This window comes from Leptosomus discolor, chromosome 10 (genome assembly GCF_034619465.1).
Source record: "Leptosomus discolor isolate bLepDis1 chromosome 10, bLepDis1.hap2, whole genome shotgun sequence".
In the NCBI taxonomy this organism is placed as follows: Eukaryota; Metazoa; Chordata; class Aves; order Leptosomiformes; family Leptosomidae; genus Leptosomus; species Leptosomus discolor.
The window spans coordinates 8,846,821-8,918,909 of record NC_141400.1 but is presented as its reverse complement, the minus strand read 5'-3'; the positions used below and the strand labels follow the sequence as shown (position 1 = coordinate 8,918,909).

The following is a 72,089-nucleotide window of genomic DNA, read 5'->3' as shown; positions in this document are numbered from 1 at the left end:
CTCCACAACCTCCCTGGGTAGCCTGTTCCAGTGCTCTGCCACCCTCAAAGTTTCTCCTCATGTTGAGGTGGAACTTCCTGTGCTCCAGTTTATTCCTGGTACTCCTTGTCCTGTCACTGGGCACCACTGAGAAGAGCCTGGCCCCATCCTCTTGACACCTGCCCTTTAGATATTTATAAGCCTTGATAAGGTCCTCTCTGTCTTCCTTTCTCCAGGCTAAAGAGCCCCAGGTCTCTCAGCCTTTCCTCACAGGAGAGATGTTCCAGTCCCCTCATCTTCATGGCCCTGCACTGGACTCTCTCCAGTAGTTCTCTGTCTCTCTTGAACTGGGGAGCCCAGAACTGGACACAGTACTGCAGATGTGGCCTCACCAAGGCAGAGTAGAGGGGGGAGGAGAACCTCCCTCGACCTGCTGGCCACACTCTTCTTAATGCACCCCAGGATACCATTGGCCTTCTTGGCCACAAGGGATGTTGCTGATTCATGTTCCACTTGGTGTCTACCAGGACTCCCAGGTCCTTCTCTGCAGAGCTGCTCTCCAGCAGGTCACCCCCAGCCTGTACTGGTGCACAGGGTTATTCCTCCCCAAGTGCAGGACCCTACAGTTCCCTTGTTGAATCTCATCAGGTTCCTCTCCGCCCAGCTCTCCAGCCTGTCCAGGTCTCCCTGAATGGCAGCACAGCCTTCTGGTGTGTCAGCCACTCCTCCCAGTTTTGCATCATCAGCAAACTGGCTGAGGGTGCACTCTGTCCCTTCATCCAGGTCATTGATGAATATGTTGAACAAGACCAGACCTAGTACTGACCCCTGGGGAACACCAGTAGTTACGGACCTCCAATTAGACTCCATGCCACTGATCACAACCCTCTGAGCTCTGTCCTTCAGCCAGTTCTCAATCCATCTCACTGTCCATTTGTCTATCCCACACTTCCTAAGCTTCCCTATGAGGATGTGATGGGAGACTGTGTCAAAAGCCTTGCTGAAGTTAAGGTAGACAGCGTCCACTGCTCTCCCCTCATCCTTCCAGCCAGTCATGCCATCATAGAAGCCTATCTGATTAGTCAAGCATGATTTCCCCTTGGTGAATCCATGCTGACTGCTCCTGATAACCTTCTTTTCCTCCACATGCTTGGAGATGACATCCAGCATGAGCTGTTTCATCACTTTTCCAGGGATGGAGGTGAGGCTGGCTGGCCTGTAGTTTGCTGGGTCCTCCTTCTTACCCTTTTTGAAGACTGGAGTGACATTGGCTTTCTTCCAACCCTCAGGCACCTCTCCTGTCCTCCACAACTTTTCAAAGATGATGGAGAGTGAGTTATCAGCATCTGCCAGCTCCCTTGACGCTCATGGGTGCATCCCATCAGGGCCAATGGATTTGTGAGTGTCTAGTTTGTCTAAATGATCCCTAACCCAATCCCTCTCAACCAAGTGGTAGTCTTCCTTACTCCAGACTTCTTCCCCTACCCCCAGGGTCTAGGATTCCTGAGGACCAGCCGTATCAGTAAAGACTGAGGCAAAGAAGGCGTTCAGCAACTCCACCTTCTCTGTATCCTCCATCACCAGGGTACCCGCCTCATTTGGCTGTGGGCCCACATTTTCCCTGGTTTTTGTTTTGTTGCGGATGTATTTGAACAAGCCCTTCTTCTTGTCCTTGACATCCCTTGCCAGATTTAATTCTATGTTGGCCTTAGCCTTCTTCGTTGCATCTCTGCATACTCTGGCAACATTCCTATGTTCCTCCCAAGTGGCCAGTCCCTTTTTCCACCTGCCGTAAATTTCCTTCTTCCCTTTGAGTTTTTCCAGAAGTTCCTTGCTCATCTCAGTAGGTCTTCTGCCTCCTTTGCTTGACTTCTTCCTCATAGGGATGCTTTGATCTTCAGCTTGGAGGAAAGTTTGAAGGTGCAAAATTGCCAATACTATTATTGTTTCATATTTTGGCATATAAAACCTTGTCTCTAGTTTTGTGTGCATAATTATAACAGTCTTTTAATAAAACATCTTTCCTTATTTTAGTATTAAAAAAAAATAAATTCATCATGCACTAAAAACTAGGTCTGTAATGTCACTCAAACCATTATCATTGTTATTAAATTATTAACTTATTGATTATCTCTAATTCTTAGTAGATCAAGTGCCAGTCCTTTTAGCACGCATATGTGTTAGTCCTCTTCCAGTTACTTATTATCAGTATTAAAAGTTGGGGGTGTGTAATGAATGAATTAATTTGTATGATACAATTTTGTAGTGCCCAGCTAGATCAATCCATTTTATTGAGTTTTTGAGACTCAGTAAATCAGAATCGGCCTAAAATATCACCAAGACATCAAAGAGCAGAGTTTGCAGGGTATCCTTTTCAAAAGTAGTGTCAGGACACTTCAGCCTTCAGTGCTGTGGCCCAGAGATGTATCAGTGTACCTACAAGAGGCTGTTGGGCCAGAACACCACTCTGGCAGCACATGAGCTGCCTTTGTGTCTGAGTTCAGATGTCAAATACTCCAGTTCCTTCTTGCTGGAGCTACAAACCTCATGAAGGGCTGGCAGCCCATCTGACCACCTCTTCATCAAGCATGACAGGCAGGGAAGTACTTCTTCCATTCCCCTGCTCTGATAGGCCAGGTGGATTCAGCCTGGGAGATACTAATTGGCTAACATGGGCCTAAATTACTAAGGAAGTTCGTGTTCAGTAGTGGTTTAGGTATAGAGGAAGGTAATTACCTGACCTCATTTAAGTGCCTAGATTAAATGGCCAGTTTAGGAGCTCTGTTAGTAAAGAAAGGAATCACTCTCAGGACAGTGTTTCAGAAAGAGACACTAAGCTGGCTCTGAAGTGATCTCAGGAGACCATCTGTCCTTTTGACTATATGGGTACTCTAGTTTCACACTAAACATTGAAAATGTGATTATCACCTGTACTGCCATATTTTCAAGAGGTAAGGGAGGTTCTACAAATGTAAACGAGCATCTGTTTGGGCAGTAAGTAACCAATCTCTTGAGGCATCTAGCTTCATTTTGTCTTAATTTTGAGTGGTAAGGCTAAGTATTTTTGAAAGCATAAAGGCCTTAGGCTCTCTGAATAATTTTGTAGCTAAGATAATGTTTATGTTTTCAGGGCTTACATGAAGTATAATGCAACTTCTGACTCTATTCAGGAATCAAATCACTTATATATATTCTTTAAACAGACTTCAGTATTACAGAAGAGTTCTTTCTCAACAATTTTTGATTAATTTTCCTTGATGGTTTTAGGAAAGTTTAATTTTCCTGTTCTAAAAGAATGTGTTTTGTATTTTCTGTATTTTGCAAAGAGCAGAACTGTATCTAGTGTATTCTCTTTGAATGACTCTGTTAATGCCAAGAGCAGCACACTTGGGAATGGTGTTACTGAATTTAAGATCTAGGAAAACTGAAAACTGGTTTCCTTCAGATGTTATATTTTTTTTCTTTCTTTCTGCCTGTTTAAAGATCTCCCTGTCTATGATTTGTAGTGAACAGAACAGCATATATTATTAGTCAAGTTTTAGATGATCTTTTATGCAGCGTCTCACCATATTTTAGCATAAAAATAAGGTTGTATAAAAAAAATCTGATGTAAAGGAAACCATTTTCTTCCAGTAGTCTGTACAATATTGTTCTTTCCTGTGGGAGTGTAGGTCTTTGTCTACCTGGATATGGTCAGTTATCTCTGATTTGTGGTTTAACTGTAACATACACATTTTAATTTTTCTGACTTGTCATGAATATTTGTATGTGGTCCTTTCTACCATATCTGGCTGCTGCTTTTGCGTCTCGATCACATGTCCGTTCCCAATTGTGGAGTTTTGCAAGTAAAAACTTACATTTCAGTTTCAAAATGATCCGTTTATAAAGTCATGCATATTCTCAAAGTGTCTAAATATTTTTAATCAAGCTCTGTATTTGATAGGGGATGGAAAAGCAACTGTGTCTTGCCAGACATTTAGTTGTGGCTTATGTAGACATTTAGTTGTGAAATTCTGCTATATTCTTCAGATTCCTTTGTCTCTAAGTATAACTTGCGGCTCTACACAGTCACGGCTTTCAGAATCCATAGGGTTGCTGAAAGCTTGATTTAGCAGAGGAGCTGTATAGTTTCATCTCCCATGTTAATTTAAGAATCTACACTGTCAATCTTTTGAAGATCTCTGCTGTGATTTTTAGATTCCAGGTCCTTTCCTCCTTAATGATCTGTGACGGTACCACCTTTAACATTCTACCAGCAATTAGTTAATAGATACCTGTTCTGTGTTCTCTAAATCTTTACCCCTTCAATTGTAGATTGGAGAGAAAACTTTCTGAACATAAGTTTTTTCATTCCTTATTTATATGTTTTGCAGTGAAGTTTATGGCACAGTATGTGTCAATTACTTACTGAAATATGGTCCTGACATGGCAAGCAGGACTGGGCCTTACCTGAATTTGAGCAGAAGGTCCCTACAGAATACTCAAGTGATTTACTAATTGAGTCAGTAACAGTCTTTCCCTGAGTCAGCGCTAAATCAGCATCCTACACTGAGTAATTGCTCACGTAGCAGAAGAATTTGCTCACAGAAACTATTACAGAACAATTCCCTTTATGGATACTCTGTTCTGATTGAATAAAGCTTTCCAAAGTGAGGCCTTGCCATGCAACTTGTAATTTTCATAGTGCAGTTATTAACTGTAACTATCCTTCGCAGCTACCCTTGCTGCTGTGGCATAATCTCTTCAAGCTGCCCTAGCACCAGTAGAAACACCCTTGATGCTTATTGGTGCCACGGTTGTCAGTGTGGAGAGCCCTGCGGTTGTGCCAGTCTAGTTGCCAACGGAGTTATTTCTTTTGTTTTGTACGACAAAAGAAACAATTCCAGTGTTTGGTGTAAGGGCCAGTCATTGCTAATACCAGTATCTTACGTACCTTAGCTTGAGGTTTCATCTTTTGAATGGCTCTCTTTGAACCTGAAGATCTGCTGTAGGACTAGGCTCACTTTTGTGTCTCTGTATTTTTTAAAGTGATTATCCAAGAATGAAGAAAATAATTCCTTCAAGGAAGGTGGTCCAGTATAGGGATTGGGGAGTAGCCCTTGGAGTGTTCCTGGAGTACTGTCTTTGACTTGAAGTGTAAAACAAGCAACTGAAGTTCTCCTGGTACTTTTCCGAAGAGTTAGGGTATTAGTCTGGATGACATGGATCTCTTCTGTGGTGATGTGGTGTGGTTTGTGTGCTAGAGTTTAGGTTTCGTTTTTTCCAGTTAAATTGGATGCAGTAGCCTTAGCTGTTATTAGGTTGTGGTTGAAATGTGTTAAGTTCTGCTCTGGAACAGCGTTGGGTTTTAGCAGCTTTCCCATCTGAGATGAAGGTTTAGGAGCTTCTTTTTGGCTTTAATTCCCTGCCATCATGTCCTCTCTTATCTTGTGATAGGTACTGCATCATGCGACAATAATGATGGTTTTTAGAATCACTAGGATACTTCTGAATCACCCAGAGATTCATTTGTAAAAATGGCAGGTTCTGCAAGATTTGATGTTGCTTTACCTTAAGCAATATAAACCAGCTTCTTAGAATCTGTGTCCTCCTTCCTTAGCTCCTGAGTTCCAGTCAAGAATGTCTAATTTAATGAATTCTGTATGTTATGCATGGACATTTAGGTATTCTTTGGGATGAAAGGGGCTATTTGTAACTAAGATTGTGTAAGGATTTACATTCTATGATCTAGTTCTTTCCCATTACTTTGAGACACCTATGGGAGAGAGTTCTAGATTTCTGTCTGAAAAGTATTAAGGGAATAAATGGAAATGAAAGAGTAGTTAATTTATCAAAAGCCAAACGCTCTGTAGATCATAGTCTCAGTCGTTCCAGTTGGCAAAATAAAACTGCAGCGCTATTAAATTATCACAAATTATATTTCAAATCATGCAATATATCTAACAAATATTTTCTATGGAAGTGAGTTTCAGAATGTCTCCTTGGAAATGGAGAAATTTGTATGGCTAAAGGTATGAAAAATGAGTGATACAGTACTGAAAAATGCAACCAGTACTTAAACGCTGTCTAAACAAATACATAGTAAGGGACAAAAGATGTGTGTGTGAACTTACTTTTGGCATTGCTTGACTCTTCTGTTCTTACCTGTGCAACTACTGTCTTTTCTTGGGTTTTTGTTTTTAAATTAGGGTACAAATACAGTTATTTTATCTGTGAATATATCATCTTGATCCATTAATTTCTGTTCAGTCTGCTTTAATTATTTGAGTGCTATTTGTGAGAAGGCTCCTTGGAATGTTTCTGGCAAATAAACAAGGCAATAAGTATTAGTCAGGCAGGAATGTGACAGGATTATATTTAATATGAGTTTAAAATGTTAGAACTATGAAAGATGAGTATTTTAAGTCTTATATAAAAGAGAACAGCAAGAAAATACAGTACACCAATATTTTCTGGAAATTTCCAAGTAAACCAAATCTTTCAAATTCCTTTTACCTCGTCAATAGTTGTTTTTGGTTTGGTTTTGTTTTTTTTTTTCTTAACAGTTTGTGGGTTTGATTGTCTCTGTCAGATTGTATCCAGCTTGATTTTTCTTATGGGATGAGCACAACAACTGTATTTGTTTGCACCAGAAAATGGGACCTGGAAGTATTTGGGCAGCTGCTCTAAAAGCCATCTTTACTACATACTGATGGTCACCTGTGTTTTGGGAGAAGAAATTGTATTAATTGTCAGGGTACCTGGAAAAAGCAGTAATTAAGTATTAGCTGGTATTTGGCTGAAACATTGGACTTCCAATTACAAGTGCTAAAGCTTATTATTATTTAACAGAGGATTCTGCACATTATTATACTACTCTTGTTTTAAAATATCTAACATCATATGTGTTATTTAGGATTCTTCACTGAGTATTTTGGTTTAATATTAGTTGTTTGCAAGTGTTGATTAGATGTTAAATAATTTTCATTGTTGCTGAAGAAGTCTATGCTGCTGCAGGTAAAGAAATATCTAGGAACTTCGCTGTCCTTTTGAAATCTGAAGTGGAGTGTATCTGTGCTCAAATTTGTGTTTAATGAAATAATAAAGCGGCAAAGATAGGGACAACAAGTGTCCTGTTTGGATAGGGTAGCCAGAACCGCTACTTACAAGTTGGATTATGTTTGATTTTGTGAGAAAATAGGCAATCAGTCAATTACTTACTGTTGCATACCTGTTGAGGAGGGGAGAGAAATTACTCATATGGAAGTGGAAAGAAAATATTTTCAGAAGGACATAACTGTCACTTTGCTTTTCTCTTTTAGCTGCTGTAAGACTGAGTATTAAAGAAGTGTTCTTTTCTCTTAAGACTGAGCTAAAGTGGGAAAACCCCACCTTGATAAGCAAGTTGAAAAGAAGATTTAAGAGTTTTACTTGCCCCTTTTGATCTCCTTGTCTTTCTTTTACTAAGGCTATGTACTACCTAGTTCATCTGGGTCTTGTAAACTCACTTCTAAATTACAGGGGCATATAATTAAGTAACACCCTTTAGCACACCGCCCAGGGTAACCCAAGTTACTGTAGCAGCTTATATGACTCCACTCGAGGGTGAGGTAGAACACCATTACTTTACACGTAGTTTCTCTACTACAAAAGGAAATCCTTCCACAAGTCCTCACAAGGGAGTGTATTTTACTGCCATGTAAGCTGCTATTATTCATTTTGTGACAGAGAAGGGCCGAGATCCAATGTCTCATGCAGTGGTGCAGCTGACTAGTTGCAATCTGTTAAGCTGCTGGAAGTTGTTTGTGTTTGATCATAACCGTTTTTAAGTGTTTTTGTTTGGAAGGGACCAAATTGCACTAAGTGAATGTACTGTTGAAAAGTTTATCAGGATTTTCCATGCCATTCCTAAACCTTTCCCCAAAATTATTTTTGGTGTTGAACACAGGCGTTGCTATGTATAGTGTTATGTAATTGGTGTAAAATACATGAATGTTTACCTTTAACTTATATGCAATGTACTTGTTTGCTGATTGAAACAGGATACACCTTCCTTTAAACATGAGCCTTGGTTTGGTTTGGGGTTTTATTGTTATATGAAAAAGCAAATGAATAAATGATCTAATTATTTTCCTTTCATAAATGTTAGTGCATTGGATACACAGCAGACGAGAAATATTGTGATGTCCCTCTGTTAAAGCACAGACATCAAAATACAAAATATATTCTAAGGTGTGATGGACCTCCTTCCTTCAGGGTAGGAATGAAACCCATTTACTAGAATGTTTCTTTAGACATTTAGGGCCTTTGAAAACAGATCTTAAATCAGTTGGTGAAAATCCTCAGTATCCAAAGCAAATGGTAGTTTTGAAAATTTAGAACTGTTTTTCCTCCATAGTCACATGGCAAATCATTGACGGTGGTATAAACACCATCGTGTTCCTGTAAAAGCTGGAGGCAGCTGCTCAGCAGGCCTAAGTAAGAGTAGCTCTCTTAAATTGGTGACTTCAATTCATGTCTGCTGAGCATCAAAGAACCAGTTCGTTTCTGACAATTAAATGGAATCCTTTTATTTCTGCAGTTGTACCTCTTCCTCATCAATAGCTCTTATTTCATCTAGGCATTTGTTCTGTCTTGTTCCTTTTGTCATAAATATTTCTCTTAGCCGTCTGTGAATAATATACAGGAAAATCATTGGACAAGATAGTATTTTTCTAAATGAAAATAATTTGACAAAGGTCTCTCAAGTATATTAGTTTTTTTGATTAATCCTTTCATATAGTTCTTTTTAGTGCTATTAGTAACTGCCTTTCCTCCTTCAAATATTGTGTTGAGCTGGCACTTTAAACTTCTTGTTACAATCACTGGCTCTTAAAGTGCTTTACAGAACACTGACTTAAATAATCTGTTAAAAAAGAGAGAGAGAGAGGAAGGAGGAATGAGTAGGATGATTGTCTTAAATGAATACTTGATTCAGTCTGCCATGCTGACTTATCCACTAGTCTTCAGTTAAGAGCCAAGATCAAAGCAAACTGATCAGTGGGTAGCTGCAGTAACATCAGTGCAGGAAAATTTTACACGGGAGTATGTGTCTCATGATGGGTCTGAATTCAGCCTAGAACTGTTTATCATATACCGAGATCACGGACATAGCGAGATTACAGAGTGTGAGTTGAAGATCACCATCTGTTTTATCTGTAAAATTGTTCCTGAGGCTTGTCTTTGCTGTATTTTCTGTGAACTTGTGTATGAACTAGATGAACTTTATTAGCTTTTGTTTTCCGTGGAAGTACACAACAGGAGCAGGCAGCAGCATTGCTCTCTTCCCCAGTAATGTACAGCACCTATCCCTTGAGTTCAAGGCCTGCTCCACAAATGCATCTCACTCTAATTTGACACAAGCTACCAAATAGGAGTGCAGAGATGGAAATGGGTATTTGGGCAGTATATTGCCCGAGGGTGTTTTTTGTTTGGTTTTGAGCTTTTTGTTTGTTTCATTTTTTAATTTTGCTTCCGATTAAAGTACTTTCAAAAATGCAGGTTGCGAGGTACATGGAGGTGTCTCTATTGTTTGTATGGAGCACAAAACAATTGGGCCTAACCCTGGCAGCAACATTTACCTGCCACTGTAATACAAATAACTATGCAGCTTTTCCTGCAGTACCATAAAGACTATTTGTATCTCATTTAAGTGTGTTGCATTTTATCCTCCAGCCCACATTGTAACTGCAAAGTTGTTCTTATCCTGATCCCTGCCTGCCTCCGTGCAAAAATACACATCTTAAATGAATGGCTGTATTGTTCAAGAATTAGCTGGTTTGGCGTAGGTTGTGGGGATGAAATGCATGTGCTACTGATGTGACTGTAACGCATTGGTGACATTGTCACTGGATCTAGGATAAACTGGGAGGCCTAAACCCAGGTTAACATGGTAATTTATTTAGAATTTCTCATAGAAGTCTTCTGAGCAAATTACAAAAGTCTCTTTTGCCTTAAATAATGTCAGAGCAACTCTTTTGTGCTTTGGTTGTGGAAACGCAGTAGTGTTCCTGAGGTGGTTCTACAACTGTAGACAAGCTCTGTTGACCCCAAGATCAAGGGAATTTACAGCTTTTGAGGTGTGGCTTTTCTTTACCTGTAGTCTCAGGTCAGATGGGAATAACAGGAATCGTAAATACTGTCCTTGATTACTTACAGAAATGGGAATCCTATGTAGCCTATTCTCATTTAGGTTTTTGTGCTGATAGAGCTTAAGAAGATGGGACAACAGAGGAAACAGAATTGACTAGTAATCACTTGGAACCATTTTACTTCCCAAGCTGAAGCAAGCAGCTGGCAACACATCTCTGACACAGTGTCCTTCTCTTTGTCACTTATAGCCTCAGCTTTGCTGGCTGTGAAATACGGACAATAACTCTTCATTCACAGAAGTGTAATGTGGTGTAATTATAGTGAATGTTTAAAAACAACTTGAGGATGAAAAGTGCCATGTAAGTGCTAAATGTTATCCTTGACAAAGACATAGTAACCAGATGATAAGTCTTTCAGATACATCTAGTTATTCCATAAATTACAAATTAATTTCTCTTCTTAAGTTATTGACACATTCAGCTTTCTTGCTAATTGGTTTACATCACCAGTTGGACGTATTTCAGTAAAATGGCTGGTGAAGGCAAATGTGTTTTCCAGCTAGACATTGCCTTAGGTGCAACAGTTACATATGGATTGTATGTATGGATTACATATGGCTACAAATCCGAGCTGAGCATGGCAGTAGGGTCAACAAAATAGAACAAATTTACATTGTGATTTTTCTAGGTAGATTTCAAAAGTGTGTTTAGCCCTCTTGAAGGGACTTGACTCTTATTCACAGTTTACCTGAATTAGAGTGAGTCACTTTTGGCTCACATCCTTGTATTATTTTCTACATGCTTTTCATAACTGTTACGTTTTGTAATTGGATCCTCCTTTGAGTTTGCTATCTACTATCTATCCAATGTTTAGAAAGCCATAAAATGGTACAGTATGGAGCCTAGGATTCCACGCTAACTTGGTTCTTTCTGCCTCTCTTGTGATAGTTTTGAAACTGTTGGAAGGGGAGGGGTGTGGCATAAATGACAATGTATCCCAAGTTTTTCAAGCCTTTCCCCCTCACTTACAAAGGCCAAACAAATGTATTGAAAGCTGTAGCATACTGCTTATCCTAATGCCATCCAGTTAAGCTCAGTTAAAAAAAAAAAAGAGGCCAAAAACCAAAACTAAAAACAACCAAAAAAACCCCAAGCCTTATACTGAGGTCTGCAGTGTCATGTGAGGGGAGGAAAAAGTCCCTCTGAGCTGGAATCTTCCCATACTCTGTGATCGCATCAATATAAAGAAATTCAGGGTAATATTAATTTCTAATATAATTCCACTGACTTTTTAATCCAGTTACACTGAGAATGAATTTGTCCCTCATGGTGTCTGCAAACGCACGTACAAAAAAGCACTAACAACATTTGGAGAGGTCATGGCCCATTTGTGTATGCTAATGTCTCTGTGCCTGATGTGCACATTTCATCTCTTTATCAGATCCTCTGTTCTCTGACTAAAATTAGAATAAAAACATGCAGTTAGCTATTTTCAATGCCAGGCTTTTTTTTTTCCCTGGATTTTTTTTTGGTAATTTTTTTGCTAGAGGATTGGTTCTTATTCCTTCATTGTCTTTATCTGTTTCTCTTCTCTTTCTGTCTTTCCACAGAGTTCTCTTTTATCCACCTTCTTACTTCCTCAGGCCTCATCTGACGTGCATGGCTTACCAAGTCAAGAAATGCTGTCACGGACAAGTATTTTCAGCTCTTCTGATTTTGAAAACATACTTCAGACTGTTATGTGTCCCTCTGTGCATATTTTTGCATTCTTGACAAAAATAATGAATGGTCCCTAATGTTTGATAGAAACGTTTATTATTTATTTTAAAATATCACGGATATTGAAGGGGAATGTATAGGGAAATGAACTACAGCATTGCTCTGAGTCAGCCTTTTGGTGAGGAGGGTGGAAGGTGAGAGTTGTAGGGTCCTTTTGTTCCTACTTTCTTTGGAAGACAGTACAAATTTTTAGCTATTCAAACTAAGGTCCTTCTCCCCTTTTCACCGCTTCCCCAAGATGAGGACTAGCTGAGGATATTGTTGCTACCTTGTCAGTAGCCTAGGGGTATGCATATAGCCTTCAGCAGTTGGAGCTGGATGCTGTGTGAAGTTAATCTTGCAAAATCTCTTCATTTCTCTGCTGTGTGCTGAACATTTTTTCATTTGGATGAAGAAATGTGTAGAACTTGGAGTTTCAGGTGGAAAATACCTTCCTTCACCTAATAAAGGATATCTGTGCTGTAACACTGTTGTCACATGCCCTAATTCCATCAGCAATTTTGTATTTGTGCCACTAACTACACTTGGTTAGCCTAAAGTTTTAGAGACCTTACTTTGCTAAAACCCTATGAGCATTAAGTATGCAAGGGAGAAAATGCTGTCCTGCTTTCAGGACACAAACGTTCCCCTGCACACTGACAGCAAAATATGCTTGGCATGCGGTGACTTTGAGCTCCTTGAAATAAGAGCACTTAAAAGACACAGTCTGGCCACAAGACTGCAGAGTTCAATCATTAACACAGTGAAATGACAACGTGGATGTTAAGTCCTGATTACTAAGATATCTGCACTTCTGGCCACTCCCAATTCTATCTAGTTCTTAAACCATTATGCTTTTTTCAATATATCGTGTTGTGTTTTCTTACAGATCTTTATTCTTGTCAGTGTCTCATGTTCTGTTTTCCTGTGGACTTTAAGTTGTAGAACCTGTTGTGCTAAGTGTATTTCAAAACAAGGAAAAGCGTATCACCTGTATTTTATGCATATCTGATACGCATGTTTTCTTACCATTACCTAGCCTAATTCCAGGTAGGATCAGTTTATGGAGTATTCAGGCCTAGTGTGTCAGAGATCATCGGCAGTACCCAGCATGGTCCTTGGCAATTCACTTCCTTTGATAAAGTCAGGTCACTTTTTTAATTACTCTTACCAGCTTATCTTGTAACTTCTAACTCTGAGAAAACACTATTTGCAATTGGTTTGCACATCAAGAGAAAGAATCCTTCAAGCTAAGAGCTCATTCTGTTATCTTTCAAGGGTGTGCTTGATTGTCAATGGTTGGGAAATTGTGTTGCCCTCATTCAGAGACTCACTTTAACTCAATACTTCTAGCTGTAGAAAAAACATTCCATCATCTCCAAAACAAAATAGGCTGTGATTCTGATACTGTAGTCAAAACCGCTGTGGTTTGCTAGGTCAGAGTAAGCAATTGGCAGCTGGTCCACAAAACATGTCAGACATGATTAACATAAGAGACTTGATTATCCTATCAATGATAAGGACATGCAGTGAACAGTGGAAAAACTTGCAAGATGGTAAATGCTGCTTGTCTGAAAGTTTTGGGCATGTAGATTTGGAGTGACGCAGTCAAAATGGAAACTCTAAGAAATCCTTTTCCTTGGTCCTGTCACAGACTAGTTCACAAAATTACAAATGCCAAGGTATAATAACATCTCTGCTACTGTGTCGTTCAGCCTATGTTTAACCATGACTTCTGCATATCAATCTATTGGCAACTCTAAAAGCAGAAGATGAATACAAGTAGAAATAATCTTGATAATTTGTTCCTTTTAACTGCATTCTGCAAGATAAGAGTGGCTGGATCTTGAGTTTGAGCTGCTGCATTTGTTATTTGTCATGATTATTGTCTCTGTTCTACCTGACAGTTGAAGGCAATGGAAGTTTTGCCAAAGCATAATATGCAGAACTGGATTCTTGTTTATGTTCAGAGAGAGTTGTTTTCTTAGCAGGAATCTCTGAGGAGTTTTGACAGGCAATTTTGGGACACTGAGCAGGGTTTCAGAGCATTTAAATGAAATTTGAACTGGTGCATTGTAGGGGTGGGCATTGGAAGGACCTAGCAGGAAGGCTGTGTTGTCTCACAGTATGTTTTTACCCACGTCACGCAGTTCAGAGCTGTGCACAGCCCCTGGAGTCTGACAGCAAGGCTGAGATCAGGACTTTGTGAATGTGCTTCTGTCAGAAAGCTGAAATGGGGTTGTTCAGATTTTTGCAAAACTTCCATTGGTTGAGTGACTTCTAAAGCTGCAAAAGCCCAATTTTTGTATCATTGAGGTTATCAGGAATGCCTGGTTTTGTCATGTACCAAAGTCCTGTCTTTTTCTGTCTGGTCAACATCAACTCTTAGTGTGGAATCTGCTGAAGCTGTATAGCATTTTCTACAAAGTATTTTGCAGTATCTGTAGGCCAGGAGTTTCAATGCTGTAATTAAAGCATATAACATTGTATTTTCTATGCAAATGCTCAGTGTTGCCACACTTGTTTGTTTTGTTGCTGGCTAATTTAAATACAAAATTGTGAACTAAAGTAATATGACTGTCTTAGGGAAGGGAACTTGAATAGTGGTGCTCAGTAGGTACTGCAGATTGTTAAATGGTAGTAGAATGCATGAAATGTTTAGAATAGTACAGAATGTTTAAACACACTATTTCCCTGGGGTAGTAGTAATGTCTAGTCTTGAATTACATATGAAGGACAACGGGGTATTAGTACCTTTTATAACACAAATTCTCTAGAGTTGTCCAACTGAAACTCTCCCCTCCCACCCCCCCAGCAAATAATAAAAAGAAGAATGCAAACTTTCAGCAACTGTTTCACCACCCTTGTAGGAAATATGTTGGTATAACTATGCTGTGTTTCTCTATAGATGTACTAATCTAATTCCCCATGTGGAAGCTTATCACAGAATAAGGGCCAAGTCTGCAGTACCAAGGATACACTGATGTAGCTGTATAGCACAGGTTTATTTAACAGATGGTGTTCCTTCCCCACTACAGCTAAAACTACCATGCTGAATAGTACATAGTCTACTAGGAAAAGGTACCTTTGCCAGCCTAAATTTATTTCTATTTGCTGGAATGGTTAGTTAGAAGCGTGGTTGTTTTTCTTTGTGCTTCTAGTAGGCATAGTTAGGTTGCAAAAACATTGAGAGCTGATTTTAAAAATACGTTTTTCCCATCAGAGTTTATACTAGTTTGAAAAATATAGAAATTAAACCGCAATAGAGATACTTCATTCTGAAAAGTAAGGACATATTAATTACTTTTTTGCAAGATTATAGGATTCCTCTATTCCTAACTAATGGAATTAAGAGAGGGAAAACTGTTAGGAAAACAAATGAACTGTACCATGTCATTCTATTTAATATGGGGGAAAGACCGAGAACGATTTAAAACTGCAACATTGCTTCCAAGCAATCTGCCCTTCATACGAGGCTCATTCTTTGTGGTTTTGAGGTCTGCAGTCTGGATATTAATGTTGGAGCACCGCTGCCATTTAGTATTACTTTGACCCCCTTGTCATTGATTACTATGTTGGTTAGATGTTATGTTTACTGCATGTTCCATCACCCGTTCTTCAATCTAGTATATGTCTGGGGGTGGTCAGTTTGTTCTGCTTTGGCATCCGTTCGAATGAAAAAAAGGTTCTGAAATGCAACTTGAATTTCATGATGTATCCTGTCAAGTGACGCATTTCTGTAGGTACAGTATGGTGAATCATACGATGAATGTAAGGGCCTGTCTCCCAAAAGAATTAACAGAATTAAATTGTGCTCTGTCTTAATGATAATTAAAGCTGCGTCCAGCTCTGGGGCCCTCAGCACAAGAAAGATGTGGACCTGCTCGAGCGGGTCCAGAGGAGGGACATGAAGGTGCTCAGGGGGCTGGAGCACCTCCCCTGTGAGGGCAGGCTGAGAGAGTTGGGGTTGTTCAGCCTGGAGAAGACTCTTGAGAGACCTTACGGCTGCCTTCCAGTACATAAAGGGGGCTACAGGAAAGGTGGGGAGGGACTCTCGATCGGGGGGGGTGGGGGGGGGTGGGGGGTGGGCGGTGTAGGGATAGGATGAGGGGTAATAGTTACAAACTGAAAGAGGGGAGATTTAGATTAGATATTGGGAAAAAGTTCTTCCCTGTGAGGGTGGTGAGACACTGGCCCAGGCTGCCCAGAGCAGCTGTGGCTGCCCCCTCCCTGGCAGTGTTCAAGGCCAGACTGGATGGGGCTGGGAGCAACCTGGTCTGGTGGAAGGTGTCCCTGCCCATGGCAGGGGGGTTGGAACTGGATGATCTTTAAGGTCCTTTCCAACCCAAACCATTCTGTGATTCTATGATAATGGAGAAGTTGCAGTTAGAATTCTGCATGAAAGCTAAAGCAGCCAAATATCTTATCAGTGCAGGGGAAGGGACAGAATAAGGAAGGAGAAAATATCTTCCTCTGAGGTGAAAAATCAAAGATGTGAAAATCAATATTGTTTAAAGTTCAATAATTGCAATATAATCAATCATCACAAAGTATCCTCCATATCTTGAGGAACTGCATTTAGGAGCAACTTCTAATTTGATACATTTTTGTTATAACATGATTGATACAGTTATTCAGTTGCCTTGTGCTATCAAATTACTTTCACTGAGGCTCTCTTGAAAAAAGACAGATAGTTATAGGTTTTTCACGTTAGATGTCTAAATTACTACTGATGGCTCCAGAAGAAAAACTTCCTATCTAAACTTTAGCATTACTCTAAGTAACTACTTTTTTGCCCTCATGCAAAAAGGTTGATGTTCTTAAGGTCCTTGAGATGAGTAAAGACAGCAATCTTTTGTCATTGGTGCCCTTAGGTGATGAGGTGCTGCAATCAAATTGTAAACAGGTCAAATTCTTCTTTAGGATTTGCACAGCAGGTTTTTCCAAACCTAAATCCAATCCATTACTTCTTTTTCAATAGAAATTTTGTTTTGATTTTTAAATAAAGAAATATCGATAGCTCACACACAATAGTAGCATCTTATAAAATATTGAACAGAATGGAACTAATCAAAAAAAAGATAACACTTATTTTCACATCCTAAGCTTAGAGATTGCATGAGTCTCATTAACTGCATAATCATAAGTAGTACATTAGACTTTAATATTGTAGCATTTTAAAATATTTTTAATACTCCAAATTTTTTGTCATACATTTTTTGTTTGCTTGCTTATTTTTGAGTATTGCATTCCTTGTTCTCTGGTCAGGCAAATTCCCATTGATTTCAACAGGAGTTTGCCCAGTAAAGAACTGAATAAGTATGCAGTAAAGCCCTCGGAATTTTGCCCAATGTTTTTCACCTGGCAGTGTCCCTTTATACCTATTTCATGTGGCCTGCCCTGTACTTGCAGGCATAGAACAGACTTTGCAACTGGCTCATGTATGAAATATGAAAGTTTTAAGTGCTTGTCTAAGCCGCTCTATTAAAACAAAGTACTATTTTATAGTTCAAAACACCGATGTCTATTTTAATACATTGTAATTGGGGAAGTTTGATACTATTTCTCTGGTTTTCATCATGGGTTCGTATGTATGTACGAATGGGTTTCTTAAATTTTTGTCTCTGTGGTACAGTGAAATTTTTGTAATGGTAAGTGGTTTTTCCTCTATGCCATAAATTTAATGTAAAAGGGATTCATGATACTCATGATGTTTTTCCCTCAGAGTAAAATGAAATTGGCTGATTGATGCAAGTTTAGACCAGTGATAGATTAGATAAACTGCTTCTGCATTCAGATTGGAGGCCAGAAATTCTTTGTCACATCAGTAGAGAGACTGTAGTTACAATTTGACTATAGTTTTGCTTTTTCTACACCAATCTCAATTTGTTTCTAATTTCTGAAGTCACCCAGGGTGAGTCAGATCTGCTCAAGCCAAAATAAGCACTTGAATCATGCCCAAATGATGGGAAAAATTAGTCAATTCAGAGAGCTAAGCAAGTAGAGGCAGTCATTATAGATGCAAAGCAACCACAAAGCTTTATATGGCTCAATGGGAGAGAAGGTCCACCCAGTGAGTCAAGGTTGAATATAACTGGATTTCAAGGCTCTTCTATCAGCAGAGCTGGTGAATGGCTGGAAGAGAGGTATGAGAGCTATGAGTGGGGATGAAAAATGGACTGATACTTACATTGTGCAATTGTTTTTGGATTAATGTAAAGCAATGCACCCAGAAGGGAATGGGTTTGAGCTGTGGCTTGGACTTGAACATTGTTTTGAGGGAAGACTAGGGTAATTAACAATGTGGAAATAGGTGGTGGACTTAAAACTCTGAGGGCAGGTGATGAGGCTGTGACACATCTTACACAGTGAGAACATAATTCCTTGCATTCATTAGCTTTTTTTGTTGCCAAGTGCATCGGCCTGGGTACGCATATCGCAATTAGTAACTGCTTTCTCAATAGTTCTGGGAAAATATGTGCTACCATCATAGACCACAGGGAATAGTTACTGTTTTGCACAAACTGCTGTTAGCTGTGGGAAAGCTTCTCATGCAGAGACCTAAAAGACGGGAGAACTTGATACAACACAGTAACACATCAAAAGTCATGTTTATATATGCTTTATTTTTTGATAGTAGTGCTTTCCAGCTGTTCATGATCACAGGCAAAATACATGCATGTGTTAAGAATCTGTAGAGTTGGCTCTATAAGTATGGTTACAAAATCTGGTGAAAATTCATTATATTATAGGCAGGACCTCAATGATAGTTTTAGTTTATGGTCAGGTATGTACCAAGATAAAATGCTTTTCTTTTACCTCTTTTCTCCTCATTTGCAGCCTATTGCTGCTGCCTCATTACTACACTGTTCTTTGCTAGTGCAGTAAATCTGGAGACCTAATGGTGTACAAGCCCCTTTGAGGACAGCACTGACTTTTAAAATATTCATTTCTATGCGGATCAGGGATATCCCAGTCTGGCTGTAATCAGAGGAAGAAGGAAGGAGACAAATAATCACTGAACATGACTGTTTAGGGAGCAATTTCTGTCAGAAAAACAATCAGCAGCAAAGGTGGATGTGAGCTGGTCTTGCACCCCCAAGCACAAGTAAGAGTGATGTGGGCTTGTTTGATAGCCATAATAGTATAATTGCTTCTTTCTATTCCTTCATCCTCTAGCCAGCTGCTTCTTCTTCACTATGCTGAAATGCCTGTTGTTTCTCTCTGCTAACTGCTGAGTAACGCGGGGCTAGTGAAAGGTGCCAGACTGACAGCAGTGGGATCTGCACTCCTTTGTTTATACCCCGGGTGCAGGTCTATCACAAGCCCTGACAGTGCCCTGGTGAGATACAGCCCTGACCTGCAGGGACAAATCACAAAGCAGAGGATCCTTCAGGGCAGTTCAGTTCTTGGTTATTTTTTTGTTTGTCAAAATGGTGCTGGCTGTGGTGGTGAGTTGCGTGCTCTGGAGCAGCAGTACAACTCTGCTTTCAGCCAGTGATCCAGACAGAGAGCAGTTCATAGCCTGAGTTATTCGGAATGGAATAGACCTTTGTACTATGAAATCAGTTTGCAGCAAGTCTTCAGCCACTGGGAGTTGAACTGACTACCAAATTTGTCTCACCCAGGCTTAATGAACAGTCATCAGGTAGTAATGATCCTACCGATCTTGATTTAAATGTAAGTTATAGCAGGGGTTGGATTCCATATCCCTAGAGCAATTTCTTGTGCCATCCAAACCTCATCAAAGCGTCTTGGTGAAAATGATTTAAGCTAACATGTTGTACCGTACGTTGGCAAGCAGCTAAGGGAATCCGTGTATCAGTTACTGTGGCTCAGGGGTAACGTGTTAACTCACAGTAACTTCGTTGTGTGCCTCAGTCCTGTGTTTTATTCAAACAGAGGCATAAGTTTAGGCTTTTTTTTTTTTTTCAATATCAGGATAACAACACTAGCAAGGGCGTGTCCGTCAATGCCACCTCCAGTGGATAGACTCAAGGGGGGGGGGTTGAGAGATATTTAAATATTCATTATGATAGTGAAGAAAAAAATCAACCAAACAAAAATTACATAAACTTATATCTCACCCTGTGTGAAAAAACAATACAGAGGCCACAGCAACTCCAGAGCTGGCTCAGCCAAGCAATGTCACAAAAAGCTCTCTTAGTCTTTAATTTTTTATTTGGATCATGTCTGTATGTAGGTCACAGTGACTTAAAAGAGAAGGCACTGACCAGACAAAAACAAACCTTTAAAAAAAATACCTTTGTCATAGAAGAAGGGTTCTTTCTCAAACAGAAGACAGAAAATTAATACTGAAAGGATTTCACTGTTCACTGCTATTTCAGTTAGTTGTGATTCCAGTTACCAGCAACTGAACAGAGGGGGACTGCGGTGGTTGTGTTCTCAGCTTGCCTGTCTCCTGCTTGTAAGCTTATCCAGTGCACAGCAGCAAGATGCTTGGAATTGGTTTGAGCCATTTCTCTTCCTGACTTTTTGTGCTGTGATGACCCCATATAAATCAAGTCTAGCTTGACCATCCTTCCTCAGGAATAAAGAAGAGATGTGAAACCTCGCACTGCAGCTCCCCATACCGGTCTGCATTTCTGCTTTCCTTCAGTCCCTAATTATGGGGTCTGGACAAAAACCTCTCCTGTTGCTTCAACCCTTGTGAACATCTCTCAGTGGCCAATATCCACCCTAGTGATTCTGTGCTTCTCTGCAAGAATTACTCCTTTAGGCAGGGACCTACATAGTCCATACATCTTTTCTGAGCAAACTACTTTTAGCTTTGAGGAGCCTGAAGAGAGGAGGGAAAGCAGATCTTCTATCTAACCCCCTGGTGAGCCTTGTGCAAGCACAAGAATCGCAGCATGTAACAATAATCCAATAAGTATTTCTTCTAGGGGAGGAGGCTGGAGGCAGTAATGCAGCTGAGAAGAGTTAGGGCACAGAAGGTCTAAACGCCGCTGCCCAAAGAGCTCTTGGTGACATTTGGGTTACAAGTAGTAATGCTGTGTGGCAACAGTGCAGATAAAAAATCCCACAAAAGCAAGGTATAAACTGGGCCTGAGAGTACAAATCACTTGTAGAAAAGCTATATAGAAATGCAGATTGTTGGTTTTGAAATCAACAGTGGAAACCAACAGATTCCCCTTGGCTTCAAAATCCATATTACGCACCCAGATTTTGTATCACTGTCCATGTATGTGTGTTTAGCAAATTTGGTTTGGTTTGGTTTTTTTTTTCCTATTTCAGTCCCTGGAGATAGCAATAGCTTTAAGGCCTTGTGCAGCAGTGAAGGTGTATTTTGATACTAAAAGATGTTTTCACAAAGATTAAGGCTTTTGAGACAAACATGCTCTCAGAGCATGATGTTCCTCTGCAGAATTTTTTTTTTTATTTTGAATGAAAGTGGTCTTTTTGAGCTTTTTTAAGATTCACAATTTTTTTTAATTTTCTGAAATATTTTCAAAAGATTATGTTGATTTTATCATCTTACCAAATTACTGTTATAAAGCCATTATTTAATTACTAAATTTTCTAGTAAGGTGAAAGTTTTGGTAAACTAACTTTGTCAAAGTTCATTTGCGTAGTAGTAAACAAAAAAAAAATCATGGTGATGATGCTACTTTGAATCCTTGGTAAAGAAATTCACTTTATAAATGGTTTAAAACATTTGAAAATTATTTTCCATCTTTGTACAAAGTATAACTTTTGAGAGAGATGGGGCAAAGAAGTGGAATCTTTGTCATGGTTGTATTTTCCTACTATGTTGTGAGTTTCATTTGTGGACAAAGGACATTTTTAATTTGGCTCAGCAGCCAAGGTAGAAATGGTTGATTATATTGTCATAGACTCATAGTTTATGTTGGAAGGGACCTCCAGAGGTCATCTAGTCTGACCCCCCACTCAAAACGTGTCTAGTTAAAGGCATGATGCCTTAAAGTTTAGATTGTCAGGGCCATCTCTACTGGAGTCTTGTCCAGTGCCAAGGATGGAGATTCCACAACCTCTCTGGGCTACCTCTTCCAGCCTAAAAAAATAATTTAAATAGCTAATAGAATTTCTAGTATGTGTCTGGTTTTCCTCCTCTTAACACCATGCCTCTGAGAAGTGTCTGACTCCATCTTCTCTCTTTCTTCCAGCAAGGTAGTTGTGGAATGCAATCAGGTCTCCCCTTTGTCTTCATTTCTCTAAGCTGAGAGACCCAGTTCTTTCAGCCTCTCCTCATACATCTTATCCCTAAGTATTAGCATTTCCACAGGTGGCAAGAGGAAAGGTAGGCATAAAAATGTAGGCAAACCAGAGATTTAATCCTCTAAGTACAGCTTAAGTTGCTGTTAATTATGAAATGTTTTATTGTCAATTCCAGTATTGCTCAGTGGGAGACCTGCTCCCATTTTGTATGAGCTCCACTTTTCCCATATGTTAGCCTTCTTTCCCATCTTCTTTTCTCTGTTTCAGCATTTTTGTTTCTTCCCTATCCTGTCTGCCAAAATGAAAGTCATGAAATAGTTAATATTGGTATGTAAAGCATCACAGAGTTGCATGAGCCTTACATTCAAAGGAGATGAATAGAACAGGATAAATAATATTTGTTTTACTTCAAACAAGTGTCTTAGCCTGTCTGTTTTGCAGGCTTCAGAGTACAGCAGGATAGTGGTTTGTATCCAGCATACCCTTGAAGACTGTCCCATCATCACAACAGAAACTCAACAATCATAAGAGAAGGTGCGGGCTAATTTTCAGATGTGCTAAGCAGTAGTGGACCCACAGACATCACTCTCTGACCTTGAGAAAAGTACTAGTTCAGTTCCTCTTACCTTTGCAACATATTATTCGTGAAGGATATTGACAGCTTCAAGAGAAAAGTGTACTAAAACTGTAAAGAAGTAGTAATTAATAATCACAAAGGACTGAAGAAATTTATATTTCAATCCTTGTAGACAGACCTTGCAGTTCAAATCAATATCAGAATATCCCCATCACACTTCTCTCTGCATTAGTAAGTTGAGAGGGATTTTTATGATAAAGCCTGATCTTGCCATCATCCTGACTTTGCATGCAGGAATCATTATCATGGCTTATTCTGCATCAAGAATTCTGCATTCTATCAAGGAGAAAAATGAAAAAAAACCAAGCCCAATGCAAGCAAAAGGCAGCCCACCTTGAACCAAAGCCACCTTGCATTGCAAGGCAGTCCTTAGCAACCTGAAGCCAAACAAAGCCCCTTTGTGTTAACAGACTAAACTCAAGCAAAGATGATTGTGGCTTGTTTACGGAATCTCATCAGGTGCTTTTAGCAAAAAAAAGGTTTGAAGGTGGGTGGAAGACTTGGTGTTAAACAAGCGCAGTGTACCATTTTCAATCAATATATTTAATAATCTGCCTATATCTCGAATTTTGTAAATATGACAAAAATTCTAGCATCGTGCAGGAAGAGCTTAAGTATTTTGGTTTCTTTAAATCTCCTGTCTTTTAGGACACAAGCTGCAACTAGCCTTATAAACCACTGCTGTTTGGCACAGAAGTCCGTTTGTGGAATACTTGAACGTTTATTCAGCTACGAAGCAGAATTAAAGCTTTATCACTAGATGGCAGTATGGCTTATGACACAGGTGTCTACCTGATTTTCAAGAGCCTGCTCTGAAAGGCCGTGCCTACTGTGGAGAAGCGTACGCAGAAATTCAGACTGATGTTACAACCACTTCAGCGTGCTCACCTCGAGAGTCACAAGGATAATCCTAGGCACTAGAATCCTGCATTAATGGTGGGTGCAACTGGTTTTTAAACCTTGTGTATTTTCTGTCTGAGGAACCAGAATATTGGGAAGTTGGCACCCTACCCAGTCACTGAACTAAACATCCAAATTTTTAAGCATCCTGAGAATTATAAGTGACCTGTGTATGTTACCAAACTGAGCCATTCAAAAATGCAAGTTTAGGTTAAAAATGAAGTTTAAAAATAAACAGTTGTCACTGTTTAGTTTCTTTGCTCCCTGCTGCTTTACCATTGTTTAGGAAGGAAACAGCTGTTGTTTGGTACTATGAAGTAAAGAAAATTCCAAGTGGAGGTTCAGATTTTGAAGTGTTTTCCAGATTTTCCTTCTGATCTGGAAGGAAGCTTTAAAAGAAATATGGCTTATTCCAGGGTGTAAGATAAAATCAAGCTATTAACAACAAAATCTCATTTTCCCAGTTTTACATCAGTGTTTTTTGATTAATAACAGCAAATTTATTGCTGATCAACTCAAGAATAAATAAAAACATTGAAGAGGGACACTATAGGCTAGGTGTAATAAAAGCAGTTAATAGAACAAGCACATGCAAACATCTACTTGGTTTGGTGATGGTGAAGAAATGGCATGAGATGTATGTATTTTCTCTGCTACAAAAGTTAAATATAACTGAGGAAATACAAACAATTTCAGATTGTTGCAAAATATGCATTGAGATATTACTGTGAATCGTACACATCATAGCACAGCTGAAGCCCCAAAAAGTACTTATATGCAAAGAAAACTGGCTTTTATTTCAAGAAAAGAAATGCATCTGCTTCACACATTTTTGAACTCTTTCTGTTCTTGCACGATTAACCTGCATCAGTATTTTGAATGTGGCACTAGTGTAAGAAAAGTTCACTCAAATACTGGTTTCTCATGACTGTCTTTGAGATTCTTTAAGACAAAACCTTTGTTTGCTTCACTTACTTGGGTAGCAGAGAACTTGTCACCCTCACCAGATGGCTGTCTGTTCCATCTAACTCTTCTCTTCAGGTGAGCTGCAGGAGAAGAGAATAGAGGAAAAGCTTGAGAGAGTGAAGGAGATGGGAAGGAACTAGTAAACATGATTTTAAAATGTAAGAAAAAGTCAACTGCAAAACAGATGTGCCTTCAAAAAAAAAAGTATACAAATTTAATGTTCCCTTTAACAGAGGTTCAGGAACTGCAGCTGAAGGAATCCTTTGCAACAGCAGAATTTAACTGTGCATGGGGTTTATGTGCACAAATAAAGCAGCAGGCTTTACAAGTGCAATAGATGGAGGTTAATACACTTCAGGAAAATCAGTGGAGATACAGGGCAATGTGCTGGAGAAACCATTATATCTAAAAGATGGAGGGGTGTCTATTGTTTTAACAGGCAGCCATGAATCAGGATTTTTGGCTATTAATCCCATCTTATATGACCTGGGGCAAGCTACATAATCGGTATTTAAAATACAGTACTATTGCTTTAATGATGGAGGGCTGGGGAGCAGCAGTCTGGAAAGCAGGATGCATAATAAAGTATGCTGTGTTTATTCCATGCATACTGAACTCTGAGTAACCCTTGCAGTAGAGGGAGTTCCCCTGGCAGGCCAAGTGGGGAATTTGGCCTTTCTTTAGCTCTGCGGCTTTGTGTATTTGCTTTAGTAACCATTGATGATCCAGATACAGCGATGTTGACATCACAGAAGTAAAGATGCATGAAAATAAGGAAGTTGTGAAATTGCAGCATCTTAAGAAAAAAAAAATTTTTTTTTAATGTCTTCCATGTTGGAAATAAGGTTGTGTTGGAGTTTTCAGTTGAAACAGTAAGTTTCAAAGTCAAAAGATGTATTCCAATGTATTGAAATGAACCAGAAAGTTTTCTTTTGAGACATCTGAAACGCATATCTGTATTTCTAAATGGAGAAATATCTTATTGGGGCTGAACGTTAACCCTTTGCTCAGCACCCATTGCTAGCCTGCATTTTTCATCATACGGTCCATGGAGTACACTTGGCAATATATTAAAGAAAATGCTCCAAATATCTCAAACTAGAGGGAGAAGGTGAAGGGATTAGGACTGCTATCAAGGTACAGTTATTAAAAGGCCCTTGGATGTAATACATTAATGGATTTGAAAACAAACATTTCAGATGTTTTAAAAATGTTTGTTTTAAAGCAAAGGAAAATAAATATTTGTGTTTTTTCCAGTATTAACTGTGATTAAAAAAAAATCCAGAAGCAGCACGGTATGTAAAAATATTATTCCAACAAAAACGATAAACTTATTTATATGTAAGCTATGTATAAGCTTGCCTGTCGAAAAGAGATAATGTAATTCAGCAGCTACACTGCAAGTTAGAAATATTTTCTAAGGAGGCAGCTTTAGTTATAATTTCGATAAAACTAGGTTGGCCATGGATATGGGACCAATTTGGACTGGACAAAGTGCTATCCTTATTTGAGACTCTTACATGTCTCTCTGGGTTGCTGTCACTCTCTTTCAGCACACTGATTCCTTAAAATAAAGGAAAAACAGGAAAAGACAGAAGCTCTTAATGTCTTTGTTCTTCCTTGAAATGATACTTAAAATTAATGACTTTTCCTTTAAACAGTATAAGGCAGAAACACAGAGAAGTGGAAAAATCATATGCCCCTGTGCTTCAAACTGTGGTCATCTTTTTAAATGACTCATTACCAACATGAAGAAATCTTTTGTGTTAAATAAATATGACACAAAGTTCTGCAAAATCCTGAACACCTTCAGTTCCTGTTAGTCTCAAATAATACAAAATACATTGTCTTGCAAGACTAAATGGTAGTATTTTATTAAGTAGATAATATTTGTTGTTAAAAGTCCATCATTTCCTCCCTTACTATCCATTGACTACACACCAATAGCTATGCTTAATAAGCCAGTAATATGAGTAAAATTGAGAAAGGCAAATAATTTGTTTATAATGCCCTTTTTTTAAAGAACTTTCCATTTTCTATGTTCCTTATATCTCTGTAGATTTTGAAAACTTCTCTCTTCTGTATAGCAGATAGCGCTTAAAAATGGATTTATTGTTTTATAATGTCATTTATTTGGGAGGAAACAGAGCAGCTTTTAGCAGAATTCCTACAGAAAAAAACAAGTTAAAACATGGTGTTACTTACTGTTCTTTACTGACTTCAGTAAACTTAAAGGCAAGCTCTGTGCAGCATTTGTCCAAGAAAGCCTAAATCAACATCATGTACACTAAACCACCAGTTGCTTAGGTTCTTAGGTGGAGCAAAGCATTCTGTGATGATTACAGTGGAGTGAATGCTGCCTGCTAGAATGCAATCACAGGGAACTGCAGAAGAGGTATGTGAGAAGTAGGAATAACTGTAAAATATGCGAATCAGTTCAGTGCATATGAAAATACAAGCTCTAGCACTGATTTCGGCAAATTGTCCGGCTGTCATGAGAGGCCTGCTGCCACCAGAGTCCGTCCATGCAGAGCTCCAGTTCATGCTGTAGGAGCAGGGTAAGTTCCTGAAACACTGAGTCCTGGCTTCATCCCATGTTCATCCTGCTGCCTTCTAAACCTAATTTGAATAAATTACCATACGAATTTTGTAGGTAATGTAGCTGTGGCCAGGAGGCTTCCAGGCCATGATACCTTCCAGATACATTGTGGCTAAGAATCTGGGTTTGTTTTTTTTTTCCTCTCCTTGGTGGTGGTGCCGGTGTGTGGTGGTGACAGGCCATTGCGTTCAGTTACCCTCCCTGCTGTCGGTTCCCGCTAACTTTAAATGCAGGTACAATGCACATTCCTTTTATATTAGTACCTAGCCTTTTTCCCCCTCTTTTGGTGATGACTGAGGATTGCTTACAAGACCACAGCTATGTGGTGGGAAACTCCAAATTAGACTAGATTACCTTGAAGATAAGCTCCCATTTGGAGCTGTGTTGTCCTGATGTGTCAGCAAGTACAATCATATAGATACTATCAAGTAATAAAATCTTTACAACACATCACATGAACTATGTAGATAAAGGGGAGATGACTGTTGGGTTTTGGTCAGAAAAGTCTGAAACAGTAGTTGTAATGATTCTTCAGGGTTGTCAGTTACTAACTTTATTGGAACTATAGTTACTTTCTGTTAGGGACTTCAGTATAAATATATGGAATAGAAATATGTAGAAGTAGTATCTTTAACTTGGTTTGTTTTTACCAAAAGGCTCTGCAGATAAGGTTGAATTACATCTTGCATTTTAGCCGCTTTTTAAAAATTGTCTCTACTAGACCAAAACCGTTGAGGTTCAAAATGTTCCATGGTGGCTCTTAATCCAAAGATGGTATTTCAAAGAAATCTTAACAGTCTCGTGTGAGCCAAACTGATAGGAGCCAAAATTAGTTTTACTGTGCATTTTCAGATTACTTAAATCAAAACTGGCATAACAAAAATAAAAAAGTCTTGTGTTGTAGTCGTTATTAAAACTTGAAAATCAGGATAGCAAATTCCTATTTCTGCTATCAGTCCCCATTACCATTGAATTGGATGCAATTGATAACATTTAGTGTAAGATAATTAAAAGGGAAGAATCCTGAAGAAAGAAGAGAACAATTAGATTCACAAGAAGTTGCTGCTATCAATATTACTGTAAAACCGAAACATTTTAGTATGTCTGTGATGATCTTAGTTTAAAAGGTGGGCAGTGTACCAATGAAACTTGTTGAGCTGGAAAATGTTATAGGTTTCAGTCACCTCTGTTCCAAGAGAGTTATCTGAAATTGGAGTAAGTGAAGAAAAATACTTGGATGATAAGAGGAAGAAAAACTGTCATTTTAGAAGTGTCTAACAGAGTTTGGCAAGTGTTAGCCATGCAACCAAATATTTACCCTAGCAAAGAAGGGGATGCAACTGCTCTCTAAAGGACTTTGGAGTAAACTCAGTGAAAGAAGCGCTACTTAGGAGAAGGGTCAATGCTGGCACAAGTACAAACAGGCTTAGAATAACCATGCATTAATTTAAAATAGAAATTAAAAGAAGATTTTTACATACCAGACAGTAAACTGCCAGCTAGGGTAACACAGACAAGAAATCGTATAGGATGCTGTCAATTCTAGAAGAGACTAAAATGATACCAGAGGTGTCCCTCCCAGTTCTTTGTTTTGGTGCTTCTGAGCCCAGGAGTGCTGGCCTGATTTACATGGGTGTTGGACTCTGAAGAGACAATAGGAAATAATGAGTTCAGAGAATCCTTCAGCTTGCAGGAAATTTGTTCAGTGAACCTGGACTAGGCACACATCACTAGTTCAATCAGCATGAGCGTGTTTCTGCTTTTCCTCTCCAGAGGCTTGCTTACAATTATCAGTTGGGACTTCTTTATTCTTTTAATATAGATCATGAAGTATGACTCAGACCATGATTACAGTGAGCATTTTTCAGTGGCATAGCCACCTTGTGCTTATATTCCACCAGCTGCTTGTTCCCTTCTCCATGCCAATACTTGTGTTATGCCAGTACAGCTGTTTGATTGATTGTGTGAAGAACTGGATCAGAGCACTGATCCAGCTGAAAAATACCTTTTTATTTTATCTTTGGTATTCTTAATTCAAATCAGGCCGTCGCTCTGGTTGCTACAGTACTGCATAAACAGTTGTGCCAGCACAAAGCAGGAGGTGGCTCAAGGACAGCTAGGAGTCACTTGAGCAATTTAACCACTGTCATATCGGCAGGCTGCTCTGGATCACTCTGTGTTTGCAGTCACTGCTAGGCCAATGGAAGGGTTACATGGTGATGAAGGTGCCATTCATCTTCCCCTCCTCTCTTATCTGCAGAGCCTTTTGGTAAAAGGCCTCTCTCTCTGGTCCCCTCTCTTTCTGGTCAGGAACACCAGTCAGGGGAAGCAGAACCAAGCCCTTCTTACAGAAGGTATGCCAGCTTGTACAGCTTGAGTGAATCACTTGGTTATCTTGATCTCTGGAAACTACCTTTCCGGAGATCCAAACAGACTGAAGGTTTTCCTGATAGAGTATTTCGCAGGAAATAATAAAATTTCCTTTTAGGGAGTCCCAGAAATAGAATTTTTGGAAGATCTGTGCCTTCCTTCTCCACAAATGTTTCTATCTCTGAGCTTCTGGTAGGATCCTTTCTTTCCTGTTTTTGTTAGGCAGATCCTACCTATGAGAATATCACATCTGGGGCAAGGATGGAGTCCTTACTTGTCATCTGTAGAAGTCCTGTAGAGCTGGCTGGTGCATTTCTGTTAAATATTTGGACTCTGTACAAGCATTAGCTTTTCAATAATTCAGCCACATCTTGTTGGTAATTACTTTTCTCTACTGCTTGTGGGTTTAGAATAGTAACACCTAGTACTACACTAAATGGGTACTTAATAAGGCAACATTATAATAGGACTCCCATGGAATTACACATTACATTAACACCAAATGAGTTCATTCTGAATTCATTATGAATGATTAGTCTGAATACCAAAGGAATTAATAATCATTAGCCATTTACTATGGAGGGTTGCTGAACAATTGCCAGATACAGCTGTTTTAAGAATTTACGAGCTTTCCTGATCAACTTTCATTCTGAAAGAATCATTAAATGAAACTTTCTTTTCACTGGAGAGTTCCTACTTTTATTTTGAATCTGTACTCCTTGTTCAATTGCATTCCAGTTCTAAAAGCACTTCAAAGATAGTCGCTCAGCCTAGTTCATTCACTAATGGAATTACTTTCCTTATCTCCATTTTGTCTTTGAGTGTATCTCAGTGGCTTTATACAGCACATCTGAAAGGTTAATAAACTTTAAAGCATGCTGGGAGACATTCAAGGGCAGGGTGACTCCAACATGACAAAAAGAATGCAAAAGCGTTATACTTACAACTTCATGGCAAGTAAATTCTGAAAGTAAAGATATCCAAGGCCTTTGATTTGTTTCCTGAAAGTTCCCTCTGTTCCTACCAGCATTTGAAGACTCAGCTGTTTTGCATATCAGAGGTAGCTGACTTGGGAGACAGAGGGAATTAACTGCTTGCTTTAGATTAACTTTTCCTTTGGGTATAAGCTTCCACAAGAGTTTTACTTCTTTGACAACTTATTCATGCTAACTGTCTACAACAGCCACACAGCTGCAACTCACCACCCTGATAAATTCAAATAGTGTTGAGCTTTTCTGCATAGCTTCTCATGGAAACTAGTAGTTTGATTCCTGCCCATAGTCCTTACAACATACATTCAAATATGAGGTGTACTACGTGTTGATGTTAGATCAGTGACTTGGGTTTTCCAGTTAGGTAAGCACAACTGTGAACGCAGGTTTTTGGGTTCTTATGGTTTCTTTTCCCACTCACTGAGACAAATTCAGTATAAAAAGCCTGTGCACGTTAGACCTCTCAGAATGAGGTTATGCCATTTCCTTGCATTCTGTCTGCAAACAGGGCTGCTCCATCTAAGTGTGCACACCCTTATTTGTGTTTCTCTGTGACAGCTGAACCCAGTCGGTGGGTTTCCCAAGCGCCAGTCTGCCACAAATAGCATTTGCACATAAAGTTGGATTCATTAAATTGTGTTGAAGTGTTAGTTCAATTGTAGGTGATTCCCACTGAATTCAGGGGAGCCAGCATTTGGCCTGTGATCTATAATGTTTCATTAAATCTGTATGAAGCAGTCCTGGTCTTGTTGATTGCCAAGATAGCAATACAAATGTGTTTGTGTTTAAGTAAGTGCTAATACTGTGTGATGTGTCAGTGATGCCATAAACCAATGCTTAGGAAATCATCTTCATTTAGAACTATGTCCCAAAATGAAACATATGAAGATAACTGCTTCTATAAATACTGATATATTTTTTTGTGTGTTATATAAATATAAATGATACATCTACCATAACTCTTACCAAGCTGAATACAACATGGTTGGGAGGAATTTTTTTTTTTAATAATTTTTTTTTTTTTTACATTTAGAGAATGAGGGGACCAGCGATTCATCTTGGAGATTCAGCTGTGGCATGGGGCTAGTTGCAAACCCTGGCATGCTCTAACTGCAGTCGGAGGTTTACATGGGTGAAGTGGGGGCTCAGTGCAGGCCCTGACAGTTGGCCACCAGATGGCAGACACCGTCTCCTAGAAAATAATGAAATTTTCTTTGACCTACATAAAGAACAGCTGCATCTTTCCCCATTGAAAATACTAGATAGTGCCAAGTACACTAATGGCCACTTTCTGAAAGCTCTTTTCAGCTTTTACACCTGAAGCTTTTTATTCTTTTACCTTTCTCTATTACGATTCTCACATTGTGCCAGGGAAATATCTTTTATTTTTCCACTGGTCTCAGTTACAGCTGTTAATTCAGTTGGATTTGAACTGAGTTCTGTTAAGCAGAACTATAACATAACCAAGGTTGTTTGCAGCAGTGTGCAGGCTCTACATTGTAGTAGTTGGAATGGATTAAAGACACATAATGTGTTTAAAATGGATGTATACATAGACATAGATAACTTTGGTTTAATTTACTCTTCATTTTAGTGGATAATTCTGGAGTTCTCTGCAGCATTTAGTTCAATGACCAGCCTGCCAAGGATGAAGCACTGCTGTAGAGGTATGCAAAAGCAACAACACATACTCACAGATCTGAAGAGGCAGGAAAATCACAAATACTGTAAATGCAAAGTGTAAAGTCATTAAATGGATACTGGGTTCAGCTGAAACTGAAGAGATAGGGACTTGGATGACCATAACTTCAGTAGAGTCAGAGGGCCTCCATTCCTTTATTCTTGGAATAAACATTGTCCTGACTCCGTATTTGGAAGATTACTTAATGAAATTCTTAACTCTACAATACGCTGTCAAATTTCATTACATTTTATAACAAAAAAAGGCAGGAATGAAAGTAAGGATTTATTTCAGAATAAATAAGCAGAAACATGGGTGCAAATTCGCAATGCACATTAAAAACTCCTCTGCCCAGACAGGTGCACATGACGGCACGTTTGCTCAAAATTTGTTCTAACTGATTCTGATCCTAAGGAGCCAGGCAGAGCAAGCACGTTACTAACACTGTGCAGCCTTACCTTTACTGTCTGGATGGATGTTTGTAACCTGCTCTGGAAGTCTCTTGTACAGCATAACGTACAACTTCTTGGAGGTGAATAAACTGATACTTAGGGTGTGGCAAGAGTGACCCACCCAGTCAAATAGTTATTCATTGTTAATTTACTGTTCTACACGCTGGCTCCATGCCCACATGTTCCCACTGCAGGCAAGCTCTCAGTATTGTATAGTTGTGTAGATGTCAGCATTTTTATATCACAAGAAAGCTATAATTTGATCTTTAGAGTGAGAGAGAGAACATAAAAGCTCAAGTACTCTTCATAAAATCTGATTATCTTTTTCCTGCTTCACAGAACTGTGGCATTTTTCTTATCCAGTTTGATCTATCTTCCAAGGTCCATGTGGTGCTATGACGCCAGTGGTATTGTCCCCCAATAAGCTTTATGTAAACAGAAGAGTTTATGGCTCGAGTTCATTTACCTTCTTCACAGGGTTCTGCATGTCTGTCTGGAACCCTGAGAGCCTAGCGCAAGACAGAGGCCTCCAGCGCTCAGCTAACCTGAGGACAGTCTCGCTGGTCACGCGCTCTCCAAAAGCACAGTTGGGGCTGGACACACAGAGCTACATGGAGATGGAAAGAATCTTAGCTAGGGCCTTGCTCAGCCAGTTGTGCTAAGCAGCTGTAAAGATTCTCACTGCCCATCAGTGCAGCAAGTATAAAACTCCCTGGGTAACTGTTTGAAAGCAAATGGTTGCTCAGGGCTCTCGCTGTTTGCTTCTAAGGGCAGGCTTGTTATAAAAATGTTTAAATTAATGTGCCATCCTGTGGACACTGGGTTAATGCCTGAACTTAGCATTTCTTGCCGCATCATCCATTCACTACATCATAAGCTCTGATTAGTCACTTTTTCTCAGTGTTTCAGCTTTCTCACGTGTGAAACAGACTTGATGATACTGAATCTGTGTATGACTAAAATTACTAGGGGGTTTGCCTCTGTTAATGGCATAGACTTTACACTGTTTTAGCTTAACTGGTATCTACTTAGCTTTGCTATCGCAATAAGAACTGAGGCTTCTATGATGTGCAACCACTTGATTGTTTTCCATGCTGATGCTGTTTTCTTTATATAGATAGATCTGGGTCCAGCTGATAAAAGTTTCCTTTTCAGTTGTCTGCTCCTGCACGATTGGTCATTGAGTTCAGCAATCTTGGGATTAAGCTGAAGGAGTTTTAGTTAAAAAAATAAGTGTCAAATATGGTTGTGGGACAGTCATTTTACAGACACTTTTAAATCAAAAGTGCAAAGGAAACACGGGCAGTGAAACAAGTTTCTCCATTCATTCCCTGAATGTTACGTATTTGTAATTGATACAGAAACCCACAGCTTTGTACTTTTCTCCCACACTCCTGTGTCTTGAATGCTAATCACAGGACACGGAGAATGTTCACAGAGGGAAGGTATATGGCTGTCTTCTATTTCAAGTATGGAGACATCCTTTTAATTGCACGCAGACAGCAGATGGTATGGCTTTTGTGGCATCATGAACTCCAGCACAATATAGTCAGCCGCTGCACAGCATGGTACAATTTAAAGCTGAGTAAATATGGGGAAAGTGAAGGGTTAGGGGTGGGAAAGCAGTAATTCCTAGGACATTTGTTCCATTTTTATTTTACAAATTGGCCATGATTTTGTTATGCTTCACTCTTGTTCACTTTCTGCATCTGTTCTAGAAAGTGCCTTTCTGCCAGCAACTCAAACAAATACTATTAAAAGGATTGTTATCAACTTCAAAAACCACATCTCCATTTGAAAGTTCTTTTTCTTTCATAAGATGTAAGATTTTGAGGTTACTTTCTCTCAGACTTCAGAAGTAGTAGCTAAAATAAAACCCAGAAATAATATAAATTCACAACTAACAAACACAAGGTTAAGCTTTTTTCCAGTCCACAGGTATAATATCTCACAAAACTGACTTGCAATTTTCTGAAGCTTTTTCTAGTCAGAAAATTCTTTTCCATTAGAAGTCTCTTTCTCGCCCGATTGAGACTTTTCACCCATCAGTCAGTCAGTTATTCTGGAATCTCTCTCATTTTTCCCCTGTAAGGAAAAGTTTTGAAACGGCAAAAATTTTCCTGAGACAGGAACTGTTTTCCCATTCAAACCTCATATGCCCTGCATATTCTGAAATTGGTTTAAAGGCTGTATAACTTAAGGACAGCAGAGGCTTTGCATCAAAGAAAGCAGCTTAGTAAGTAAAATAAAAAATTAATACAAGTTGCAACATACCCTGACAAGCAATATGTTTTTAAATATATAGGTATATGTAGCAAATATATTTAAGTTTAATAAAACCTTAACACCCCTCCCTGCCCCCTGACAAATACTAATTTAAGGAGTTATTGTACACACTAGTATGCTGTGGCAAAACAGTTGGGTATAGGCTGTCTTATTTCTATCTCCTCTTGAATATAATGCTGTTATGACATAATCTACATCCAGTTCTGAATCTGTGAGGCTACATCACGATGCAGCCAGTATGTGACCATACGAGAGCAGACCCGTAGGAGGCAGGATTCACTAAGAGGCACCACCATTCCAGCTCAGCAGAACAGCTTGCGAACCACACTGCACTCCTCAACGTGCAGGATTCAGAGCACAGGCTGAGGGAGCGTACAACTGTCTATGTGTGAACTCAAAGACAATGGTATTGGTAATAAAAATGTTAGATGTAGCAATGCTTCTAATTCATGTAGTTTTACAGTAATGGTATACCATGATTTATGATATTTAACATTTTACTGAAGTTTCATCCCATTACTGAAGTTTGTCTCATTCGCTGATGGAGCAGAGTATGGACAAGTCTATTAATTAGAAATACAGAAATGGTTACATAGAATATATTAATTTGAAAGTATACCCCAGAGAGCAGTGGTGAAGTTTAGTGGACCTTTGTTTTCTATGCTTTTCATTACCCATCCTATGTTCCTGTTCTTCTGCTCGGTTTCTTGACTCTAAATAGACATGTTCTTGCATTAGCATGTGGGATTAAATTAATTGCATTTAAGAAATGGAACTCACTTTGCATACAGCGAAACTGGATGAACGTTGTTATATATTTCTCCAAACTTTTATAAAACCAGGGGAAAACAGATTTTCTGTTCCTTCCCAAATTTATTACTTTAATGAAATAAAATAAAATTCCAATCTGTGACACCATTTTCATGTAAATTCTAGGAGTGTTTTTCTTCAGATTAAAAATTGTTGGTCTGTATCCTCAGTCAGTGGAGCTATGCCAAGACACAAGCACATGGGAATTTCCTACCCATCTGTGTGGCAATGGATTCATTAGGCACTGGACATCTCCTGTATGCATCCTAAATTGCCCAGCACTCCCTGACTTTTAACATAGGGTTACCTTAAATAAATCAGAGCTCTGCTTTTCCAAGTATATTTTTTGTACTTTGTGCAAACACTTGCAAAGCGATTCAAAGCACTATTTGGCTCTTGATACTAAATAAGGTATGGGAATATGGTGCCACGGACTAGTCTAATGTACTTTACATTCAAGTAGTGTGAAATATTTAATAATCCATTTTTCTGTGTGGAGGTAAGGTAAGATAGGTGCAGTAATTTACCCAGAATCATGTCATTGCCCATATCCTACCAGAATTACTTAGGTATCTGTGCAGCTTGTTTCTTATTTTCCTATTTTAACTAATATAGGGTTAGCAAGGCTGTGACCTCAAGACACTGCTTTGAAGCCATTTTCTCCCTGTTTATTATAACATATTTTACCATTATTCTATCCTGAATGCAAAATCAGTGGAATCTTGAAAGTAAAAATATATCACTTTTTTAAAATATGCACTAAAACAAAAACTGAGCTTTTGTCCTTGACTTCTGCTGATCTTCTGATTATTGTAAAGGATGTATAATTGAATTATAACCTTGATTTTCATATGGGTCAATGGCATCCATGCTAGTGACTCATATAGGTCATAAAAGTGTATTTCCAAAGGGTGTGGGTAGAGGTGGGCTGAACAGCTTGGGCTGCTTTATAAAAACGAGGGCCTGAAGGCATCTGCACTTACCCATTCTTTGTACTCTGCTCTACCAGCAGCACCACTGGGGCAACATGGCATTTGCAGGCAAATACGAATTCGAAGGCGATGAGAACTATGATGACTTTGTGAAGAAGCTTGGTAAGTGTCTTGGGGTGTAAGTCTTGAAGGTTATAAATTAGTTAAAAATTAGTTTAGAAAAGCTTATTTACTGAAATGTGCTGAGATCACCAGGGGCTAACACTGCTAGGAGTGCTCTGCATTTCAGCAAGGAGCTTCAGTTTTCATTCTCCTAAGCAGCACTGTCAGCTGCAGGAGACAGTCCTGCTCTACAGAAGTACTATTCCTTTTCAGTGGCAGCAGAATGAAGGCCCAAGGTGTTTCAGTATGATGATTGTGAAGGTCCTTTTTTCTGTCCTTAATATTCATCAGTGGGAATATAAATTTGGTATGAAAATGCTTGTCAAAATCTTACACAGGAACAGGTTTCTGGGCAGGCTTTCAGAAGGCTGTGCAGACCTGTTTCAGAGATTACCCTGTAAAAGCTCTTAGGGGCACTATGATCTGCAAGCATAAGTTCAGTGCTTGTGTTCATTTATTTAAAAAACACTAGCAAATAGTAAATAGGTATGTGCAGCTATATAGCACAGGCACAAATTAATACACATTAAATTCCACACATTAAGTAGAAGGGAATATTTATATATACTTTGTGTCTATACATTTATTCTGAGTATTATTTCTCTGGGTAAAGAATGCAAGACCAAAATTTATTATTTTAGTAAATGCATTGATATATCTATATCTTCCTTTATACCAGTAATTTACCAGTAAAATACCTTTATACTCAGAGCTTTGATACTGCTGTAAAAAAACAAAACCAAAACAACAACAAACCAACAAATCGGATGCTCAGGCATCAATGTCTGAGAACAAACATACCCATTAGCATGCTTCAATTCAAATACAGCTGGTAAGCTATTAGATTTGATAAACTGTACGTTTCTATTGATTAAGGTCTCCCTGGTGACAAGATTGAAATGGGAAGGAATTGCAAAATAGTCACAGAGGTGGTGCAGAATGGAAATGACTTCACCTGGACACAGCATTTCCCAGGAGGCCGCACCACGACCAACACATTCACAATTGACAAGGAAGCAGACATGGAGACAATGGGTGGTAAAAAGTTCAAGGTAAATTAATTTAGCTCTTAAGTTTTACACTGTCTCAACTGTTCTTTTAATTTAGGGTGAAAATCCAGTCTGTCTCAGGGGCATCTTCCTTAAATGTTTTTTTTTTTTCATCTGTCACAGCTTAGAAACATAAAATTTTTTCCCCATTTCTTGATGCGCCTAGTAAAATATCTAAATCTGATTTTAAAGACAGCTAGAGCTTCAGAACTGTACATACTAGTAAAGAATGAGGGTAGAGTGTCTAGCATCTACTGGTGTCGCAGCTCAAGTAACCATAATGCTCATTAAAACTCTGAAGAGCTGTTTGGCAGCTGTGTCATTGTCCAGCACCATACAGCAACTGCAGCGCACTGAGGGGAGTGCTGTGCTCCCTAGCTTTGCCTGTGGCTGTTGGCAGTGCTCACCTTTTGAAGTCACCTGTGCCTGAGCCTTAAACAAAAGGCTGTGTAAAGTGAAGGGGAAAAAAAAAAAATCATCCCTGTATCCTCCTTCCTGTTGGAAGGACAGAGCAACTTGCAACTTAAGCAGCCTCTAGTCAGATAGAAGATTACACAGTATTGATCTGCTCCTGTCATGGACAAAATCCAGATACAAAACCTGCTGTAAAATGCTTGCTTTACTTACCTTGTTCACTTCTCATCTATTTAAAGGGATAAGACGGTTTGGGACAGCTAAACTCTGCATTTGTGAGATGTCCCAAACCCTACACTGGTTAAATGCTTTATACATAATGAAGAGACAGGAAAACCAGCAGTTGCATCAGGGATCTGTGACAAACTGAGAACAGCAATAGCATTGATTGATTTACAAAATGCTTTTCCAAATATGAGAGGAAAAAACCCCGTATCTTTGGCTTTGAGAAATCTTTGTGAAACCTAACAGATAGAATAAGACACAATTCTGCTTGGTCAATTTATTGCAAACTTAATTTTGAAATAATATAAATTCTGTTCTCTTCTTTTTGGCCCTGGGCACTTCAGCAGTCCAAAGCCTATTAAGTAGCCAAAGATGGAGGTAGAATAAATGACTCTCAGCACAGAAACTGTTGCCTTTAGTATAGTGTCACTAAACAATGTGTAAACTAGTAAAATGGTTTCCTTGTATCTGGTAAAAAGTGTTCACTCATCTCTTCATTTTGCAATTTACTTTTTTCTCTTCTAAATATGACTGGCTCATCTGTCTATTACTAAAAGCAGAGGCGAGACTGACCAGTTACACAGACAAGACTTTTTTGTGATGGAACTATGTATCTGGTTTAGGCGGTCAGCTGAGCTGCTGCAGTATTTGTGATCTTCATAGTAGCATCCTGGCGTACTTCTTCCGTACAGAAGCAGCTCTTAGAGTAATTGGCACATTATAGTATAAATGTGTGACTGCAGAATGTGCAGTCTTATATACTTATATATTTAAATGAGCAAGATGAATTCTAGTGTAGTTAGAGGTATGAAACTCAGGATCTAGGGTAAAGAGTCACATCATTTGTCCACAGTGACTTTTGTGCTCCTTGCAGGCAGGTTATTAGCATCTGGGAAAGTAACTTCAAAACTAACTCCTACAAAATGCCTTTACTTCACTGTCACAACAAGAGAACCGCTTAAAGCCTTCAGGACTGAATGAGAACCATAGTCTGTAGTCAGATCATGTTTAAAGCTATGAATGAACATTGTGTAGATAGGGAATTGCATGTATAGTTAGCTAACATTTCCCTTTAAACTGTGAACATTTAAGAACTAAAGCACAAGGATTTTAGTCTTGTTCATGAAGCTACATGTGTAATACACAACTTCTACTTTTTTTAAAAGTAAATACTTTAAGCATCAGGTGTACAGATGTTTACAATGTATCTGATAATAAAAATGTCAGTAACCCCAGGGAACATTAAACCTTTCTCTATTACAGGCAACTGTTAAAATGGAAGATGGGAAAATAGTAGCTGATTTTCCCAACTATCATCATACTGCAGAGATTTGTGGAGGAAAGCTAGTAGAGGTGAGTTCTCAAATATCCAGGTTAGTTTGTAAAAACCAACCAAACAAAACCCTTAAGAGCAGCAGGCTTAAAATTTTGAGTTTAGAAAAAATCTTTAGATACAGTAAAGCAAAACTCTTAAATAACTTTCTCCTTCACTCTAGATAATCTTCTACAATTTTGTACAGGATTAATCCAAAAATTAAGTGAACAAACTTTTCATCATATATTTCCAATAAACTTGAAATGTAGCTCTTGCATCTTGGGCACAGACACACAGTTTTATAGCTGTAAGACTGGAATGTCCAGACTGAAATATTACCAAGCTGCCATGTCTTTGTATTCACTGTGCCTATGCCTCAAGGATAGAAAATAATATATATAAAACTTTTCACCTGCTACTTACATGTTTCTATAAAGTTATTAACTTTGTTTCATTCTTAGAAAACTATCTAGCTGCGACTCTCAGAATTTCTGTAGAACCCTATTTCTGTAGTCTTACCAAAGGAAAAAAAAAAAAACACACAACCACAACAACAAAACAAAGTAAAACACACAAGAGGCTACATTTCAATTGGTATCCTATTTTATCAACAAAATGGCAACACAGCTTTGGAAGATTACTGAAACTACAATGATTATAGTAAAACAGATTTGATTGTCAAACATCATGATCTCTGGTTCTCAAAAATTTTCCTGAATTGACTTATGTCTGTGCCACTTACATGCATACGAGTGGATCTTCCACAGAGACTAACAAGAAGTTACTCTGTGAATCAAGAAAGGACACTCACCCTCCCTGAAAGCAATAGTGTTGATTGTTTACTGCTTTTGGAGAACAACCATCTCACTTGTCTAAAACCTTGATAACTTGGAGAGCTGGTGAAGCCACATCTAACACAGGATACATTTCAGTTATCCCTAAACCCCTGTTTAGAAGTTGTGCTTTTTGTGGAAAAATATTTTTACACTGTGTATTTCAGACTTGACAAGGACATTTGGCTTATTTTCTAAATATCTCTTCTTCCAAAGGGTAAATGTTACTTCAGTAAAGGACAGGTTCTGTGAGCCAGTCAGCTGGTCTTTTCATTTGTGACACTGAAGCTCTAATTACACTGTTCAACCAATTATTTGGTTTGTTCTTTATTCCAGATTTCTACTGCTTCTGGTGTAGTCTACAAAAGGACCAGCAAAAGGATTGCTTAAGGCAGTAAGCCAGTCTCTTCCAGTACACTGAAAAACAATACAAATAAATAAGAGTGCTGATTGTCTTTCCCTCTCTCTTTCTTTGTATTACAAACATGAAGAACTGTTTTTCAGACTAGTGTTATCCTCAACATTAATGCTTACCCCATTCCTAAAGATTTGACAAATACTCAGAAAATCAGAACGCAAAAATGAGAAGATGCAACAGAACACTTAATGATGCCGTCCAGTCTAAGTATTTCAGGGTATGATACATACTTGGAATATTCAAATGTTGTTTACCACCTACTTAATAGAAGCTCTATTCAGTTTCTGTCTAGAGAACAGGACAATACTCTGCCCAAAGTGTACATCAAAATGCAAGACCTGATGAAAGTCTTTTGCCCTATTGCTGGTTGGAGGCCAAAAATTTAGGAGCTTGAAAAAAAGAGAAAGTAATTTTATCACTCATTAAAAGATATGCTTTCATACTGCTATCATGGTTTTCTCATTCTCATCAGTATCTCCTCTTGACCCAAATTCTTAGAAGACATTTATGCTTTTACAGTCAGACTCACACAGGAAAATGTGGAGTCTTATTTTCTCAGTTCAATCCTGTTATTGACACAGAATGCATGTGAAAACCTGTTTTCTTGAACACAGTATGAATTAAATATAGCACAGTTTTTGGCTTCACTGTTTCAAATCACTTCTGGCCAATACCTGGTCCACAAAACTTTTCCCTTTTCAGGCTCCTCTTCTGAGCTGCCTTGCCTTCTGGATCCACCTAGCTGCTTGCCCTCAACAAGCTAATCAGTAACTAGCCAGGGCCTGTGTCTTGTGTACACAAAAATTTACTTTCTGATGGGCCTATGTACATGAGTACATGTATAGTCACAATCATTTTGGATATCTTGCATTAGAAAAAAGGCTTTTAATTCCTTTTTATATTTTTCTTCAATAGAGATTACTAAGCTTTCCAGCTGCAACAAGGCTTTATCCAGACTCCATCCGTTTACCCAAAACAGGCTGCACATGTCTTATCACCAGGTGTTGCTCAATGTGTTACTTATTCTGTTTCCAAGGCAAAGCATAATGCTGAACTCTAATTAAATACAAGTCGAATCTGAAACCTGTTCAATCTTGAGACATTCTTCTGGTATTTGCAATGAAGAGATCTACTGATTTAATATAATTTTGCTGAAATTCAGCCTCTTTAGTTTTATGAGGTCACACTGACACATAATAAAGGATCTCTTCAGGATTACTCCTCATTTGAGTTCATCAGCTAGTACATTCGTCTGCAAATAATAATGTGACATCTTAGAACATCTGGATTTAGAATGTGCCCATCATACTCAACACAACCAATTATACAGAATGACCTGTAGAGTTAGGCATAGGAAGACATTAGGCAAGTGTTATATGAAACTAAAGCTCATACTAGAATTGAGGGATGGGGGTGTTTTGTCTGAACCAATTACATGCACAAGAACCTGCTCTGAAGGAGATGATACTGATAACTGAGGATTCCTTGCTTTGAAAACAAAATGGAACAAACCACTACTAATTCCAGTTCTAGAAGCAACTACATTTAGTGCTGTGCATTTTGTTTTCACATTCTGCATGGGATCAAGTAACTCCCCATTGTACAGACAACAATGCTTTGAAAGGAAGGGTGGCATTTTCATCTAGGCTCTCTAGAACACATGTAAGGAGTGCTTCTAGATAGGAAAAAAAAGCACTGCTACCTTTTCAACTGGAGGACATTCTTTAGGCTCGCCTTGAAGTGGCAGTATAGAGAGCAAAGTAACCACGCCTTGGAAAAAAACAAACAAAAACCAAAACCCCCACACTTGTGCAAAATTATCACCAAGAATCCATCAGTGTTTGGCCCACATTTGCTAGTATCTAGATTTCTCGGCAAAAAATAGAACTAAGCTAATTTTTAAGCAGCACCTGTACACTTTACTGATAAGTTGATTATGCTTATCAAAGAGCATTCTATCAACTTTAAATTGTTTGCTACACTCTGTAAAACTTGCTAAAACAAAAGGATAGTGACTTAGCCACAACTTGGTGTTTGCAAAGTTGTCATTCCCACAAATAGGGTAAGGGTAGTAGTTTCCTGTGTAAAAAAGCAGCAAGCTGCAGCTGTAAGATTTTTTAAAATAAGTTCATTTTAACCTATGATGCCTGATCAACATTAGCAGACTCTTTTCCACCTGTGTCCCTGCTGCAGCTCTTGTCAGGACTCGGTTTTTTAATTTTAGTATCAGCTTTCTCATTTGTTTGGTTACATCTCCAACATCCTCCCTTGTAAGGAGGTAACTAGTGCCATACCCCATTTTGTATTCCTAGCCATGTTTCACTGCATTTGAAGTAAGAAAAGCTGCTGCAAAAGCAAAGTCTGCCAGGGAAGTATGAGTTAATCAGCATGTAAAAATTCTCATCTATGACTAACGCTGCAACTGACAGCAAACAGCACAAGCACAGGGTGGGAAGTTTTGCACCCATTTGTTCAAAAGTGAACTCAACTTTACATGCACATCTGCAGCTCTCTCCAAAAGTAATTGTGGCAAAAAGTCTTCAGAAAAGCATCTTTAGGTTGGGTGAACTCTGCTACATTCGGTTTTCCTGAGGAGGTATGTTTTCACAAAAGAAAACAAAACAATTACAGTCACATGAAAAAGTATTTACGTAGAAATTAAATGTGTAACTGCCATCAATCAAAGTAGTATTAGGCCAACTCAGAAATCATTTCCCTTTCAGAGTCTGCTGTTGGACTTAACCTTCCCCAACTCAATCCATGATACAACGGCACAAACAGAACCTAGAGGTCAACGGACAATTCCTGCTTAGAAGACTGAGTCACCAGAAGAAAGACTGAATGTACAACTGCATTCTCCTATTCAGCCTTTCAGTCTCCTCAGGTAAGATGGCACCTGCAAGACACACTAGCCCTGTAACCTGGAACAATCTTTCCTTATTTTATGTCCCTACTTTGTCTCTGCACATTTTCTGCCTTTCTTGTGCACTGACCAAATTCCTGATCTGCCTAATCCTTCACAATTTATTATTTGGCAAGGCCTTTCCATCACATTTGTCCTAGCACTGCTCTGTTCTGCAAAACATTACAAGTGGTCAGACCAAGTATTTTTAATGTATAGACATATATTCTTTGCTAGCTCTTAAAAGCTAAAGAGAAACCACACACACAAAAAAAGAGAGTACTTCAGCTGTGTGCTTATTTAATGAAACTTAGCAATTATTTTCACAGTTAAGCACAATGGTGGTCCAAAGTATAACACTACACATGACAAATTATAAGGGTGATAAAAAAACCCCTGAAAAAATACACTGAAGTCTCCTGGAAATAAAGTTTAATATAAATATAAAGCCAACAGAGTAAAAGATTAACTAAGTTCTTTAAACTTCTAGACTCATTTCTGAAGAGACCTACCTCTTCATCTACAGTTTGCATTTATTTTGTAAAAATAAACCAAGAACATTCCTCTAGCCTGCTGAATAGAAGAAATTAACTTGATACCAAAAGTTGCATTCTCGGAAGACAAACACACATTAACATACAGGCTAGTTTTCCCCCTCCACCCTAAAACACCCTTAAAAACAACTCTCTAAAAATATAATTTAAAATAGCACTGACACGTGACTTGAAAAAATTGCCCCAAGTCAGTAAAAGCATATTGCACATCACTTGTATTGCTGTCCTGAGAACCTTCAGAGAAGAGACAAACCAAGAGTGTACTGCCTTTAAACAAATTTACAATAGTGGTTGCAAATATCCAAACTAAAGTTCCACATTTGCAGAAGTCCATTTCTTGTAAATATCTACATTAACATAAAAAAGCCTATACAGTTTTTTTGAACCATCATCCCTGGTTTCCGCTGAGAAGGAAACCTTTGGATATGTGACAGTAGGTGTGTGTCTCATTGCAAAGAAGCAACAGAATGGTCAATTTACCAGCTACATTTTCCAAAAGAATGCCAAGGTGGTATTTTAAAAAAAAAAACAACCCTAAGTCAGCATGGTCCAGCACTGCAATAAAATTCTAAGTTCACAGTAAAGCCAACCAGTTCCCTATCTTTGCCCCCATTAACACCAGTTCCTCTGTCCTAAGCCTGAACTACTGCCACAAGTCATTGAGCCCAAAAGAGGAAGGCAATGAACCTCTCCAGAGTTTTACCAAGACGATTTCTTCAAGTAACATTAAATCCCTGATAAAGCTCATTAACAACTTTACTAACAATAATCTGCAATCTCAAAAGCAGCAATCGGTTAAAGATCTAAGAAATTATTTAAGGTTTTGTTTTGAAAAATACTTGAAGGCAGAGTGATGTTCCGTTCAGCAGCACCACGTTTAAATTCCAAGAGAATTTTAAGTCAAAAATTATTTGATAGCCTTCTGGCCCATTTTTCTTTCTTTTTCATTTTATTCTGAAATCTTACTCCTGAACTATCACTCCTGCTCAAAGAAAATAGGAAGTGTTCTACACAGATTCCAGCATAAAGGAAGTTCACATTTAACTGATACCAATTTCAGTATATTTTAGTAGAAGCTTCCAGTAGTACAAGCTGAAATTGTTCAAGCAACACATCACTGGAGAGAAGGAGAGCACTCCGTGTTTTCCAACAACATCCTCTAGGTACATTGTTGCTTGGCCAGAAATTCAAACACTCCAGCCTGAACTCTTCCACACAAGCTTTCAGCCAACTCTGATGAGTCACTAACTGAAGACTAGAAAGAAGTACTCTCCACAGGGTTTCTACACAGATGCCTCTCAAAGTGACACCGAGTGAGGTATATTAATGAATTTCTATTTCTCTTTCTCATCAAGAGCCAAAGGTACAACCCTTGGCAGAAAGGCACCCAGGTTCCAGTGATCAGTGGATCCGGATCAATGTCCTCTGAATGAGCAAGCCATAAAGAATCTGTTCCTTCATGATTTTCATTCAGATGCAAATCTTGTATCACACACAGGGTCTCCTCTTCAGCTTCTATTCACATCACCTTTCTCTCCCGTCAATATTTATCCGTCAAAGCACCCAGCTGGATAGGAGGGATGACCACTGAAGTAGCTACTACCATAAGCTGTGGAAATGCAGTGTCTGGGCTCTTTTCCTAATGCCACCTGCACAGCAATGGGCGTTTGGGTGGGCAGAGTCTGGGCAGACGGCCGAAGGCTGGCCTGAGGAGCTGCACAGGAGCGCAGCGAGCTGCCAGCGCTCCCAGCAAGTGGGCCACTGGGCCTGTGGGCCTGTAAGGAGTCACGATAAGCAGAGCACAAATCTTGCGCTGGCGACTGGAACTGGGAAAGCGTAGCTGACTGCTGGGCTAAAGGGTGATAACTAGATTGCTGGAAGAGAACTTGAGTAGTGACTTGATGGCTCAGATTTCCCACTGCTTCCTGTTCTGGATGCTGAATTGTTAGTTGTTTTTTTATGTTACCGGCTTCTTTGATATCATTCTCATAATATCTGAAACAAATTATAAGTAAGATTTATCAAAGAGAGATGTTCACAGAGCTTGCACGTATCCCAAAGTTTTCACCAGTCAGGCTACATCATCAGCTTTTTGTCCCTAGCTGTATATGGTAATCCTCAGTTGCTTTCACAATTAATTTCTGATTATCCTGCTGCGATCTTCACACACTAACAACAGGTTTATGGATCATTTTGTATCACAAGTATGTTTTTACTGACGGACTGGTTATCTTGGAACCTTAAGTCCACAACACAGACTATTTCAAAATGTCTTTAAGCATTTGCAGAGTATTAAAGTGCATAGCTATAAGGGAACAAGGCAAATTCCTGTTAGGAAGAAACATTTTCACACTTTTGATTATCATGAGAATGATGAAGCACTGGAACAAGTTGCCCAGAGAGGTTAAGAAGTCTCTGTCCTTGGAGACAGTCAAAACTTGACTAGACAACACCCCAAGCAGTCCGATTTAACTTCAGTTAGCCCTGCTTTAATCAGGAATTCGGAAGGTCCACCATCACTCCCAACCTACATCTGTCTACTAAACTTTTTTTATTTTCGATCAAGACTGTATGTGCTCACATACCAGACCAATACTGATGCATTGCAGTCCTTTACTGGAGAAAAAAACCCAAAGAATAGTTCTGAAATGTCTCCCTACATGTCAGAGATACAACTGGTGTCTCTGCAGCAAGTATATTGCAGGTGCAATGAGAAAACAAAGGGAAAAAAGCTTTCATCCAATCACATAGACAACCAGTACAAGAAAACATGACAAACACTAAACTGGACACTGCATTCTGCATTGCAGATATTGTTAAAATACAACATTTAGTAAAGTGACCTGATTTTTTCCCTTTTATTCCTTCCCCCAAACGGGAGATGGAGATTACCAATGTAATATTGTACTATCTTAATTCTAGCTAAACAATTACAAAAAAAAAAAAAAAAGGCATATTAACATCTTCCTAAAAGCACAAACACCTTTGTTTCTTTCTGATCTTACATGAGCATCATTTCAATGCATTGGGCAAGATGCTCCCAGGTGTAACAAGTCAGCAATTCAAGCTGTGTTGTCCAGGCAGGAGAAATCTGCATACAGATACGCGAGGCGCACACACAAGCTGCAGCAATCAGAGATGGACGAAAATGGAGGAAAGCGTGATCTACAAAAGAAAAAACAAAAGCAAGAATTATACTCTTGCTAATCACTGCAGTGAGCCTGTTATGTGTGTAAATGGCAAAGCAGGACAAAATTAAATCCACAACTTTGTTCCACGCATCTCAGAGTATTAACTCATGACCAGAAAAAGTCTCTCAAAACTGGATGAGCCTTTCCTAAAGATCCCTGTACTACTTCTTGGTAACACCTATCAAGAGTTCACTATAGTTTCTTTCATTTCAGAAAAAGCCACGAAATAGACTGTGCTGAAATGTGTAACCTGGTCTCAACTGAACCAAAGGTAGGTATTGACTGTTACACATATTTGCATTAGTGTTGAACCCGGCTATATGAAGATGCTGCAGTTCACTGCCTCTCACATGGGCAGATATTGGAAGCAGTGCTGCAAACCAAATCATTAAAAGCCCTGTCATTCTAAATACATCATTGTCTTGCAGCACAGGACCCTCTAAAAAATATTATTAAAAAAGATTCATACATTGAACTGCATAATATCACATCTGCAGCTGACAGTAGTTCATACTCTGTGGCAAATCAAAAATTAGACCCCATTTCTGGCAGTCTCACCAATTAGTGTTCTAAGCTAAAGAAAAAAATTGATCTCATCTAGAGATTTCTGAAAAGAGATGAGAGGCTTATGCACAAGGAAGACACACCATAGCATTTGCCATCTGAAATAACTGCAAAGAGAAACCATTCTGCACAGATATTTTTCTGCAATCCATATTAGAACACATTTTAAAGACTTGATGTCTTTCAGATTTTTGCCTTTTGCAAAATAGAAGGTCATTCTAGCATAAAAATAAGCCTCTTACCTTGCACTGAAAAATCAAGGAAATAATACACATATTTCTCCAGAAAATCTTTGCTTTTGGTCAGTGATGTGATTGGCCAGCCATTGTAAAGGTCATCCTCACCAATGGACACATAGAGGTAGTAGTCAATGTAGTGTGCTGGTGTTGGTAGACAGAGGTTCCAGTTGAAGTTTTCCAAAAGCAGCATTTCCATTCTAAGCAAATCTTTCTTGTTCAATACCACATTCACATTGAACATGTATGCCAGGTTATTTAAGTGCTCCAACTTTGGAACTTTATCTTCTTTTTCTTCAAATTTACCTGCCAGAAGAGATGACTTTCAGATAGGATTTATTGCCATGACTGAGTGTCGAAAAGCCAACAAAGAACATTTCCAAAACCAGAAAGGTGCCTTTTAAAGAAGGATGGGAAAGTACAGCAACACAAGTGGGAAAGAAGCCAACAGAACGGTCAACATATTCTTATATTCTTTTTATGGTTTTGTTTGTTTGTTTTTAATTATTTGTGTAGTCTTGATGCCAAAAACCAAGATTATAAACTCATTAGGATTACAGATAGTTTTTCTAACAATAACTGGAAGCAGTTTGCTGAAGGGCACATTCAGTCAAGCGTGAAGAGAAAAAGCAGTGTGGGGAAAATATGGCAAATGAAGATCTAATATTGAGGGGAAAAAAAAAGCTCCTTTGGGTATGGAAGCTAAATGCATATGCTACAAAAAGGAAGACATTAAAAACCCTTGGGCAACACCACCTTTGCCCTTGCTGCTTCAGAATTTCTCTCTGTTCCTTCCTGTCTTGGAGGGCCTCATTAGCTAAGGTCACTGAAAGGCTAGGAGAAGTACACTGTAACCAAGTGTTTAACATAAATAATTCCTATGGGGTTAGGAGAGAGCACACATTTTCAGAGTCAGGAGAGCCCAGAAAAGCTGCACCTTTTACTAAATTGTATTTACCAGCCTACTGAAATAGCAGTAGTCTCTAGAATGACTCGGTTTTCACCAGTATCCACAAAGTGCTGTCATTTTGTACAGAGAAACAGGATCTGACTCTATTCACCCTTCTTTCATAAAAAGCATCCAATATCAGATTTGATTCCCAGGATTAGATCTATCAGTAATAAAGCAACAGTGTTACTTTGCTGCAAACTTAAGAAAGCAATTAAGTTGTCTTAAATTCATACTGTTTGTTTACCAAGCCAAGTTACCTTACCAGCCACTCCTTGTTCAAGAGCTAGCAACAATCACCAGTAATAAGTTTCCAGTACAGTTTAAAGAATACCCCTACTGCAAAATCCAAACCCATAGCTACTTAACAGTACTCTGTAGTTATTTTTTCCTCTTTGTTCTTGAGGGCGTATATTCCACAATTGATTCCTGTTTCAGTTGTCCTTCCATTGCCTCTGTAAGAGTCCTCCTTTACAGACAGAGACCAACTGACAAGATATTAGCATGTCATATGACTTCACAGTATTCTCATCAAATCTAAAAACAATTAAAATTAGTATTGCACTAGAAAATTATTTTAAAAGGAAGGAAGATCTCACTATCCATTTAGGATAGCATTTCCATCCGAAGTGTCTCCAGTGTATTAAAAACCTGACAATTTTCTGTACTATTAGCAGCTTAAATGTCTTTTTAACACGTTTAAAAATGGATTTTCCATCTTTGAACCTGTTCAGTTATCATGGATAGGAAATGCATTAGAAGTGCAATACAGCAGTCACCCCACCATAAAAGAGCGTAACAATAACAATGAGAAACAAAATTCATCCATCATATGAAGTAGAACAGGGAAGGACTGTGGGCATGCTGTCAGTGAGAAAGCCCTTAAAATTCAGGAGTCTGTATACACGTTCATGAATCTCCTTGTCATTTGAATTTAGAAATGTTTACTAAAAAATGAAATTTGAGAGCGAAGTTAACCCTTTGTTTCTTCCCCCACAAGGTGATGTCACAGCCTAACAGAGAAATTCAAGGAGTATGCTAGCAGAAGTAGGAGAAACCACTGCATGTCCAGGAAACTAAGGACGAGATCTGTCATTCTGGCCTCCGTAAGTTCTAGTGCCTTCTTTCTTCCCACTCAACCTTGGAAATTTCAAAAGGTCAGACTATAGTCTGGAGAGCAGACTGCCAGCACAAGTAGAGCTGGGAAGGTATCTTACCAACATAGGGCAAAGCTGTTTGACTTGATCAACATCACTTTTCTTTTAAAGTTAAAAATAATTAGACATAGCTAAATTTAGTGATTTAGATTACTTCTGCTTTTCAACACAAAAGTTCCTAGCTCTAATGTTAGATAACAGTGGCCATTGCAGCACATTGGAGACACTGAGTATAAATATAGCTAGGTATATTGAAGAAAGGCTTCAAAACCAAGTTGAGAACAGGAGAAGAGAAATCAACTCAGAAGTTTTGCTTGAAATAAACAGTAAAATTTGAATATGCGCTACTTTCCAAAGGAACATACAAGCAACTTGATCACATTTTCTTTCCCAGTTCCACCTTGACCTAAACAATTTGCTTCCAAGTTTAACATGTACTTCCCACCTATTTTTAAATTGAAATCTGGAGAAGACAGCAAAAGTTAGTTCATTCCATCAGACAGAAGAGATCAGAGGTGAACTGGGAAAGAACATGTTTAAGCTATTTTTAAAACGCAGTGTGTCCTTTTCCAGTTCCCTAATTTAAAGATATTGGAATATACTATTCCTATTTTAGTTCCTTCAGTTACACCAGAAACTGAGATTCTATGCACAACATATTTACGCTGAGAGAACATCAGGACCTCCAACGCAATTGCTGCAAGAATATTAAAGGCTCAGACAAGACAGTTGCAAGTCTAGCATTGACCAAACAAACAACACTGAGTGGTTTAATCAACATCACACCTTGGGAAGAAAAACAAACTTGTTTCAGCTACTTTGTCACCTGGAGTCTGTAGTCTGAGGATCATGAGAATTGGTTATGAATCATTTTCACGCTTTTGAAGTGCTACTGTAGACACTTTAATTAAAAGTTTGCTGTTGTATTGAGCTCTGGTTACTGGTAAGACCATTTAGTTGTCACTATTGCCCTCAAAAATAGTTTTGTTTTGAGGTAGCAGAATCATAAGCCTTTAAAGCATTGCTTAATTTAAGTAGTATATGGATGCTGCAAATTTTTATACAAAGCAGCCTACTGAGGTCAATAGGATGAATAAAATAGAAGAACATGTATTGTAGGGTTTACATTTGTGACCAAATTTTTTTGTAAAACCTAAACAGATTAGAACAGCATGGGACATTTTTAAGAGTGTGTAGTATTACTGTAATTAATGATGCAAAGATTTTCCAGGTTACTTTAGATCATCTTCTGTCCCACTCTGAATTCTACAATCAGATGCTCCCCCAGGAAAAAAAAAAGTCAGTGCTTTTTATGTTACACAGTCACACTTCTGTTTTGATGAATGAAAGCCAGAGCAGGTCCTGTTGTCAAGGGGAACAGGCTCAAGTTATAAAGAATACATTTCACTAGTACATTTGTCACATTATCAAAACAGCCTATCAATCCCTGCCAGCTTTTCATTAGGAAAAACTAAATGTCTTGGAGAAGCATGACTGCTTTCAAAGGTACCCTGAAGAACTGATTGGTCCACTGTAGGAGGCAAGAGTCAGTACTTACACCTAGCTATGCAGCATGCAGTTCAGACTGATTACTGGTGATTGGGTAGATGATCTTCCTGGGGTTTTGCATGGGTAGCAAAATAAAAGCAGGACATGCAGGCAGTTTGTTTTATTACATTTTCAGAGTCCTTGAGCAGACCAAGGATCAAAAAGGACTGCCAATTTAAAGAGTCATTAAAGTGAGTACTTTTTGTCCCATAAACAATTAAAATCAATCCAAAAGAAGGATAACCAGTCAAGACCATGTCTAGCCCAGCATAAAGAAAAGACCCATGGCTGCTTACACAGCTGAAGGACTACTTTTCTTTATTCCTGTGTTGTTCCAGAAGGTAGTTCAACAAACTACTGAGACTCTCCCATGCCACCTCCAGATACAAACAGCTTCTAACTGTCCTCTGAGCAAAGCAAGAAAGAGACAGGCTATTTTAGAGATAGCCTGCTTAATTCCTTTTTCTGCAGTCTCTTTCATCTGTCTGTACAATACCTAGCACAGGTGCAAACCACTTAGCTCAAGGCACCTGAGTTTTTTAATGCCTTACTATAGTGAAGTTTAATTACTAAAGAAAATATTATGTACATGTTACAGCAATGGGGAAATAAAAAAAATATTAAGACTACAGACTAAGATTTGCACTAATCTATATCCTGGACTGACACTTGCTATTATCTTTTATTGAAAATAAGTAGCTCAGATGTCTTTCTCAGAACAGGTACCCGCTCATGAAAGTGGGACAATAAATGGAGAATGGATCACAAAGCACAGTCCAATAGAAAAGCTGCCTGACATCTGACAGCAGCTCCACCTAGTCAGTGGGGAATTAGGTGATAAAGGATTACCCATGCCCTAAACAGCCCATTTAGCACAGACATATTCTCTTGCTCTAATTTCTTTTATTGTCCTGAGTTAATTCAGCTGCTGCGAATCCACTGGCAAATTCAGGAGCTGGGCAAAATAAAGCCAGGAAAACAACAAGAAGTACCCAAGTACTCTGTGAAGCAATGCAGCACTGGCTGTGTTGAACAGTAAGCTAGCTTTGCTTAAAACAGTACTGAAATTTAAAAACTGTTATCATGTCTCCATAGCAGCAGAACCCTCCTGAGGAAGGAGGGGCCATAAGAACTAGAATTGCTGGAACATTCAATGCCACTGAATGGCTGAGAGACATGTTGCTTTTATCAGGTACTGAAGCACCTGCTACTGAAGAGGGTTAGCTCTTCAGGGAAAAAGAAACAGCTTTTAAGACCTAGATAGGATTTTACAACACAAGCAAAAGCTGCACTGCTTTAACTATACTGATACACCATAACAGTACAGCCCCCTTGTACTGCAGTTAGAGAACTCACAGAATAAACAGTTGCAGCAGTTTAAGACTGCTTGCCCGGGTGCTTGCTCTCTCCCCAGAGTTGACTGCCTCTGCAGCTGGACCACCTGAATGGATTGTGTCAGTGCATCTCATCTGCTTTGGGGCAGCTGGTTTACACAGCTTTCAGCAGGCAATTTGAGCCAATTGGCTCTAAAGCAGATGGAACATCTTTACACAATCCCTTTTTCTAACAGAGCACTTGGGGCTAGAGCACCTTAAAATATCACAGTCATTTTCTGTAATAAACTGCTCAATGGAAGATGCAGTTTAGAACATTACAACCTGCTGCTACTCAACAGTGCTCCTCTACCAGGGGCTGCCTTCTCAGCTGCCAGGTGAGGTCAACTGAAAGTTCCTCAATTCCATTCAGGCAAAATGTTCATTGAACAAGATCAATCCACTTACTGAAAGCATCAGCCAGCTGATTTTGTCTGAAGAAAATCAGAGGTTACTCAAAGCACTGGGGTGCTATGGGGGAAAAGGAAAGTAGTGACATTTTCAGTTTCTTATCTGTTTGCAAAGCAAGCAGCCAACCATAGCCTGGTGCAGAGGCAGCAATCCTGGCTTCTGTGCAGGTGCACTGGTAACTATCCTGCTCTAGATCCAGCTGGCTTACCACAAGACCACCAGTCCCAGCTGCCTGGCATTACTTCTCACCAAAAGCCACCTAACAGCAGTCAATCTGAGCAATCACTAGTCTGCTTCAAGCAAGGGACAGATGGATTGTCTTGAGCAATTAAAACCACTGGACTTCACAAATAGTCTTGCAGCAGCAGGAACCTACAACCTCTTGTATTACCACAGCTGCACCTCAGAAAGGAGGTCCTCTGTCTTCCAATGCTGTATTTAGCCAAAACATCCGCATGGACCCGGTCTTTCTGTATTACAAAAACATGTTTAATTTATGATTCTGATTTAGATCATAAAGTTTCCCTTAATGCAAGTGAAAAAAACCCAGGCAATTCTAAATACATTCCTAAAGGAACTGTGAACCATTTTTTCCAGCAACTTCTCCTTCCCTCCCCCAATAGCTTTCAGTTCATCTCTAGATTACAGAGAACAACTTTTACTGTTCTTTTTCAGAACTGATTCAGAGAAAATAATAACCATTGAAGACATGAGTAAATTTCAAAGCTTTTATAGCTGTTGTGAGGAGCTGAACTCTCTGGCAGGAATTTCCAGAGGCCTTCTCCAATTATCACACTGTACATGCATTGCAAAGGCACATACATCTTCCAGCTAGTGAACAACGGGATGATTTGAGGGACACACAGCCACATTCGTCTCCACTGCAGCAGCCAGTCCAGGCTGAACACTACTTGGCTGCTAGTGCAATTTGTTTGGAACAGTGTTATCTTCTCACTCCCTCATCTCTTTCACAATTATTACCAAAGCAGGAAGCACTATCATAATCCCTGTCTGGGGCAACTGATGAGCCAGTCAAAATGTGTTTCTAGAATACAGCAAGAGAAACTAGCTCCAGCTAACTAAAGGACATCTAGCAAAATGCTATGTTCTTCATCACGACAGCACTGCCGTTGTATACTACTGAAAATAAGCAATGGCAATGTTTGTATGTAAACAGAGACACAAGTTTGAGATCCTTTAGATTCAAGACAGAAGCAACGAACTTCAAAGTTAAACACAAGTCTACAACAATTTCTCTGAGCTTAAAAATTGTCCTCAGCTTGTATTTAGCTTAGTTTATTGCTTCCATTTCAAAAGTTGTGTGTCTAAAAGCTTCTCTATTATACCCCCAAAAAGTCCACACTTACAGTAACTTAGTTGGAACAAGTAATCTTGCCTCTAACTACACCTCATCTTGCTTGTGGTCTACACACTACCCTTAATATCTTGCTCTTTTCTAAGGAAGCAATCAGGAAGAAAACCCAGAGTTTCTCAAAATGTGTTTATAACAGTTACTGGAAGACAGTCTGCAATAAACAGTCATCTTGTATGATGTATATACCACAACTATTTAAAAAAAAGATTAGGTTTTTTTGCTCTCTAAAGTAAAGGTATATAATTTTTTAGAGGTCAAGTTGTCTTGCAACACAGCCTGAAGAGCACTTTTGCCACAATCCTCTGCTGAAAAACTACGCAACTTCCTACAGTAATGCTTTGTGGGAAGTTCCAATTACTACATTTGCAGTAACAGGCAAGGGACTAGTTTTATTTTTTGCTACTATGAGAACTTTCAAGATTAATTCAGGTGGATACTTCTGACTTACTCAATCTTTTACAACAAAATATTAAAAAAAAAATCATAGTACAAGCTTCCTTCTTTTTCATATAATTTTTAAAGTAACAAACTAAACGCAGGAATTCCCACTTACTATAAAGTGGCTTTTCTGACTTGACTTCCATCACTTTGAACTACACATACCAAAAAAGAATAGCCTTATTGCACACTAAGATGGCCCAGACAGTAAACAACAGAGCTTACTATGTTCCCAAAAGTCTCCAAACTGACCCCTAGCATTTTAAACCTTATCTATACAAGTTAATTAGGCATTAATTTTGTGCAAAGCCGCTTTGGTTCAACTTCCAATGTTTTGTTTCTACATGTTGGTAGGAAAGCTGCCTTTACGGTAATAGACCTTTTCCCCTTTCTGTAAGGGTTGATTTAATTCCAGATCAGGATGTATACATGCTACTGCATTTCTCTAATCTTAATTTTAGAAAGTCTCACACTTATTAGCTCACTAGGCTAAGGCTTGCTCTTTTAAGCAAATTGCCTCCACCCCCCCCCGCCCCCCCCAACAAGCAGAAGTTGCAAAACATTTCCCTCTAGTGTTATCATAGGGCAGTTTGTGAACTTCCTTTTGCTTCACAGTTGCATAGAGGTGGCCTAAAGTTGCCTTTTACTTCAGTCGTTTACATATGGAAAATCTTTAAAGCTTTTTTTTTTTCTTTTCAAATCCTAGAAGCTACAGAGGTCAGCAGTCCAGCTCTACCAATCTCATATAGTGAACCTCTGCCCAAGATCTTACCAGTATACCGACTGTGACAATTCATACAAAGCTTGAGGGTACCATTTTCATCCTGTCTGTGTAGCACTGGTAACAAACTATAGCTAAAGTTCTTCCTCTAAAAATCCAAATGAAAAGTTATTAGGACTGAAGCATCAATTTTATGCTGGGAAAAAATGGAGGAGAAGTATACGTGAAAGTATCAGATTTATCTAAAGAAAGTCCTATTCTCTTTTCCTGAAGGTAACATTCATCCGTGCACTCAGGAAAATAATTTTAAAAACCCCCACAAACCAACCCAACCCAAAAACCTAGCAGTGCTGCAAGGTATCTTGTAGTTACGAGGTTACCAAAAAAAAAAGAGAAGAGATAGTCTGAAAGCTGAAGGAGTACACCTCTGAGCAGGCATCAGTCTCCAAATACCTGAACCTGGTATTCCATTGTCTGACGTGTCTGAAATTAAGAGTACAGTTTCATAACAATTAACAAATCAGCCCTAGCCCCTCTCCCCTCCATTGCACCAGCCTGAGGCTTGTCTGACCCCTCAGAAAAATACCCCTCTGGTAAATAAAGAAAGCACTTTCTCAGCTGGGCTGGTTTTCTGCCAATGTACAGGTCTAAAGGAGCTCACCAAAGGTTCAGGTCAGCAGAACTCCACTATCTGAGAGTCACTTAGGCTGCTGTAAGACTGCACCTACAGCAACCATTTTCACGCTGCAGAATTTAAAATCCTGGTCTTAATATTGGACTTTTTTGCAACATGAACTCATAACTACCCCACATAATTCACCATCTTCTCTGGAGTCAGCCAGCAATACTTAAATACACCAAGTGTATGGGGGTTTTTATTATTTTACTATTATCTCTGCAGATTAAGCTCTTCAGAACACAACCAACAAGGAAAAGCAGTAGCAATTCCATGTCCTGAGGGGTAAACATATAGTATTACCTTCTTTCCTCAATAGCTTCTGGCTCTCCATAGTGTTTTTTTACCTTAATCTAGATGACTACTTGCACTTTTCAGCCATTAATGCTAGAGTTTGCATAACTCTTGTTGTCCACAATAGTGCATTGCTCTACATAACTCCCATACAGCAGGATAACTTCTCTGTAACCTAGAAACAGAGTTCATAAGTCTGCAGGGGTGGCAGGCTTCCTTGAGGCACCAGTCGTGCTTTCCCCCACTTACACAGCACTGGCTGCAGAGCAGATTTCAAGCAAGCACTAATGGCAAATGTTCAAGATCATTTGCTAAATGGATACCAATACTGAAACTAGTATTACACAGCAATGCCTAGCTATTTGATAGGGGCCCACAATAAGCAATATGCATTCCAGCATCATCAACACACCCACCGAATGCCTCAAGAAGCAAATTTTCCTTTGCCCCCTGTGTAAGAAACCTCTGATTTGCAAGGGACTGATTATGCCCAGTGATCACAACAGAGGCACAGATTGACCAAGGATGCATCTCCAGGAGAGACTGTGTGTTACACAGATGTCATTCCTGCTACCAACCCTTCCTTGAAGCTAATCTCTCTCAGTCTTGCCACTTCCTTCCCACACCATCACCCTGATCTTCATTATCCTCTCCCACTGATCCAGCTTCAGCTGCCAAAACTTCCTCTGCGCATTAACACCAGCACATAGATGCATAGTGCAAACTATACAGTTGAGCAGTTTATTAACAGACTGCTTTATGCCTTAACTTGGACTTCATTAGGCCTTAGCCTAAGCAGGCGGAAGCTGTTAACACAGAGAACACAGCACATGATGTAGAAGGAAACCAACCATCTGCTCAGAAAAAGAGCGCCTTAATAGACAGCAGCCAACTTACTTGCTAGGAGAAGACAGGCAAATGAGATGATGTGCAGTTGCTTGACAGTGATATCGTAGCGATCCATGAAGAGGTCCAATAAATAGATAGCAAGATGCCGGGCCGTAGGGCAGAGATTGCAACGGTTGCTGAGGACAGTCAAAAGATCAATGAAGTATCGGCGCATCCCAATCTGCGGTGAATGAGCCTTATACATCGGCAACTTAAGTTCCTACGGGGGGGGGAAAAAAAGGAGGAAAAGAGAGGTGCTGAAACAAGCACCAGTTCAGTGTCTGGAATCCCAAACCAACACCCACCACCTACTGTGGCAAACACTTCCACCTACCTAGCACCTACAGCACTGCGATTGACACAGAAATCAGGGCTGGATCACTGCATGTTTTGACAGTTCGCTTCTAATACTTTGGTCATCCACACACTTTCCTCACAAGCATTAAACATGGTCAAACACTGTAAGTGACAGTTTAACCCAGGAACAACTTGCTGTTGCTTTCTACAGAACACCAAACTTCTTGGACATGAAAATTGTTCCGGAAGAGCTCCTTTTTAATTTTGTCCACCCAAACTGGGCCATTAAGCAAGGTTTTAACCAAGTCATAGGCAAGAAGGGCAAGGTAAGTTTCTCTGATATTGCCCCTTCCTCTGTTGCCCAAGTTACTACGTCCTGTGCCAAAAATAACATGTTGGTCTTTAGAATAAATAACATCTAACATTTAAAAAAAAAAAAATCACATGGTACATGTCTCCAGCAAGAAACAAAAGCAGACATTAACAAGAAAAAACAAGCATGGGAGAATGATTAGACTCTTCTAATTATAACAAATTCCAGTATTTCCTGTAGTCACCTATTTCAGAAATATAAAAGCTAATTATAGAGCCGACAGACTGTATTTCACATGCAATATACAAATTTTCATTTTAAAGGCAGAATTACGTACATTTGGTCTACCTATGCTAGACCTTCACCTGCAGGGGTCTTTACACACAAGTTTGTAGCCACTATTCAAAGAGTAGGTTAAGGGAAGGAGTGAAGATCCTTGGGAACCTGCAACAAGCTAATGCTCACTTTAGACACAGTCATATACTAATGCAGTTACCATGGCCAGACTTGAATTAAAATAGGCTGAACATGTGTTGATAGGCATGGATTAGAAAAATACCATTTCAGCAAGGTATGTCTCTCAGTAATTCATCGAGGCAATATGTCATTTTTCTATTACATATGTTTGAAAATGAATTAGAATTAGTACAGTGCTGCAAGATAGAAGTGTTTTATAGCGGAATACAAAACAGTACATAGCAGTTAATTCTATTAAATAAATATGGGCTTTTTTATAAATATGTATTGTGTTTGTGTGGCAAGGTTACGGTAGCGGGGGGGGGGGGGGGGGGGGGGGGCGTTACAGGGTGGCTTCTGTGAGAAGCTGCTAGAAGTTTCCCCTATGTCTGATAAAAAGAAGTGTTCAGAGGAAGTATCTGCACTGGCTACCTCATTTACAGAAGAGGCATGACCTCCTACAGGTGGCAGGATGGCTGCCCACACTCCTTTCATCCCCTGGGAGGAGGCATTCCATAAGGAGGTTCAACTTATCAGGAAAAAATAGCTGCACAATCAGGCTCAGAGGGGCACATGTAACGGGAACCAGGGAGGCTCCAGAACAAGCAGCAGCTTACAAAGACAGCAAGCCCAGCGCTGTTACGGATGATTGCTTCCCAGGCACTTTTAAAGAAAGTCAGTGAAAAAAAAACACATTCCAGACTGAACAGACACATGCTGTGGGCAGGCAAACAGCCCTCCGAAACCTTGGACAGCCTTTACTGGGGGATTATAAAGAAATCGCCCACCAATAACAATTTATAAAGCAGGGAGACAATGCAACATGTTCCCCCCCATTGTTTTATACCCGGACCCCCCCCATAAATTTGATTTTTCGATTGCCTTATGTACAGAGATTTCAATCCATCAGTACAGCTGACATACCCAGGTTCAGAGCAGGAATTCTTAGCATACCCACAGCATGACTCTTCTGGTAGAAATGGTTTCAAGCTCGGTGCTTACATCAGTTAAAATAACTTTTTATTTTTAATATGTCTATACAAAGCCCAAGCTATCATAAGATCAGGTGGCAATTCCACCTCTGAAATATTTTGTTCTTCTAGGTGACTGGTAGGAGCTTCAAGTTTTATGTTTTGAAATGTCCTTCGTGTTTTGACAGCTAAGTCTCCCAGAGTTTATACTCTGAGGTCAGCATACATATTTAATGTGAAATCTGCTTTTTAGACCATAACAAATGCAAGAAACGAACAGTAACTCCAGTTATACATCTAGTAAAAAAAATATGATATGTCTAAATGTTTCAGCTCAGTGGTTAAGCATTAGAGGCTCAGAACAAAAGCAGAGATCCACAGATTTGCATCCAAACCTCAGATGCTCAGAAGCGAGAACCACCCCCTACTCAGTCCACTGTGCTAGAAAAATCAAGAACCAGTCAAAGCACTGAATTTAAGCCAATAGGATTATTCTGATACTGGTTTCACACAGACATCTACACCCCTGTAAGACATCTGCCTTTTTTATATATTTATTTTATTTTTTGAAAATAAATTACTAGTAAAGGGTGTAAGTGAAAGATCTCGTTTTGTGCACCAAGAAAACCCACATGCACTTCTGTATAACGAGACTTCACAGCACAGACAAGGTTCAGCTTCGGGATTAATTTAGGAGGAACAGAGCCACGTGCTGTGGTTTCTTACAAGATCAAGTTCCTAGGTATTAATTGATCCAGGGTAATTATCTGTGTATAGGCAAGAGCCTTGCTCTGCACCACATAGCATGAAGCAGCTAATAAGTAGTTCAATAGGACTAGATCAGTCTTAAATTATGAGATTTTCTTTTAAAGGAAAGCGAGTGGTACAGGGTTTAACAATGCAAGAATGCAAGAGCTGAATAGCAGGCTTACAGTTATCAACACGGCTGTGGGTATGCACCCCTTTCCATCAACCCCCCACAAGGTTCTTTAGCATAAGTTCATCAACAAGAGGGAGGAAAAAAACCAAACCAAAACAAAAAGACTCCTTTGAATTCAAAAAATGCCTTTGCTGCTTTGGGGATAGCGATGCAGGGTCAGCAAATACAACTCTGTGGAAAAAACTGAACTTATGGGGAGCAAGAATCAAATAAATTGTTTTAATTGCTTCATTTTTTTTCTTCTATGTCTAGTAAAGCAACAGAGAAGAAACTGGGAGTCCTGCTGTCTGCTGGAATCGCCCTTTCATATGCTGCTTGTGCTTATCTTTGACCTGTTCATCTGTATCTACTCCAACAACATCGCTTTGGGCTACTGAGCAACTGCCAGATTGAAATGCTAAATGCGGCAGCACATAAGAGGCTCACAGGTGTCTTGGAAATTACTTAACAAGCTTTGCTCAACCCATTGATCAGGGTGTCTCCACAAAAAGCCTCAGAAAGCCAGAGCACAGCATTTAAAAGGATCGGCACTTAAATCTCAAAACCTGAGAAGTAAGGCTTGGACTGAGAGCCGGTGTTAAGGGTGAAGACAATTTTTAAGCTGCCACCTCCTACCAGCTCCAAGACCTGACCTTTCAAAAGAAGGGAATCAGTGTAAACATTTTAAAGTGGCGTTCAAGACGACCAATCCTCCTCAGCAATCCCATCTGAAGGCCAGCCAGGCTCCAGACATTAGCCATTCATTCACCGCAGAGACACAGCTCATCACCAGTAACCTGACCACTTCAGCCGACATCACTACTTGAGCTCAGGAGACAAGAGTTCGTCTGGTTTGGATGGTTTTGTAAATGGGGTGAGCAAATGCACTTCAGAATCCATACCTAAAGGACAAGCAAGGCAACAAGATTTAAACTAAAGCATCTGCTTTAGTTAGGCTTTCACTGGCCATTTGAACTAAATCAGCCAAACGGCGATTGAAGAGGAGAGGAAGAAAACTTACCAGGATCCCTTCCTCCAGCTCCTTTAAAGCAGCAGCCGGTACAGGCCAGTCTACCCAGCACTCGTCTTCAGAGTACATCAGATAGTTTGGTGTTCAACATGGCAAGAAATTCCATGCATACATTTTTTCTGTCAAATTTCTTTTCAGTAAAACTGTTCTCCCACTGATATAAAGCCAGTAATGAACTGACAAGCAGTCAGGAGAAAAGTTAGCAAGTGATGTGACATTATGGTAATAAGTCACACTAATAATGATCAGTTCTCAGAACAAAAGTGGAATTCATCGAAGTATTTTAGAACAACTCACAGGCTTTTTGACAAGGAAATGAAATGCTGTAACAAATACACCTCGGGTTCTGAAATTCAGGAAGATGGTAGAAAACCAGATTCGGTTAACATGTCAGAGCACTTGGAATTCAGTCAGGATCTGTTCTGTGCCACCAGTCAAACATGCAGCATCTCCTGACTCCTTGCAACAGCTCCAGTGTTTCCTGCTGCCTTCCTCCCTCTCTCAGCTGCAAGAAACCCACAGGCACCTCCAGAGAGCTACATCCTCTATGGAGAGCCAGGTCCCAACGCAGACACAGACTTCATTTACTACTATGAACTTCATACTTCTCTCATCGTTATTCTTTTTTAATCTTATTGTCTATTTCTGTTTCTGGATATGTAAACAGAATCCAGTGTATGGCCCCTACTACCACAGCTGACAGATACTCACTGCTGATCCTAACCCAAAACCTCAAAAAAGGTTCCAGCTGATGAACAAAGATACTCAGCTGAAGTATAACTTAAGTTTCAACAAGTTCTCCATGATTCTTATGAATCCAGAGGAAAAGTATGTAAACACAAGACATCGCTTGTGTGGTATCAATATAAGGCACTCAAATCATTAAAAAATATATATATTTAAGTCAGAAAACTAGTAAAAACCATGGTAACTTTGGCAATCATTTAGCTCTCTGTATGTTGCAGAAAAATAGCGTGTATGTGACCTCCACCAGATTCTTAAGAATTTGTATAGAAAGAGTAACAAATACTGCAAAGTTGTTGGCATTGGAACAGGAAAAAGAAGCGCCTGTAGATGAAAAATAGAGGGAAAGCTTATCTCTAGCAGGCTATTGACAGTTGTTCTTTGAAAGAGACAAATACCTTCCTGTTTTGTGTTCTAACCAAACAGTTTTCCAGCTGTGGAAGAAAGGTGCCAAACTGATCTCAGATATAATTAGTGCATCGCACATGAGACACCACTAAAAGCTAACTCCTCTATAATGCATTATTTATGCAGGCGAAATAATGATATACAAAGAAAAATGCAGACTCTACTATTGCTTTATAGGAGCTTGAAAATTCAGAACACTGCATACTTCTTTGCAGTAGACTAGGTAGCGTGCTACAATTTAATTCTGCTACTAATGTCATGCTGTTCTCTCCCCCCCCACAGAAACAATCCTCCTGCCTCTGCACAGCCTGCAGCACTATGCCTTCCAAAAACAAAATCACTCATGTGAAACCTGCTGGTAAGTGTTTCTATGCGTAGGCAGCTGACTGCAGGTCAGTTAGTCAGAAAGGTTAAGAGTGAGCATGTTTGTAAACAGTCTGACCGTAGGGTACAGCTGATGCATTGAGCTTTTACTAATCTTCATGCACAGGGTAGTGCTCTTCGGGTAGGGCCAGCAGAATGTGTTTCCTTGCAGAGCAGAACCACATGGTGAACGTCTCTGAAACAGCCACATTGACTTTGTCCGTGCGAGCACAAGCCACGCTGTCTTATAACACAGACAGACCAATGATGATTATACCCGTTAGAAGACACAACGATAAGGGACAGTCTAGGATGCAACTGCATGATCTATTACTCTTTTCAGCCTTGGCATAACTATGTCTCTTACAGTCCTGAAAGTAACAGCGTTTCCCATTATTTAAGCAACCATCAGCCATTTCAGACAAGTCTTAATCAGGTTTTAGAAGTACCAGTCTCGCATAGTGTCTGGCTTCAGTACGTAGAAGTAAGGCACAAACCTGACAGAACCATGTTTCAACAAGTATGTCAGGCAGTTCCTCTCATCATTTCCAGTGAAAATTTAAAATCCAGATATTTTCTAATACGGAAGGGTACATGGGCAACATACCCTTTATTTTCCCCCTCATTCAACAGCAACCAATCGAGTAGACAGAGCAACAGCTTAAACACAGTCGTTACACTGCCTAGATCAGTGCTGCCTGCAGCTACGCTTACTGATTGACGATACATTCCACTAATGCATGAATGAAACACCATAAATTAAGATTTTCTTCTGTGTTACCATGTTTCTGCACACTCAAAAGGTGCAGCAAATTCAAAATCATCTCCCACAAAGGACCAGAACTCTGGCCACGTGACACAATCTCGAGTTCCAACCCACTCAATGACTTGGCCTTACACTGGGTTGTTTCGCTTACTCTTTCAAAGAACATTCAATAGTTTTTCCCCCTTTATCTACATTAAAGACCATCTCAGGCTACATTCGGTGCTCTTCACGCATCTCCTCTACCACCCACTTCTGTCTTTCAACGTATCTACAGATAAACACAGACTCCATTCCTTGAGATCTGATCTTAGTGTAGACACTTAAATTAAGCTTCAGGCATACTACTGAGATGACACAAAAAACCTATGGCAGTCCAAGACAGTATTTCAACTGTTCATAAAAGCTTTTTGTGCTTGAATCCGCTTCACCCTTCAGCATCCTCACAAGTGATACCCTAACATAGCTTAGCTAAATGGAAGTTTTCACAAGAAAGTAATGACTTTGTATTTTACACATAATCCCTATCTTTTACAGTAATCACTCTGTCCTTGGTACATGTAGTCTCAAAACTTCAGCACAACATCCTGTCCTTGATGCATGTTTGTTGTAGTAGTGGTTTCGATACTTTAGTACATGTGAACAGATAAGAAGCTGAGAAATATCCTTCATGCTGGACGAGACCAACCAACCAAGACAAGGAGGTAGGTACACCACCTGGAATACTCCTCGCTGTGCAGACTCCAGAGAAAGGCAGACTCTGTGTAAATGATTTCTTGGAAACAATATGAATATGTATGAAAATTCCAGGAAAAAGCTATGCATATTATTGAATAATATAAATTCCATAGTTGCTACATGCAGTATGCATGCTGGGTGGAATTAGCCCCGTGCATCCAGCACTGTGAATAAAGAATGTATGCCTTCTAAACCTTTGAACTAAGTCTTAGAAGGTTCTTCTGCAACCGATTTTTATTACAGTATCACAACTGTCCCAGGCATTCGAAATTTGCAGGAAAGCTGAACTAGTATTGTGCTTGAAAACCCATTACTTCACATGTTCCACTGTGCTATTTTATCAAGCATTTCATTAAGTCCTTCTTGCACACTTCAAAGATTTCAGAAGTTCAGCAGCTAATCTGAGAAGGATCAGAGAAAGGACTGTGAAAATTGAAATTCCAACTTTAAGGAAAAAAGAAGAGAGATCATGAATAACCATGTACTTTATTAAGACACCTGTTCCTTTCAGCTTCACGCACATGCTGCCATCTATAACATCAGCAAATTACAGCTAGCAACCAGTAATGCTATTGTTGCTGATTTTCAAAAGCTAGGGGTTTTCTGTAAAACGAACAGATCATGCTTTTGTCGCTGGGCTGCCAGTCTTGAATAAAAAACTGATATTAATACACCTCAATGCCTGTTACACCTACTTTCTTTTACAGCTGATTCAAACTGGAAAGGTGCATCAGAATGCAAGGTTAATGTTTTATCCTCTTAAATGAAATGTTAAAATGCACAAAACCTTTTGCCTGTTCTCAGGTATCCAGGACTCCTGAAGTTCTCATCTAGATTTTGTTTTAAAAACAAAACCCAGAGGAGGCACCTATGCAATGCCCAAACGCCTTCCCTCTGTTCAGAGTGTAACTGTCTAGTCTGCACCAATCTGCATTTCAGGCTGTCCAGGCAGATCTGAACATACCAAACTTACCATTTAATTAACTAAGCATGAAAAGGATGACCAGTTTTTAAAATAATACTGACAAGAGTGGACTTACAGGCTAAAAGATGTAACAGGTACTGTTTTATCACGATTCTCATGCTACCAACAGGTCAAGTAAACCAGATGCTTTGGCAGAACTACAGAAAATCCAGGGACATATGCTGGGTGCAGGGAGAGGAAGAAGAGGTTATGTTTTTAAGGAGGTTTCTACTCAACAAAGTTAATAGCAGCATCCTGCACTTCTAACAGGATGATTTAAAACTCCAAGAAAAGCGTTTCTGGTGACAGAACTCAAGCAGCGGGGAAGAACAGCGCTCCGCACAACAAACCCTGCATGGATTACATTCCTGCTTCAGAGACCGCAGTCCAAACTGACGCTGTGGCCCAAGCTGAGGGGAATGTTGCACATCAAAATAGAATGAAATACATCCTGGTGGTAAACTGCATTTCCTCATCTTTAAACCAAGAGGAGGTGGGAGACAGGTGTGGAGGAGCTTTCACCTAGAGGAAATCACTCAGACATTTTTACCACTCAACAGCGAGGGACTGTTTGCTTTCAGCAGAAAGAGGATCAGCTCTCCTCACCTGGCAGAAAGTTAACTGCAGACAGTAATTTGGACTGCCGTTAAAAAGATCAAGTTACAATTATTAACCTTTTAAATTCACAAGCAACAAGTCCTGTAAAATTTAGCCCTGCTCTGAGAAGCTACGTAAGAGATAAATAAAAAGGGAAATGCAGGCAGATCTAGTAATTCTCATTAATTGCAGGAAATGAACATATTCTGGAAGGAAACAGCCCAACATAAGCACAACAATGGGGCAGGAACGGCAAGCAGACCACTTATTTCTGGGACACTCAGGCTACCTCCAAAAGCAAAGTATTTCCTCAACTTTAAACAACAAACAAGCAAAACCACACCAACACTGACTTGTTACTCAGCTTTCCACACTTGTGGAGTATTCAGTGCTACTGAAGCGGACAGAAGAGTTTTGCGCAGATGTTGCAATAGTCTCACGTCCATTCAGAGAGGTCTCCGATTTTTTTACAGGGAAGTCACTACCTTTCCATTATCAGTAACATAGGCCATTGTAGAAGTGGCTGAAGTACCAGAAATCATCAATGCATATACCCAGCACCTTTTTGGGCTTGGTGTGTGTTAGACTCTTCTAGAACAAACACAGTAAGCTCTGATTTTTGTTTTCCTTCGTGGCTCAGTCTTACAACAGGTTTGATGTTCTGGCCTAATCCAGGGGAATACTTTAACCTTTCATTTAAAGCCTAAGGATGTGTGTAGCACTTTTGGAATTTCAGCGTTTTGCTCCACTGGGTCAGCACACTCGATAACTAACACAATACAGTCCCGCTAAGCTGAACACTACATCCCAATAATCGCAGCACAGATATTTTACTAGTCAGACAATTCAAGGGCTATTAATTTCCTCTGCATTGAGCTAGAGCCTTTGGGAAGTCACAAAGCCTCACAGCATCTTTCAGCCCACTCTGAATTAGAAGCCAGGTATACCACACGCATTCAGTATCTGCTCTCATGCAGAACACATCCATCAGAAACAGCACACAGCATCTGTCACAAAGGACACCAACTTTCGGTGAGGTTAAGAAGATCTCCCAAATCCAACTGGGGGGATGGGAGGGATGGCACAACATTTTTTCCAGTTAACATTAAACCTGGGTTGTTTATTAGGAGGTGTACATCTTCTGTATTTGTGTGTCTAAATTATTTTGGGGGAAAAAAAGTTTCTGATGATCCTTCAGTTGTTTTAGGGTCATTTTATTCCTCACCTTAAACCCAGACTTTAAGTGTGTTCTTCAGAAGAAATGGGATAGCCTGCAACATGCTTTTCAGCCTCCTTGACAAGCATCTTTAAGTAACTTTCCTGTCTGAGCCACATGCTCACCCAAGACCAGAGACACACTGTTCCAGACTAGGACTCCTCACCAAGTATCTTAAACCAGAGGGTACCATCGCCTGAATTTTCTATATTCCAGTATTAACATGCTCATACGCTAATAATGCACTAAGACTCTAGTGGGGATGCTCCTATTGAAATTTATTTTATCTATGCAATGGCCATAGGCACCCCTAAAACGTCCATGCTCACAAAACTGACCTCAGTACCTCAAAACTAGTTACGTTCCCAAACTTTGCTGAAAGATCCTTTTGAGGAGTTCCACGACATTCTACAGTAAATTCTGACACTTTAGACACCAAAAAAGCAAACCTTGGCAATATACTTAGGAATTGTTTCTGCAGAATATTACTTAAAAAAAAAAAAAAAAATCACAGACGTGAACCAAAGAAGTTTCAGGAGCTGTGATTATTGTTGCTTGAGATACTTGCAGTCTGGATTCTCATGTAGTACCTTCCTTCAAAAAGAAAAGTCATCCTTACAAGGTGGGCAGAATTAGGATTAAAATTGTCCAAGCAGAAAGAGTTGTAGACCTTCCTCAGAACATAAAAAGCAGAGCAGCCCACAGACCCTTCTTCCTCTTTGCAAGTTCTTTGAATTAAAAAAATCCTTGTCATTTCAGCTGGCCTAGGTTAGCATCCATATACAAAGAAGTTGTTTTAGCAATCTAGAGTCATCAGATGCACCCGGAAAGCAGGCTGAAGAATGAAATAGCTGATTAAAAGGCAGTGGATACACACACCAAAAAAAAAAAAAATCAAAATCAAAGCTTCCCCCCACCTTTTAACACCCTGTCAATTGGATTCTCCTCCCTGCACCGCAGGGTGGACATGAGAACAAACCAACGGCCTCCCAGAGACCTGATAACAATTAACTCACCTGGCACAACTTATTGCTAAATGCCTGTAAAGAAAACGAAGGGAATGAATGTCCAAAGCGTTACCTTTGCTAGCCACCACTGCACTAACCTAAACGCTGCGGCGAGCGCAGGTGGTCAATACCTGCCGAAGGCCCTCTCCTGTTACCCAGCCAACTGCCCTTAGAGCTTCTCCAAAGCTGGGAGCCAACGTAAGGAAAAGTGGGAAGTACACGGCCTTAGTTCTACCTGCTCTCTGCACAAGTACACCAGTTCACCAAACAGCGACCGGACTATTTTGCTTATTGCAAGACATTTTACTAGTTTTCTAATCCACGTGTAAACGACACCCCAACTTCTGGCAAAGCCATTGCAAGCCATGTCTGTACGTCCTGCAGCTCCACGACAGCCTGCCAGGGAACAGGACCCAACCTTCCACTCTAACTTTAGCATTTATCTGTCGGAAAAGAACCAACAGTATTGCTCCGGATCCCACCACGCGCCCACTTTTTTTGCGGGTGAACATCAGCATCCAGTTAGCGCTTAACGCAACGAGTCATCAACACCCAGCGGAGCCAAAGGTGTCGAAAAGACACAGGCAGGCATTTTTAAGTAGCAGCTTTCACAGGTTTGGTTTTGAACAAGTCAAAAAGCCGAGGACAGGGGAGAGCTCCGGGCCAGCCCGCTCCCCCGAGACCTGCCGGCGGAGAGACCTCCAGCCCGGGCAGCGGAACGGCCCTTCCTCCGCGGGCCGGTCCCGGGGGCTTCCGCGGGAAAGCGGGCAGGCGACAGCGAGGAGGAGGAGGGGAAGGAACAAAGTGGGACCCAACCTTCGTCCTCAAGGTCTGATGGATGTCTGCTGCCAGCTCCCCCTTCCACCACTGCTCCTCCATCCTTGTCTTTCCCATCCAGACAAAGCTCTGCAGGGGAGACGGGGCCGCTCTGCCGGGAGCGGGCACAGACCGGACAAGTCGCCCGAAACCCCGCGGCTGTTTCCGCCGGCCCAGCCCCCGCCCCCGCCGGCCGCCGCCCGACGTGCGGGGGCACCCGCTGCCTTCGAGGCGCCGCACAACGTACGTGTGTGTGTGTGTGTGTGTGTGTGTGTGTGTGTCGTCCCCCCGCAGGCCGGCGGGGCCCGGGCGGCCGCTCGGCGCTTTGTGCCGGCGGCAGCTGCCCGCGGGGCGGGAGGGGGTGCTGCTGGGGCGGCCCTTCGCTTAATTGGCGCTAATTAGCAGGCGGCTGCCCCCGGCAGGGGCAGGTCCTTCCCCTCCGCGCCCGGCGCTCCCCGCGGGCCGCCCGCTGCGGCACCTGTGCGGGCTGCCTGCGGGCCCGGGGGGGGGGGGGGGGGGGGCAGGGGAGCCCCCTCCCAGCAGCTGCCGGACGGGGGGCGTTCGGGCGAAACGGCAGCACTCCGAGGCGGCTGGCTAGGGGCGGCTGCCGTGGGTTGTGTCCCTGGCTGGGCTGGGAAGGGTAGTGCAAATAGAACTGCCAAGGGGAACGGAACATAAAGCCTCTCCCAGTAACGAAGGCTCTGAATGCTCAGTGAAGATCCTCAGTATTAACAGAAGAGATTGACTTTTTCCTTGTTTTATGCCTCCCAATACGAGATGCCTTACCTTAAGCTGCCAGAAACCTGTGGGTAGAAGTGCTTGCTCATGCCTGGCGTGAGGTTTGGCAGGAGCACAGCTCCCTCCTGAGCCACATGTCCAGGTTTCCCTCTCACGTTGCCAGAAAGCGAGTCCGGCCCGTGCGGCCGCTGAGCTGGGGGCTGGCCAGGGGATGCGCTTCCCCGGCTCGCTGTCCGTCAGCCATAACGCCCCCCCCTCGTGTCTGGGACACAGCCCCCCCCTTGGCGCAGCACCCGCCCCAGCGGGTCCTGGAGTGCGGCCCCAGGACCCGGCGGTTCGTGGTTTGCCGCCAGAGCTCGGCCTGGCTCAAGCTTCAAGACTCGGTCTCAGTCGCTGCTTTGCCCTGGGAGCCCAAGGACCCTCATCCTTTCCAAGTTTTACAGCCAAAGAGCCCAAGAAACTGTCAGGCACGACATAGCTTTGTTCCCAGGCCTCTGGGGGCCACATTTATAATCCAGTGGATATTTCAGCAGATGGAAGTGAGATCTTTCAACAAGTCTTTCTTAGCACCTCGCTTCAGCAATTCTAGGAGCCAAAAAAATCACCACACAACCTGTTTTATACCCAAATCTCACTGTTGATCCATTAAGGATGAAGAATTTTCATAAGAAAGTTTACCAGGCCTAGCAATGGCTTTCTCATTTAAAGACCTAAATTTTATTTTTAGAACTAGGTGTTTTTTTAAAAAAAAAAAAAAAAAAAAAAAAAATTGCCTGTCATTATGCACTCAAATTTGCAAAAGACCTTCACAAAACATTTGTTCCTTGGTTGGTTTCCTAAACCAAAGGAACAGTAAATCTCTGCCTGCTTCAGTCAAAATAAATATTTATTTGGTGTTCCGGGAAAGATATTTTTGTGATCAAAGAAAGTTGTTGACCAAATCTTCTGGGGAAAACATACCCCAGTTGTTTATAGTTTATGCTTGCTGGCTTTCACCTGCTATAAAAGAGAAGCAGTGAAGTTAAGTGGCAACAGCTATTAAACCTATAGATAAAAGCTGCCACCAAGTGTCCATCAGAAACCATTTTCCCCTATTTTGTTTTAAGTACATCCTGGTATCCCTTAAACAAAATACTTAGGTGCCTTAAATTAAAGGCAAAGAAAAAACTGTATTGTCTTTTTGCTTAAAACTGAGCACTCAACTATTTTGTTGAGTAACAGCTGGAGCACTTCTTTACAAGTAGTCTGCTCATGCTTCATTCAATATTAATTTTCTATAATAGTTTTTATATACATGTATTATACCATCATAGTTCTCATTTTTTTTTACAATGGAAACGTAACCAATAGTATTATTTGAAAGAAAGAATATCAGTTCTTTGAAA

The 72,089-nt window shown here is 39.9% G+C and overlaps 2 protein-coding genes across 2 annotated transcripts; one reads left to right on the top strand and one right to left on the bottom strand.

Moving 5' to 3' along the window:
* The first annotated feature begins 36,742 nt into the window (after nucleotides 1-36,742).
* On the top strand, nucleotides 36,743-41,059 carry FABP6 (fatty acid binding protein 6). The gene is made up of 4 exons (XM_009956756.2): nucleotides 36,743-36,833; nucleotides 37,710-37,885; nucleotides 39,785-39,874; nucleotides 41,006-41,059. The coding sequence occupies exons 1-4, from the start codon at nucleotides 36,767-36,769 to the stop codon at nucleotides 41,057-41,059; spliced, it is 387 nt and encodes a 128-aa protein (XP_009955058.1). The 5' UTR covers nucleotides 36,743-36,766.
* A 5,031-nt stretch (nucleotides 41,060-46,090) lies between these two features.
* On the bottom strand, nucleotides 46,091-70,044 carry CCNJL (cyclin J like). The gene is made up of 5 exons (XM_009956757.2): nucleotides 69,967-70,044; nucleotides 58,374-58,584; nucleotides 48,541-48,840; nucleotides 47,549-47,708; nucleotides 46,091-46,538 (listed from the first exon to the last, which is right to left on the bottom strand). Exons 1-5 carry the CDS (start codon nucleotides 70,042-70,044, stop codon nucleotides 46,091-46,093), a joined length of 1,197 nt encoding a protein of 398 aa, XP_009955059.1.
* Between the last annotated feature and the right edge of the window lie 2,045 nt (nucleotides 70,045-72,089).

Bases quoted from the DNA above. Each gene is read 5' to 3' on its own strand.
- FABP6 (XM_009956756.2), top strand. From the start codon at position 36,767: ATGGCATTTGCAGGCAAATACGAATTCGAAGGCGATGAGAACTATGAT. The intron at 36,834-37,709 runs GTAAGTGTCTTG...CTATTGATTAAG, and splicing joins TGACTTTGTGAAGAAGCTTG to GTCTCCCTGGTGACAAGATT. The intron at 37,886-39,784 runs GTAAATTAATTT...TCTCTATTACAG, and splicing joins TGGGTGGTAAAAAGTTCAAG to GCAACTGTTAAAATGGAAGA.
- CCNJL (XM_009956757.2), bottom strand. From the start codon at position 70,044: ATGGGAAAGACAAGGATGGAGGAGCAGTGGTGGAAGGGGGAGCTGGCA. The intron at 48,841-58,373 runs GTAAGTTGGCTG...CTCTTCTGGCAG, and splicing joins TGCCTGTCTTCTCCTAGCAA to GTAAATTTGAAGAAAAAGAA. The intron at 47,709-48,540 runs GTAAGAGGCTTA...TTTCTTTTGTAG, and splicing joins CCTTGATTTTTCAGTGCAAG to ATCACGCTTTCCTCCATTTT.